Source organism: Mustela lutreola, chromosome 18, assembly GCF_030435805.1.
Source record: "Mustela lutreola isolate mMusLut2 chromosome 18, mMusLut2.pri, whole genome shotgun sequence".
Lineage (NCBI taxonomy): Eukaryota > Metazoa > Chordata > Mammalia > Carnivora > Mustelidae > Mustela > Mustela lutreola.
The window spans coordinates 31,647,837-31,719,925 of record NC_081307.1 but is presented as its reverse complement, the minus strand read 5'-3'; positions in this window follow the sequence as shown (position 1 = coordinate 31,719,925).

The following is a 72,089-nucleotide window of genomic DNA, read 5'->3' as shown; positions in this document are numbered from 1 at the left end:
CCTGCTTGGCACTGGGATAAGGTGGGAGACACATACACCTACACCTCAGGAGATCCTGAAAGGGTCCTATCCTCAGCAGCAGCAGCAGCAGCAGCCCCTCCAGTCATGGGCAGGGAGAAGTCCAGCCCACCCGGGGACCTCGTGAGAGACATACCAATCCTTGCTTCCAGATCCAGGTCTGCATATCTTAAACTTGGCTGTAGAACCTGAAACAACCATGGGGCTTGGTTCCAGCTCCCCTTGGGCACAGCCAAGGGGCAGTCTTGCCCAAAAGGGACCATCCAGTGACCAGGCAGTAGCCCTCCCAGGAACCTGGTGGGAACCACACCTACCATGCACCTGGTCATAGTTCAGCTATCTGAGGATCCAACTGTCCCCCTGAACATACAGCTGGAGGCAGTCACATCAACACAGGGATAGGTCAGGACGCATGCCTACCCAAGCCTCTTGTAAGAAACCCCCGAACAGTGGACCCAGAAAGAGCCTTGTAACTTTCTATAATCCAGCATGCCTGTGATTCAAGAGGTAGTCCCATCAGCCCAGGGAACAGGCAGGAGTGTCTTTACCTATTGAAATCTGTCTGTAAAGAGTGGAAGAGCTGCCTGCTGCTTCAAATACATAGACACCAATATGAGGCTACTCAGTTCATAAAGAATCAAGTAAATATGGCATCGCCCAAGGAAACTATTAAGGGTCTGGTAACCAACCCCTGGGAAATGCATATATATGATAAAGAATTCAAAATAATCACCTAATAATCACCTTAAAGAAACCTGATGAAATCCAAGAGAATACAGATAGACATTGAAAGGAAGTCAGGAAAACAATGCATAAACAATCAATTTTTTTTTCTGATCTAGACCATTAAATTCATTTCATTCATCGTGGTTACTTTTCAACTGCTTAGACTTATTTTCAATCACATTATTGTTCACCAAATTCATCAATATGCCAGTATTTTACATCCAGGGTTTGGGGTATTATAAGATGATAGAAAAGATCCCCACAAGGTGCATGTGTGTGGAACCTGAGTCTGATTACTTAGACAGTTGTCTAGGACTTTACTGGTTTATTAGTCATTTTTTAAAATAATAAATTATTTCCAGAAAGCCTACAGTGCCAGATGTTTATACTATGGCTGTTCTGAGTTCACTCAAAACATACCTGACAGAAATAATAAATTACAAAAAAAATGTAATTATGTGATGTGATGGGTGTGTTAACTAACCTAGTTGTGGTAAACATTTCACAATATGTAAATGTAGCAAATCATTACATGATACACCCGAAACACACAATGATATCTTAAGAAAGTGGGTCGGGGGGAAGATCTTTCACAACTTAACAATAAAAATAAAAGGTCAAAGGATTTGGAAACATAGGCCTCTAAAAAAGACATAGTAATGGCCAATAAGCTTATGACAAGATCAAATGATCGAGATCTTTAGTCATTATGGATGTGCAAATGGAAACCAAAATGAGATACAACTCCATGCCCATTAGGATGGCTAAAATGAAAAAAAAAAAAAAATGAACAAGAAAAACCATGGATGAGATGTGAAACCCTCTTATTTTGCTGGTGGGATTGTAAAATGGTGCAGTCACTTTGAAAACAATTTGGCAAGATATTAAACACCGTACAACCCTGTGACTTAGAAAACCCATTCCTAGGTACATACCCAAGAGAACTGAAAGTAGACATCTGCACAAAAAACCTGTGTAGAGATACTCGTAGCAGTATTATTCAGCCAAAGAGTAAAAACAACACAAATGTCCATCAACTGACAGATAAAAAAATGCGGTGTGCCACATACTGGGATATTATTCATCTATAAATGAGGAATAAAGTAATGGTCCAGGCACCATATGGATAAACCTCGAAAACATGCAAACTGAATAAGCCAGTTACAAAAGGGCACATGTTACATGATTCCATTTATAAGAAATATGAAGAACAGGAAAACGCATTGAAACAGAAAATAGTGGTTGCCACAGGCTTAAGGTAGATGGGAAACAAGGAGGACTCCTGTTAGGTACACATTTCTTCTGCGGTGGTGAAATAGTCTCACCTTTGATTGTGATGATGGTTTCATGATTCTGTGACTATATTAAAAACCACTGAATTTTATACTTTAATAGTGTGAATTTTGTGGTAGGTGAATTATATCTCAACAAAGCGGTTAAGTGGGAGAGGAAGGGAGGTGGGGAGAGGGAGACATAGAGAAATAGAGTGGGGGGGAGGGGGGCAAAGGTGGGAAGGAGGCACACATTAGGATACAATGACAGTACTGGGCACCTGGGTGGCTCCGTCAGTGGAGCACTGGACTCTTGGTTTCAGCTCAGGTCATGGTCTCAGGGTCATGAGATCCTGCCCCACGTCCAACTCCCCAACTCAGCATGGAGTCTGCTTGATATTCTCTCTCACTCATTCCCTCTTTGTCCCTCCTGCTGGTGCTCTTTCTAAAATAAATAAATCTTTAAAAAGGAAGAAAAAAAAATACAAGGAGACTATGACAGTAGACAGTATTCCACACAAGAGATGACGGTGTTAGGACCACAGAGGCTTAGAATGCTGAGACACAGTCACGTAGCGGTAGCAGCAAAGATATTCCAGAGGACAACGAAATAGGTATCGGACAGGGTGTATGTGTGTGTTGGGGAGCAGATTCTTAGAGGTTGAGTTTTGAATATGGTGATTTGGGGGTATCTCTTCCATATCCAAGGGGAGGTAGAAGTAGGTAGTTGAAATAATGTGTATAGTTGGAGAAAAAATTCCAGGCCATAGATATTACTTTGGGAATAATTAGCACGTAAATAGCATTTGGAGCCTTGAGTTTAGTGGACCTCATTAAGGGCGTGATATGGACGGAGGCCAGCAGGGATCAAGGGGTTGAGACCTAGGGATCACCAACAATGAGGAACTGAGGCCAGTGAGTCAGTTTCATCTATCACTTTCCTAATGTTTGCCGGTTTGATGAGGAAAGTTTTACTTTTCTATTCCGTTATCACTTTCTTTTTCTCTGCCCACGGATTAAAATCCATATGATTCAGGATATTTGAAAACAAGGTGCGGTCTCTTTCTTCTGCCAAGAGTCTATATTTTGTGGATAGACGCACCTGCCCCAATAAATAGAGATTCCTGACTGCTCTTACCTCTCTCTGCGCTCCTACAAACATGTCTGCCAGATGACAGCTTTTAAGACCACTTACCTTCCCATCCATCTCTCCCACATCCCAGACTCTTGTGTTTTGCTGGGCAATGTGCTACTCAGAATTTCATCAACAGTTTGTCCCTTCTGTTAGAAACACCTTTGTTCCACAATCATGTGACATATTCCTGGGCAGTCGCTCCTTATCTACTAGATTAATTCTCAGTTATGCACCTATGTCCGTGACCATGTATAATGAGGTGCTCTTCACACATTGCTTTCTTATTCCCCTCATCTTGAGGCGTCTGTTTCAGATCAACTCTTTATTGTGTTAAGGGTCTTTTCTCAAGCCTTTTCTTCCTATGGGGTACATGCATGTTATGCTCTAATGATTTCCTGTATGGTATTTCCTTCTTTTTGATACATGAGTTCTCTCCTGACCAGGCACAGGAGCCTCTGGTTGCAGAGTTTTATGTGTCTATAGATGTTCGTTCATTCTTGTCTTGCTCTCAGTGTTGTCCAAGACAACCCCACACACTAGTTTGTTTTACCTTCATAAGGAACCTGTACTTTCACCCTGTGCTTGTGTTGCTGCTGCTGCTGCTGCTGTTATTACTACTACTACTACTACTACTATTATTATTATTTCGTTCTCATCATTCAGGAAGTTTACAGGATATTCCAAGTGTGTGTCTTTTCCCATCAGTACAGTCTGGAACTCAGTGAGCTCTCTCAGTCTGGAGATGCAGGTCTCTTTCCATCATGGATGAATTACCTCCCATTATTTAATTATTGCCTTTCTTCTATCTGTTCCATTTTATCTTTCTGAATGCCTTTCATTTTTATTATGGGTTCCCTGGATCTGTTGTACAGTCTTTTTATTATCCTTCAGGGTTTCCATCACCAGACGTTTTTGCCCTTTATCTTTCACGATCTGAATTTGGTCTCAAGGCTGATAGTCTCTCCTTGTAATCGCTTACTTAATTGTTTAATTGGAAAGATGTCTTGTGGGCACCGACCGTGTGGTGGTCTGTGCAGACTACTGCTCTTGAGTTTCCACAATTGCTCCTGTTTTTCTTTTGGGTTTTCATCTCACTTCTGTAGGAGCTATAGTTCCACGAGAATCATATGGTAGATCTGCTTTGTTGGCCTGTGGTAAGCTAAGTGATAACTCCCCAAAGTGTCCACATACTAATCTCAGGAATTTATGGATATGTGCCTCTACATGGAAAAAGGGACTTTGCCTATATGATTAAGTTAAGGATCTTGAGATGAGATTATCTTGGATTTGCTGTCTGGGCAGCTAACTCCTGATGATTAGCAATGGCCCTTTTAAGAGGAAGGCTGAAGAGGTTAGTTAGAGAAAGCCAATGACAACACAAGCAGAAGGAGAGAAAGCAATATCAAGATCCAGAAATGGTAGAGGCTGGGTGGGGACTGAGACTTGAAGGTGTTAAGTGGCTGGCTTTGAAACTGGAGGAAGGGGCCATGAGTCAAAGAATGCAGATGACCTCGAGAAGCTGGAAAGAGCAAAGACACAGAAGCTATCCTGGAGCTTGCCGCAGGAAGACAGCTCTACTGACCCCTTGATTTTTGTCCTATAAGACCCATTTCAGACTTCTGACTTTCAGAAATATACAATAGTAAGTTTGGGTTGTTTTAAGTCATTAAATTTGTGATCATTTGCTATAGTAGCAATAGTAGGAATACAGACCCTCTCAACATGGGGTGATTTTGCTTTTCAGGGCATTGGGGTTCAGGTGTGGATCTGAGTTTACATTTAGGGACACCAGCCACAAAGGGGACAGAATGTGGTGTAGTGAGCCAGGCATCAGTCCATGTCTGGGACAACTGGAGGACGCTCCTTTGTATCTGGCTTCTGTACATGTTCAGCTTCAAGAGAAAAGAGTAATCGCTCCATGGGTTCCAATCGAATTCATTCTTTTGATAAAAGACTCAACATATTATCAGGGGGCTAATGCTGGTCTTCCCCAGGGGATTTTGAAAGTTTCCGCTTTATAAGCAAGTCCAAGAATGTGCCAATTATCAGGCCTTACCCTATATGTCTGATTTAGTCTCTCTTGTGGTTTCTTAATCCTCAGGGAATGATGCCACACACCCATTTTCTCTTGGGATCCAAAAAATACTCCAGACCTGATTTCATTTAGTGGTGCATTACTTCTAGGAGGTCAGGAGAAATGAACCACTTGGAATTAGGATTGAAGGAGAAGTAGTATTTGTTTTAGATAGTAAAATAAATTACAATATTATGTAATGACAAAAATATTAAAGCCGGGGTATAATGAATGTGAAGAGAAATTCAGATCAACTGAATCAAGTAGAAATACAGAAAAGATAAATTTCATTTAGAGTGTTTAAGTGACCTGCAAATCACTGAGATAATTCTAGGAAAAAATATATGCATTATATCCATACTGACATTATATGTCATAATAAACAAATATTTAAATGAAGAACAATGAACCTACAAAATTAATAGTAGAAAATTGGGAGGATCATATAGAATGCTAGAATAGAGAACCTTTCTAAGTGGGATACAATGTTTAAAAACCATAAGTGAAAATAATAAATTAGACTATATTTTTTAACAAAAAAATTTATATGGCAAAGAAGTCACCATAATCCCAGTGGAATATATAAACAATTTCTACTAATTTCTACTATATGAACAGTAGAAACTATATATAGTATATAGTTTATATAGTAGAAACTATCGTTTCTACTATATGAACAGTTTCTACTAAGCAAAAAACAACAGCCCAACTGGAAAAAAATAGGAATGGATATGAAAATATCAGTTTCAGCCCTACAAATGGACTTTAAAAGATGCAAATGATTGAACAGACTCTAATAAATTAATATCAAATTATAATGAATATTATTTTTACTTATTAGATTGTCCAAGATTAAAAAGTTTGAGAACACCTGTTTTGGCCAATGCACATTGCCTTTGATTCTCAGATTTCCAATGGACAACTAAATGTGAGATAATAACAGATAGTAAACTAGGATTATTCATCTTTGTATTTTTTTAAAAGATTTTATTTATTTATTTGAGAGAGAGAAAGAGCAGAAGCAGAGGGAGCAGCAGACATGGATGTAGATGTAGGCATAGAGATAGATGTAGAAATAGATGTAGAGGTAGACGGAGACGTGGACGTAGACACAAAGGTAGACATAGAGGTAGATGTAGAGATAGATGTAGAGGTAGAAGGAGGCTCCCTGCTGAGCCTGACATAGGGCTCCATCCCAGGACACTGGGATCACAACCTGAGCCAAAGGCAGACGCTTAACTGACTGAGGCACTCAGGTGTCCCTCATCCTTGTATTTCTAATGTTCAAGCCATTCTCTAACAAAATACAAAATCAATCTATACCTTAAAAAATGAATAAACTTGGCTTAAAAATCATGTTGCTGAGAATGAGTATTATATTTTATTGACTAAGGGTGGAACTATTCTAATACATTTATACAAATTTAATAAATAACTGAAAGTAGAGCTCTGCCAGTTAAAACTCTCCGTCAAAAATAGAGTTAATTATACCAGCTATTCTGGAACATTCTAGCTAAGCAAGACGTTACAGTAACTATCCTTTGGTCTTTGAGAAATATATCAGATCATCTCAATGCAAAATACATTTTTTGTATTGTTCACTATTTTGACTTAAAGAGATTTTTTTTTCCTGAAGTGTAAAGATTTTCTTCTACTAGCAATATGTTTTCAAAATTGTATATACTAGTCACAATGATCAGCAATGTATAATTAACAAGTCACATAGCACACTATTAAGAAATTTATTGACAATGCTATGTACTTACTTGAAGAAAATCTCTTTTCATGATCATCATTGAAATTCCAACAAATTGCTCCAGTAAATTATATCTGAAATTCACAAATATTAAAGATTTTTATATATTGCTATGTTGTATAGGAGTTTGTATTTACATTGCTGTGCATTAATATGTTTGTAAGTCTTGTTGCAACATAATTTTTTGAGATGAGCGTATCTAAAATAATTAAGTAAGATCTTAGATTCTTGCTCATACAGGAATGAGGAATGTCAAGAATTTATATATATACACATATAACTTATATATATAATTTAAATTTAATATAATATAAGTACAACTTTATATTTATTTTTATGTATATATAAAAGAGATCTTACTTTTCATATACTCTTCTCTGCTGTGGACATAAGTTTCAATTAAAACTGTGAATGTTATTTTACAAAAATACAATGTGCTTAGATTGTGGATTTTATTAATTTTCATACACTTATAAAATGTCCGTGTGATGTAAAGTCCAGTCTTGGATTGTTTAAAAACACATACACTTCTTTCTCAAAATTATCGGGATAATCTTCAGGTATAATTAAAAATCATTAAAAAAAAAGACTATATTTTCTCTTTCCTGTAATTCACTGAAAGTAAACAACCTGAATGACACAAAAGTGTATATTGTATGGTAGATACGCTCCTGGTTAGAAAAGAGAGTGAGAGGATCGCTGTTATATTATGATCTCTTTCAAATATTCTTTCAATAACAGAAAATGAATGAATCTATTGTGTTAACACATATTCATTCGATAGGCAAACACTTGCATTAAATGCAAAGTACTTCTGTCATTGATATGCTTACCATTTTCTCCTAAATGACCTTGAAGCTTAATGAAATTCACATGAAAGATTTTACTGTGCGTGTTAAAAGAAAGCAGTTAAAAAGATTCAGATAGCTTTATAAAATTGAGTCTCATTTTGTTAAAAAAAAAAAAAAGTCCTCTGTTCTCATCTGTTGAGAAAGTAAACTGCTCCAACTCAAAGTAGTTTACAAGCAACTTTCATGGTCTTTGTTGTTATGTGGCAGTGTCTGCTAGATTGACAAGTGGTGCAGTGGTCTTTGAGGACTGATTTCTAAGGATATGAAGAGCGTGAACTTCATTCTTCTTAAATACCTTCTTAAATACAAGCTTCAAAACAAAGTCAACCATTGATCTAATCATTTAAAAAAAGAAGGTCTCAGTGTTTGACAATGGAAAACACTACAAAGAAGAAAACTTTCATTAATCTAGTTCATTGTTTTCATTTGACACAAGTAGAGGTACAGAGTTATAGAACAATGAGAAATGTGTATGCTCTGTTCAGCAGGTAAGTCTACATATAGTCACTAGTGGTTCAGATAAAAGGAATCTTTAGAGAGCCATATGCTGATATTTAGAAAGAAATCTATTAAATCTATTAACATCTCAAACTTTCCATGAGCTTTCAGAACATTTGTAGACTCTAGATTTGTGACTTCCCTATGTAACATGAAAATATGATTTCTTAGGGTTAGAAAAAGCTATAGGCACAATAGCATACACAAAATAGGTTTTTACAGACTTTGCTGTCTGCCCCTCGGGGCATCTCCTCCTGGGGCAACTCCCCTGGGGTACCGTTTCTAGTTGTGATTCCCAACAAAAAAAAAAAAAGACCATGTTATAGCTAATAAGAATAATCACATTTGTACAGAAACAGAAAGAAAGAAAGAAAAAAAGAAAGAAAGCTAGCTGCAAATGTAGACCTGGGTTTTATATTTTATCCTATTCTGAAAATACAGAAGACCCAATAAAGATGATTGTGAACTAACAATAATCGGGTGCTATTTATTTCAAAATGCAGAACTCTTCCTATAGAATCTTTTTTACATGATTTATTTACTTGTGCTAACAGAGGTGTTTGAACCCATAAGACTTTCTAGGTTTCACAGTGCATAATGTAGAAAATGTGCAGAGTAATACTGTGCAGAGCCATATTGGAGCTTCAAGCAAAGAAAACTTAGTGATACTGACCTGTCTGTATTTTAATTTTGGGCATTTTGTTCATTATGGTTTTGAACTAGTTATCATTTAAAAATATATATGATATTTAAAAAATAGCTAAATTGGACTACATCAAAATTAAACCTTTTATGCATCTAAGCACACTGAGTGAAAAGACAACCCACAGAATGGGAGAAAATTTTGCAATTCATATGTCTGTTAGGGGGTTAATATCCAGAATATATAAAGAACTCCTAGATTGAACGAAAAGTGAAACAAACAACCCAATTTTTAAAATAGGCAAAGACATTTCTTCAAAGAAGATACACAAATGATCATAAGTGCATGAAAAGTTGCTCAACATCAGTCATCTTTAGGAAAATGCAAACCAAAATCACAATGATATATGATTTCACAACCGTTAGGATGTGGATAAAAAAAAGAGAGGAAAGAAGGAAGGAAGGAAAGGAAGCAAACAAAATGTGTGGAACAGGATGTGATAAATTGGAGCTCACCCACCGCAAGCAGAAATGCAAAATGGGGCACCTGGGGGGCTCAGTGGGCTAAAGCCTCTGCCTTGGGCTCAGGTCATGATCTCAGGGTCCTGGGATTGAGCCCCGCATGGGGCTCTCTGCTCGACAGGGAGTCCGCTTCCCCCTCTCTCTCTCTCTACTTGCCTCTCTGCCTACCTGTGACCTCTGTCTGTCAAATAAGTAAATTAAATCTTTAAAAAAAACAAGGAAAGAAAGAAAGAAATGCACAATGACTCATTTGCTGTGGAAAATAGGATGAAATTTCCTCAACAAACATTGAACCTAGAATTACTGTAAGTAATTCCATCTCTAGGTCTATACCCCCAAAAATCTAAAGCAGGGACTTGAACTGTTATTTGGGCATCCATGTCCATAGAAGTCTTATTCACAAAGGCCAAAAGGTGGAAGCAAACCGGTATCCACTGAGGGATGAATGGACAAACGAAATGAGATCTAGACATACAACAGAATATTCTTCAGGATTAAAAAGGAAGGAAATCCCAACACATGCTACAACATGGGTGAACAATGAAGACGTTCTGCTAAGAGAAATAAGCCAGTCATGGAAGGAGAAATAATGTAAGATTCCACTTCTATGAATTTTCTAGAGCAGTCACATTCATAGAGACAGAGTGCCGTGGTGGTTGTCAGTGGCCAAGGAGCAAGGGGACAGAGAGTCATTGTTTAGTGGGTACAGTTTTGAGAGATTATATTTTGAAATCTCTCCTCCACTCTCATTCACAGCTGTCAAGATGATTTTAGTAGGACTATTTGGAATATTCGGAAGTCATATTTGGAAAAGTTACCCCAAAGAGTTCTGAGAAATTTCACCTTTTGAAAAGATATTGGTTAGTTCTTGGCACGATTAATATTAGTCTGTTGGATCCCTCTATCACTGAAGGAGAACATATTGAGATGGGCTCTATTTTTTGGTAAAAACAAAACCAAAATAAATCATTACATACAAGGAAAGTAATGTTTAAGTAACCTTTTTGATACATATAATATTTCAAGTACTTTCGTGGAGCTCCCTATCAAAAAGAAAAATTATTTTCAAAGTATATAGATCCCTCCTTTTATGTTAAACATTCATGAGAGGATCAATTTGTAAATCGTTTTTGAGTGTACAGTACCTTTTAGGTGTCTTCCATGAAAACAAACAAACAAACAATCAAAAAAAACCCCAAACCACTAACTCCCTGAATTGTAAAATCAAGAATATCATCAATGCTTAAAACTTCTGATTTTCACTTCTATTTAATGCTAAGTTATCCCCAAATATAACATTCACAAAAAATCAGATTATAAAATACAGATTTAAAGACCTGTGGAAATTTAGAGCATAAACTTTCTCTTCTCACTGGGGGAGTCTTTACATAGACCATTTACATATGTTTGAAACTGAATCTTCTGCATTGTAAGCTCATTTTAACTGCCTATTTTTCTACTGTCCTCTCTCAAAATTTTGATCTTAACAGATACTTTTCATAAGCTATCATATTCATAGACCATTCTGAAATCAGAAGGTTCATATTCATTTTTCCTTTTTTAATAAGTGCTGTGGTAATATAATTGTTATCTCATAATAAATCATTGTGTTTTACATATTTCATTTAAATTAGTCTATTATTCCTTACTCATACACTCTGTACTAACAGTAAAATGAATTTTCCGCAAGCCATTCCCAGCTTTGTACAGAATACACTAAAACTAACTTAGAACATAGTTGAACATTTTTATTAATATGAAAAAAAAATCAAAACATAAACAGGGAAAATATCTCACAAGATTGACCAAGAATAAGAGCTGATTCATTTGGAAAGTCAAAATGTTACAAATTTTATGTTCTTTATGATTCTGTATTTCATTTTTGTTAATTCTTTTCAAAACTGGATTCCCCTCAAAATAAAAGTCTCAATGAAATGAAATACCTTATTTTTGAAGATATGGTAGGATTTTGAAAAAAATATCAAGGTTTTGCATAATAATGATGTATACAGGATTAAAAGACGTCTTTTGTCTTTTTTTTTTTTTTTTATCCTACTATGTCCCAATTGTACAGCACTCCACTGCCCAGACCAAGGCCTTCCTGAATTGTATCTTTTTTCCTTCCATGTAGTCACTCAATAAGTATGTACTCGGCTGTGACCGGCACCCTGCTTAGAGCTGAAGATCCATTCCTCTCCTGGAATATAGAGTCCAGAGTCAGAGACAATGTGTCCATGAAATATCTCAGGTGTACGAACTGCCACGTTGTCCTGTATACTCCGCTGGAGAAGTAAAGGGACTCAGGACAAACAAAGGACATCCAGAATCAGTCGAGGAAGTATCTGTCACCCTTAGCATATGTCTTTGTGTGGAGCTGCACGATGAGTAAGAATTGCCTTGGGTGGGTGGCTGGAGAAATCGGCTGTGCTCCAAGCAGAGGGAACAGCATTGACAATGGTCCTGAGGAGGAAGGAAGAAACTCAGTGAGAATCAAAGGTGGCTAAGTTGTGAGACAGGAAGGAAGGAGAAGATGAGTGAGGATGAGGCTAGTGTCTGGACACCTTGACTTTAGGGACGACTATAATTCACGAGCTCATATCCACAGGATTAAGCACGGTCACACTTGGCACACAGAGGAAGAGAAAAGGCACTGGCCTATCTGACAAATTAAGTTTCTCAATACCCAGAATTTCTATAACCTTAAATTTGCTAACAGCGAATCCACTGCTCTTCTTTGTCTCCATGTGAGATATAATTGCAGGACTTATCCAAAGACTCCCTGATCTTTGCCCCAAGGTCATCCTGAGTATAGCGATTAAAGATGCCAGAAGTAGGAAAAATGACTGAGCCCCGGGGGGGGGGGGGGAAACGCCGGGAAGAGAATCCTTTCTTTTCAACTTTGACAAGTGAGGAGAGCATAGGAAATATAAACCTGGATAGTTGGATAGAGCATCTTCTTTGCAATGTGCTAATAGGTGTCAAAGATGAGTTTATTATTTTAGACTTGAAAATTAACAATAATTATAAATGCTGGAGAATTTGAAAAGTGAGAGGTGCAGCACACTAAATAGCAAGAATGCATTTTTAAGTGATCTTTGGTAGTCATTTGAAACACGCAAATACTTTAGTATTAGTCCTGAGTACTCAAAAAAAAAAAAAAACCTACAGTGTTTATGTATTTTTTACCACAAAATAGTCTTTTTCATACTTGAGCCTGAAATTGTATATCTGTAACCTAGGTGATCACATATTACAATGAGTCAGACTAGATGTTGATAATGTGTATGTGTTCATATACACATGTTCACACACACACACACACACACACACACACACAGAGATTATTGGTTGCAAATTACAAGTAGGGGGATTCTGGAAAAGGGGTGTTGCTGTTTGACTTGCTAATGCACAGTCACAAATTAAAAAAAGAACAAACTGGACTAATATTTTCTCATCAAAGCCTGACTCAGTTTACCTCTTATGAAAAGAGAAAAGCGGGTGTCTTGATTGTGGAACTGGGTTATTGGTCTGTTTTCACTCCCTTGTTTGATGTAAAAGGTGATGACACAAGCAACCCATGGTCTAAGCAAACCTCCATAAATTCAGGATCTTCAGCAGAATGTAAGAACAAGTTTTCTGAGGATTGCTGTTGATGGTCTGGTCAGAAACGAAGGGATTCTGATCATTTTCATTCTCCCCGATCCCCACCTGCTTCTTCCTATGCCAGCCCAGACCACCTCGCGAGCTTCCTTCCCTCCTTGTTGGGTCTTTCAGCTCCTTTCTGCCTTCTGCACTTTCTTTTATTTTTTTCCCCCCATTTCCTTACTTACAATAAGAAACTGAAGAACCTTTTAAAATAAATGTAATCAATCCTAGAGTTATATATTTTTATATTCAATACATAACAATGGATTTTTTTTAGTATTTCTCAAAATACTCTTAAAACATTTTCTTTAATCTTTATGTAACACTTACTATTATATTCCCTCTGAATCAGTGATCCTTAACAAATAAAAAGGTTACCCACTGCTATGTTTTGTAATTTTAATTCACTCCACATATATATATTTTTTTACATTCTATGAATCATGCCTTATGCTCTGGGTACAAACATTAATACAATCTTTGAAACAGATGAATTTCATATAAAATAGACATTTTACAAATTCAGTAATTTACTGTGATGATTAATTTCGATTCCTGGTTTAATTCTTTGCTCCATCCAATATCTTGGACTATGATATTTGATGAATCGAGCGTCAAGATCTTTCTCGCCACCAAACGTGGGTTATTCCTGGGATAGTGAACATGGCCATCATAGTATAGACAGCAGCTCGCAGTGATTTTTGGACATAAGAGAGAAGCATACCGGGAGCAAGTCTATGTAGAAAGGGTAAAGAGAGGATACCTGGGAATGACTGAATTTCCTGGACAAATTTTTGAAAAATGATACCATTCTAATTGTTGTTCAGATAACGGTTTAAAAAAAAAAAAGATCTATGCAGAAGAAGTTGTATGCAAAGCTCCACTGAAGTATATCAATGTAGGATAAGTGTTCCCTATATCTGAAGCTGGCTACCTCTGGAGCAGGGGAGAATCCTGGAGAAATACCAATGCTTGCAAAGTCCTAGGTTTAAAATTATACGTTGTCCTTTCAGGATGTGAGTAAAAATCTTAACTACGTTCCTGGCACAGATGCCATCAGAAACCCACACATGCTCAAGACCAGGACTCAGCGGATCAGTGAGCCACTTTCCTGCTTTGGGGAGATTCTCTTGAGATGGTTCCATTCAGTAGGAGGGTCTTCAATTCAACTACCAAAGGCCCTTTTTCTCAGTAGTAGGATGGGGCTTCTTGAACAAGGGAAGTTAGAGATATATATATATATATTGAGACTTTTCTTTTGTACTCTTTGAAATGGCAAGTGTACATTACAGATGGAGCAAGAGAACAACATTATGCTGAAAAGAGGAGTATGGTTGGTTTTTTTTTTTTTCCAGTTTTTCCCATTTCAGAACCTCACCTGTGCCTTGCCCCCTGGGGGGCTTACTCCAGATGTCCATGAAAATGTAAAGTAGTTACGTAAAATGTCAGCTCTTTCAGAGTACTTTTACACATAACAAGGAATTTCTGAGAAAAGATCTAAAACATTAAGGATTGGGTATCTTATATAGACATTTCAGAGTAATTGGATGATGTTCTTGGCCAGAAAAGAAAGCAAAAAAAAAAAAAAAAAATTAATAATAATAAGTTACACCCTAAGAGATAATGGTAAGCACCCTAGTTTCACAGTGTTTCTATATCTGGAGTCCCATTTAAAAAAAAAAAAAAAAAAAAAGCCAGAGACTGTGGAGGACACATCGCTAAAGAGAGGAACCTTGTTTCAGAATGCCAAGTGGTGAGATTTGCATTCCAGCCTTTGGGATAAAGCTTAGTTTACAGGCTGCGTTTATTTATCTAGCTCTATGCCAGAATTATTTTCTTTTGATTTTCCCCCCTTTTTCCATGACTGAACTCACGAACCCTTTAAACATAAAAATAAAAATAAAAATAAAAAACAAACAAAAAGGTTTACCTAATGGGAAGCCTGGAAGGGGTTTGCGTTGGAGAGGCTTCTCCGAAGTAGGGTCGGGAAGATGCCCGTGGCAGAGCGATTTCATGGAATCAGAAATGGGCTCTTTCCAGCCCAGTTCTCAGGTTGAATGGGGTGAGGGAGGGCGGCCGGCTTTAAGGTCATCTCTCCTGCAGGTTTGGGAACCAGGCAGACTGTCCCCGAGAGACGGTGGCACCAGCGGTCAGTTGACGCTTGAGAGCTCATTTTGGGGCGAACGGTAGCAGCAAAGACCCTGGCGCTCGGCAGCTTGCGGGCGGGTTGGGAGCCCGCAGGACTCCCCCCTGCGCCCGGAGGCTGCGGTCTGGAGGCACCTACTGCATTTCCTACCGGGGCCAAGCCCGCCCAGGCGCGGCGCTCGCTGCTGCACCGCGGTGGATGCACCTTCCCGGAGCGCCCGGGAGAGGACGGGTGGGGAGCGGGGGAAGCCCCACTGCGTAGCACTTCAACCACCATTTAAAAAAGAAGAAAAACAAAAAAACAAAAACCAAAAAAGCAAACTCGCGTCTCCCCTGGCTAAGCGGTGGCGGTGCGCATCGGGGCGTCCCCGAGGGGCGAGGGCAGGGAGCACGGACGGCCGCGAAGGGAGTGAGCCTTCCGGCCTGCGGGGCGCAGGAAGCGCAGAGGCAGCCGCCCCCTCGCCCAGGGCCGCGGCCCGGCGGGGAGGTCGCCGCGCGGGATTCGGCCGCTTCTCCCTCGCCGCAGCCCGTCGGCTGCGCGCCGCCGGGTCCCCGGGGCCGGAGCGGCCAGTCCTCGCCTCCACTGCCTCTCGCTCCCCCCACCCCCACCCCCACCCAGCCCTGCAGGCCGCCCTGGCGTCCTGTCCCGCCCCGGCCCCGCCCGGCTCCGGGGTCCCTCCGCCGCCTCGAGGATCCCCGCGCCCCCGCCGGGCGCGCCCCCACCCGGGGCCGCCGCAGCCTCCGCCAGCCGCGCGCAGCCCCGCCACGCTGCAGCCGGAGCGCCAGCCGCCGGCCACGCAGACTGGGGGGGAGGAGAAGCAGGGGAGGGGAGGGGAGGGGAGGGCGGGGGGCGCGCGGAGGAGCACGGAGCGAGGAGGAGGAAATAAATAAATAAAACAATAACCTCCGCGCCAATAAGAGCGAGGGAGAGAGAAAGACGCGGCCAGAGAGCCGCCGGCGCCTGTTCGCGCGCCTCTGAGAGGCTCTCCTTGCGCGCGCGTGTGTGTGCGTGAGTGTGTATTTGCTGGGACTCGAGCTGGAAAGTTCAAACTAAACGTGTTGCTCTCGCCGGCTGCCGAGGCCGCGGACGACGCTGCCCAACTTCTCTGCGCCAAGTGACTGGCCTTGCCCAGCGCCCTTGGCGCGGCGGCGGCCGCTCGGCCCTGCGCCCGGGCGCGGCGGCGGCGGCGGCGGCGGCGGCGGCGGCGGCGGCGGCGGCTCCGCGCACCCCGGGAGGGAGCCCGCGGCCGGGGCTGGACGCTCGGGCCGCCACCTCCAGCGACGCTCGCTCCTCGGCCCCCGCGCCTGGCGACCGCAGAAAGGTACGTGGCGCTTCCATGCACGGCTTCCCCGCGAAGACTCCCCGCGCGCATTGCTGGCCGCCGGGCTTCCTGCCTTCCCAGGAGCGGTCATCATCTGTCAAACTTTACCTCCGCCACGCACTTGCCCGTGGCCTTGGCGGCCGCCCTCGCCGGCAGCGTGGGCACCGCTTGCCGGAGGGAACCGAGCGGGGGCCGGAGGGGTGGGGGGATCCGCGGCTAGCGGTGCTTCCCATCTGGCTTAACCCCGCGTTTCCGAGGAAGGCGCAGGTCTTACCTTCCGGGGGTGCCCTTTATTAGGATGTTCCCTGCGATGCTGGTAATGGTTTTCCTTGGCCTTTCTGCACGGAAGGACGTACAAGTTTGCAGAAAAAGGTAGATGTAGAGCAAGGGAAGTTTGCAGCCACTCGCCTCCGAGAGAGGAGTAACCCTTTCTTTGCAGCAGCAGCCACGGTGTTGCACGGCGGCGGCGGCAGCGGCGGCGGGGACAGCGGCCTGGCCGGTGGCGGCCACTGCATATTGTCCCGTCTGTGACTAGGAGCAGGAGGGAAAGCGCGGCCGCCTGGTCCGAGAGCGCGGCACGGGAGCTGCGCGCAAAGATGCTGCGGAGGAAAAAGCTAAGGGCTCCTAATCGCTTGGTAAATCATGTCTGGAGAGGCGTTCCTTTCTTTTGTGGTATTTCTGTGCTTCACTGGTGGAAGTGCTTTGAAAATCTTCTTAAAACTTTTGTGCGTAGAATTTTCGGATGGAGTTTGGGTGAACGATTATAGGACCTCTAGGGATCGTGTCAAATTCCGTACGGTTGGAGCAGTGCACAGACCTGCAGCGAAGCGCCTAGTTCCTTCTTGTTTGTATTCGATCAACTACTGTGAAGCGTATCTTCTCTGCCTTCGTATTTTAGGGACGATTGTGCATTCTTATTAATTTATTATTATAATTACTGTCATTATTATTTTCCAGTGAAGTGAGAACTCTAAGTGGAACAAGAATTAAAAAGTCACAGTAAGTTTCTCAAGCAATGTGCTTGAGCCTTTTGAAGCCACCTGCTGAATTAGTTCATATTACTTTTTAGAGGTTGCCACTTGGTGCAGGAGATGTAGGCATATCCAGCAGATGGAGCAGTGGAAAACTGTACTAGAACCTATCTAGCACTCATTTATCCCGATTCCATCACGATGATATGGAAAAAAAAAAAAAAGTATATGGAGCTCATTTTAGGAGCGACACTGGATTTTCTGTCCTATTTAAAAAAAGAATCATGCCAGCTGAAATACAGTGGGAATCTATTTGTAGAAACCTCAATTCTTTAAGCTTTTTTTCTTCCATAAAGCTCTTCTTAAAAATAGTTTCTTGTACAGATGAGAGTATAATATGATTAATTTATGTCAGAAATGTCAATTGGAAACTGCATTCTGCCATAATTAAAGTCCAACTATTGTGTTTATAATTCAAAAGATCACATAAACTTGTATTTAAAAGTGAGGAAACATCAATTTGAATACTTCAGAGTCATTTGAGTGAAACTGGGTCTGTGTTTTCCAGAGAAGATAGGGAGATAGAGTTATTTCTTGGAGAAGTCTACTGTAGCCGAAATCGAATGGGAAAAGTTGATAAAACTTTTTAGTAATTCTGATGAATTGCTCAATAATGAATGGGGTGAATTTTGGAATTGCTCTTACCTGAGCACATAGGCCTACATTCAGATAAAAAGGTAAAAATCTTCAGAAGCTACCTGTATCTCTACATTGGTAATTATGGCAACAATAGCTATGTGGAGAGATAATCTGCCTTTTCCTATAAAGTTAAAACCGTAACAGTCACAGATCTGACAATGTAACTTTGAAACAAAGAGAGAAAAATAGGCTGCCCATTTTACAGACAGAGCAGCAAAGGCTTACCTAAATTCAGTTTTTAGTTGCACTGTTTCGGAAAAGAGCTGGTTCTTGAATTTATTCTGCCCATGTTCAGTCTCTGCTTTTTCACTGTGATTTGCTGTAGATTTTACTGTGGGGTAGAACTATGCTTAACTAGTCTGGAAGACTCCGATTAGGTCTTATTTTAATATCACTGTATAGCAATTTAAACATTTTAAGGGACTTTGAGACAGGCAGATGCTTTTTGCAAAGGGTAGTACCAGGAATCATTCTAACAAAACATGCTTTCTGTTGAGTGTGCATGTTTATGACATATATGTTATGATGTCTCAATCATCAGGTCCTTTCTTTAGGAAAGTACTTAACTGTGCATTCTAAAACTGCATTTCCTTTATATTCACATAATACTAAGGAAGGCTTGGAAGTCTCCATGTTGTAAAATAATATAGTTATCTTTGTGAAGGAACTGAATTTTATCCTGCCTGTTGCCACACAGATTAAATTACTGGGGGTTTTAAAAATGTCACATTCCATACCCCTTCACCCATGCAAAACCAAAAGGATTTCACTGTAAAATCCTGAAAGTTTGAGGTCGTGCTTTAATGTTCAAAAATATAAGAAATAGACATTTACTAATTCCTTCTTCATGTTAAACATATTAAATTCCTTTTGCATGGTAACATTGATAATTTAAAGTCAGCTTGGAACAACAAAGTTAATTTAGTAAAATAGGTTAGAAGTGAGTATAGTGTGGTCATTGCTTATGTGATACATACATTTCCAAAGAAAACCAAATGTATTTGTTTCTTCTTGTAAACTCAAGCTCTCTATGTGTTCGTATCTATAAATTCATATGCAGACAGTTCTTTGTATTCATGTATAGATAAACTGAATTTTGGAACTTTAAAAAAGTACTCAAGTCCCTCTGCATACATTAGTGAGCTTTCTCAGTTAAGTTTACTGGCCAGCAGGATGATGTAACACACTCCCGAAGTTGGGTTCAAGGGGGGAAGCATTGGCTAGGTAGAGAGCATTTGGACTCTTGGTAATGACAGTGGTTGCGTGCTCTATTGGTGGATTTGGGGAAACATTTAATCATTAACTTTTTGATTCTTATTTCAAAAGCTATGGGGTCAAAATTCTGTTCTTTAAAAGAATCTACTAAGTAGTGTGTCTATTTTTAACCTAAGCTTTAGGGTAATAGGTGAAGGTTGGCAACCACCAAGTGTTTGTACTGGTTGTTACAGTGTTTTCATCCACGTGTTGTATTATTCTTACCTTCATCCATTTCTTCAGGACTCATTTTGTTGTAGCTCTATGAGGTGGTGGTCTTCCAACGGTATAAAATATAGCAATTAGGTTTTGCCTTACATGTAGTTTAACTAAATTAAGCTTTCAAAAACATATAGAGGGATTGAGAGTTTATGAAGAAGCTGTTTTTTTTTTTCTCCATTAAATTATCCTCTAAGAGAGAGAATAGGTTTATCAGTCGGTGGAGATCAAATGCAAGATGAAACCTTTCTATCCTTTAATTTCTGTGTTGTCACTAGCCCGTTTGACTTCACCTGTAATATAATGTAAAGTATGATTGAATATGACTTCCACTTATACTTTCTAGAAAATGCATATATATTTGAAGCTAGGTTTTCTGGGGGGCACCATTAGTTCTGAATGAAAAGAGTCTTAAGCAAGACTCTAAGAAAACAATTCTAATATAAGAAAAAAGAATGACTCTGAATAAGCACAGAAGCTACAAATTTATCTTGAAATACAAGTCTGAGCAGCAGTGATGAGGGTCTCAAAATAGATTTGGAATGATATTTCCACCTTTGACTATGACTCTAATTTAATGGCGTTAATGATGTATTAGATGCATATACCTTTATATTTAAGGAGCTTATAATATTGATATTTGAGGATAGATTTTGTTTCATTGGTTATCCAAAAGTCTTTTTTACTTTAGATGATTTCCTCTATCTGATTGCGTAGGGCATTCATTACTAGTTCTCCCATATGGCTTTAGAGATATTTGGTCATAGAATTACATTTGGGTAAGCCACCCTACTCTTCACTCAACTACCATAATATTTTGAGATTAATCTCTTAAGTGTAGCATATTATATTGATTATTTATGATGTTATTTAAAGGTTAAAACTGTTGGGTAAGACCAATGCAGGTGTTTCTTTGTAATGCTGGAAAACTATCTCCCACATTTTTATAGGACTTCTATTTAGAAATTTTAATGAAACAGTTGGATGGGCCAAAAATTAGTATCAAATCAGTGAAAAATTAGGGCTTTAGCAGAATCACTTATAAATTATTATAATAAGCTATTTTTCTAGTTATTTTTTTCAAGAGGTAGGAGATTTAAAGGGATGGAGAGAGGCATAATTAGAATATAGAGAGCATAATCATGAAAAAATTCACTACCTGATATTATTAGAAGAAAACAGGGGTCTAGTATTTATATTTTGATAGAATATATATTAGGATAAATGTGATTTTGATTGCTTTACAGTGCCCCCATGCTCAAAATGATTTTTTTCTTCTTTCTAATATGAATATTTTAAAGGTTTGGAAATATTTGATCAATTTCAGAACTTTGTCCAAAACTAAAGGCAACTCTAATATACTTTTAACACAAAGACCGAGAATTATTACTTCTTTGCTCATAATTTTAATCAAAATAGAAATCGTATTGCAGCTCTGTTCAACTCTCTGTATTTAGTAACATACAAGGTGTTTAGGAATCGGCTGGTCTTTTACTGGACTTTTGTAATAAATATTGATTATCATTATTTTATGACAGTGATCTTTGATGCTAACGTCAGGTTTAGAACATTCTCACGCAAAACAGACAATCTGAAAAAAAATGTTCTGAGGCTATAGAACTCATTTAACTGGTTCTCCCAGTCAGGTGGGCATGGAAGAACAGAAAACCTGCATTCCCCAGCCGCAGTTCCGGGAGGGTGGGAGCAGCATAAGTGAGGACACCTGCTTCCAACCAGGGCTGTTTGCTTCCCCGGCTCCAGAACAAGTTTGTTAAATAAACTTGATTTTTACATTTGTTAAACCAAGGTTTATCTAATGAGAGCTAATTATGGTTACAAATATCAATTCATCAGTAGAGTGTATCAATACTTAATATTTTTGTGTTATTGTCCAATCAGTTTTTCATTAAGTGTTAATTAAAGCAAAATTTTTATCCGCAATACTTTTTAAAAATGAAAAGTGTTTTGGCAGTTACATGGTATATCAGCATGGACTGGTTTTGGATAGTTATATACTGAAACTAAGTAGAAGTTGTTAATGGAGTTTTCGGGGTTTAGTTCTATTATTTGGAAGATAAATATTTCTAGGTTTAAGCTGTGATTATATACAGAATTAACATCAGCATAAACAAGCACACCTATATTTCAGCACATATGACAACTGGAAATGACAAATGGGTCTCTGTGTTTGTGTGTGTTTGTGTTTTAATTTTCTGTGTTAATTAGTATGTACTGTCAGTAGAATAGGATATCCTGAAAGCATAATGGTATCCTATTGAACATAGATTTTAAAAGTTAAGTGGTTACATTACTGAAAAATAAATATGTCAATTTGCTTTCTGTTCCTTAGCTTTTTTCCCAAAGAGTATTTACCTAAATTTAGAGAGTATCCACAAGCTTGATAAAAAATATTTAAAGGATAAGTATCAAATTAAATGCTTTATAAATATTAGGCTCTTCCTATCTTAGTTTTGTTCTAGCATCAAATTAAAAATAAAATAGAACAGTACATATTTATGTATTATATACATATATATTTTCATTTAAATAGGTACATGACAATCCAACAGCATAACAACAGGATAATATTTGTTTTGTGATAGGATGTATTGTACTTTCTTTTCTGCTTTCTTATACATTTGTTATTTTTTTTAAATATCATGTGGTATATAGAGATTTCTCACCTAAAGTAATTTTGTTCTATGTTTACATCACATATAATAAAATACCTTGCATTCTTATGTGTGATACATGTAGATATTGAGTTACAAAATGCAAAAATTAGATTTTGTATGTATCATTATTTATACTGACGGTCTTTGCTAAAAGATCGAAGAACTGTTTATCACTGTGAAGTTCCTTATTCATATATTTCACAATACTTTTACATACAAGTCAATGTTCTGCTTATTAAATTGAAAGCATAGTTGATAATATTTTAGCTATTGCCGACTTCATTTTATTTTGACTCAAAAATACATTAGAAGTATTAACAGCCTTAAAATATATTTTTTCTAAAGTTAATTGTATAAATCTAATTTGCTACTCATTTCTTCAAAATTGTATTGGTAGCTAAGGGCTCAAACTACAAGTTTATTAATTTTAATGTAATTATGGTCCAGTGGTATTTCTTTTCTGCCTATAGTGTATATCTTTTAGAAATCTAGTAATAATTTTTAAATAAAATATTGTCCCTTATTAATAAGCTTATGAGACATATTACACTTTTTAAGATTTTGCTTTTAAAACAGCTAACAATAACTGATTTGAATTAAAAAATAAAACAAATTTTTAATGGTTGTTTTAATACTTAAAAATAAATTTCAGTTAAATGAAAATTTTCATGATGACCTAGATCAAATGATATATAGAAATCTCAGTACTTGAAAATTCCACAAATTTTGAAGGAAAATGACCTTCAAATAATTAACTACAGAAACAACATTAATAACAGTCTTAAGTTTTCAAATTCTTCAGACTGGTTTTGGTAAGATTTGCATCAAAATTGCTATGCTAATAATAGTTACATAGAATCATTTATAACTTTATTTTTCTGAAAGTATATTTAAACCAACATTGAATTTTATAATATTAATAATTTCCACATTTGCTTTAAAATTTTAATTTGTAGTACTTAACAAAAAACCCTCTTTTTTATTGATAAATTTCAATAAAAGTGTGTAAGTCCCAGTGGTCCAAATGGAACAAATTATTATAATGATCATTTTTTCCAGAGAAAAACAAACAGAAAAAAATATGAGATTACAAAGCATCTTCAAAATTGACTTAACCCCCATATAGCTTTGCTATCAATTATATATAAATAAGATTATCTGTCTAATGCTCTACTTAATACTTAAGTGTTGGACAAAGTGATTTGTATAAAGTCTAGGTTGAAAATGTGATGAAATGATAATAAAATTCTTTGCTTTTTCCTGTCTCTGGAGCTTGGTCATTTCAGTTTAGTTCCTTTTATTTGGAATCACCTCATTATTAACAGATTTTGAATAAAACTGCTAGATTTTTTGCAATACTTCTTAGTTGCCTAGGATAGTCTTTCACAACCCTAGTGAAATTATGGAAAGGCAATTTTTAAATGTGTACAAATCCAAAGGTAACAGCATTAAAGGACAGTGGTTTTGCGAGCTATGTAACGTCGGGTAACAATTATAAATGATATATCTACCTGAAAATTATTTCTGATTTTCTAGCCAATCATATGTTGACAGTTTCTGCCATTAAATTCTTTCAACTACAGCATCATTTTAGTAGCTGCATATTATTTCATTATTTAGATTTAATGGAACTTATTCAAGTCTTTTATGGTCGGGTATTTCTTTTTTTCCCATTTTTTAACCACTTTCATAATAGAAAAAGCAAAATGAGCAGTTTTATTGTTGTTTGTCTCTTTGTTGACATATGAAAAGCTTTATTTAAGATACATTCTCAAAACTGAAATTATTACATTAGAGGGTATGCCTGGATGTTTTTTATTTTAAATATAATTAATGTTTAGCTATAGCTTTCATAAAGGCAAGTTCTCAAATATTTGGAACCACCGTAGTGTTGTGGTTGACTCTTAAGTAAATTGTTACTTATAAAATAATAATTTTGATATTTTATGATCATAGACATAACGCTGAATGCTGCCAGAATCTGAGATTTGATTTTCGCTCAAATCTGTGTGATCTTGGGTCAGTTCTTTAATACATCTTAGTTCTAATTTCCTCATCTATAAGCCAAGGAGTTTGAAATTATGCTTAATAGAACCTGGTCACCACTGACAGTTTATTATTCTAACCCTACTTCTGATTTTGGAAAAGATAGTGTAGGAATAAAAAGAAGTCTATGTTTCCATGATTTATTGGCATTAGCTAATTTATTGCCAGCTACAAGGTTGTAAGATATTTTTTGTCAGTTATATTATGGTAATATTTAATAATAGATCCAATTATTTGGAATGAAGCTTAAATTAGCCTGCAAGTTAACATTCTTTTTTGCTTTCCTCAGGTAAATAATTTCATAGCTGACTGCACAATATTTTGGAATATAGGCACATAGATAGTGAGATACATACCAATGATTAACTCTGCATGTTATTTCATTTTATACGTGTGTGAGTGTGTGCATGTGTATTCCCATATATATAGTAATTCTGGCACAGACTTACACAAATTTTGTTAATGTATGTTATAGGTCAACATTCACATGCACTTTTGCGTTAGATAAATAGGTTTTAAAATATGTAAATATTTGGCACCATTTTGTCACTAAATTTTTAAAATATTTGTTCACAATCACTTTAGGATTCCAGAAAAAAAATGCTTTCATTATGTTTGGATATTTCACGAGACTAAGTAAAGTTCAGAAGGATTTACTATATGCTATTCAATGAATTTACAAATTAGATTTGCCTTTATTCATTGCCTTATGTCCAGTTTCTTTGGTGCTCAATCTGAACCTGATCATCCTGGGCCATATTCTCAAAAATAATCTGTCTTCCCTGTCAGTGCCCGTCTTCCTTCTGGTCTGTCAACATGCTCTGTCTCTCCAGAGACTTTTGTTTTTAAAAGATAAATACCAATATTGGGGCACCTGGGTGGTTCAGTGGGTTAAGCCTCTGCCTTCAGCTCAGGTCATGATCTCAGGGTCCTGGGATGGAGCCCTACACTGGGATCTCTGCTAAGCAGGGAGCCTGCTTCCCCCTCTCTCTCTGCCTGCCTCTCTGCCTACTTGTGATCACTCTCTCTCTCTCTGTGTCAAATAAATAAATAAAACACTTAAAAAAAAAGATATATACCAATATTTAGTAAATGTAATTTGCAAATATATTTGGAGCCATATGAAGATCCTACTTTCTTCTAAGTGATACTCTGTAGCACTTCCTAGACCCTGCTGTTCTTCACTTTGGTCTTCTAAACCAGAGTGCGTGTGTGTGTGCATGTGTGTGTGCAAGAATGTATGTAAGTGCAGGTAACCACTCAAACAACAGACACACAAATCATACAGTTTTTACCGGTTACCGTACCAAGGGCCCCATTCCTCCTCCACATACACCGTACCAACAGTACTCGTAATGATTACGTTTCTTGTTCTCTGTCGTCATGAGTTGATCCCGTAATAGCAGAACTTCAGGGGTCTCTCCTACAACTAGATCAAATTGCATGTAAAATACAGGAAAAAAAATGAGTCCAGTCTCATGGACGGCAATCAAACTGCATTTTATTGATTGATTGATTATTTATTTATTTTTAATGGTTTCATTTCTTTATTTGAGGGTCTGCTGTTTTCTTATAAAGCCAAGAAGCAGTGAAAACTTTCCCAAGTGTGTGACTGAAGTGTCCAGTGAGAGTGGATAGCTAGATTAGGGGCATTCCCGGTTTCCTAGTATGTTCTCTGTTAGTCTTTAGTCAGTTTTTTTTTTTTTTTTTTAATTTATTTATTTGACAGAGAGAGAAATCACAAGTAGGCAGAGAGGAGGCAGAAGCAGGCTGAGCAGGGAGCCTGATGTGGGGCTCGATCCCAAGACCCTGGGATCATGACCCGAGCCAAAGGCAGAGGCTTAACCCAGTGAGCCATCCAGGAGCCCCAGTTTTTTTTGTTTTTTTAGTCTGTTCTTTTGTTGTTTCCAGTACTTTTTTTTTTTTTTTTTCTTTACCCGGATACTTGCTCTTTCTTAACTAGAGTCCTAGAGGCTGTGGGGTGGTATAAATTCCAATTAGGCCAAAGTGATCATAAGGGCCATTCCCTTTGAGTCACTGCCTTGTACAGACTACCTCATTTCAAGAAAAATAAACACATATGATCGCAGGTTACTTCGTAAATTAACTGATCAAGTCTTGAATGCCTTCCAATCATTTTCTAAACAGCCTCAAATGTTTTGTGTGTTCTCCGAAATTGCCGCAGAAACCTGGTTCTGCAAAACTAGAAGTAAATATATTTCTTTCTTTCTTTCTTTTAACCCCTCTGCCTCCTTCTTCTGGAAGTGGATGCATTTTTATTTCTTACCCCACTAAAATAAAATCGTGTGATACTGTTACAGTTATTCATACTTACATATCCATGGGCCTTGGGCAATTTGTTCTTTTGTCTGGTAAGGCCTTTTTAACAGAGAAGTTTTTGTCTCTGGGCCATCAGCTCCATGGTCTCTAAGCACCGAGCTGACCCAAATCATTCCTTTCTTTAGATGTCCCCACCCTTTCCTACACTTCAGGCTGAAATGTTGAAGTCTTTGCACCCTGTTCCCTTTTCGAGGTTTCCTTTCCTTCCTAGCAAGTCAACCACGCATTCCAACTGATCATCCGTTTTATCAGTTTTAGTAAGCACCAAGCTGAATATGATCTTGAAAATTAAAAAAAATATATATTTCTCAACATTAGACCTTAGGAGAAAACCAAATACTGTTCACAGAATTAGGGATTTGGGGCCAATGAAAAGACGTCTGTGAGAGTCTTTCTATAGGGTTTAAAGAACGCGATGGCTATTTAAAAATTCATGGTGTGGAAAGTTGTAAAAATTAGTTTTGCGGATGCTAGGGAAAATACAAGATACGAGCATCAATAAGATCAATAAGAAAACATACATTTTTATCTTCTGTGTCTTTTCCCTCATCATCATGCAGCATAATAATTTATTTGCATATCATTAAGTGTATGTCATAGTAAATGAACCATTCTTTTATTTGTCAGTAACGTGAAGCTTCTTTCACTTCTCCGGCATTGTTTGATCAACAGTACGTTTTCACACGTCTTGTCATCGAGTCTCTTTAGACTTCTCTTGCCTCAGAGGCAGTTCAAAACTTTGAAAAAGGAAACAGCTTGCTCTAGATCCAGCCAGTCAACCAAATTTTAAAAGGCAAAGTTATTTTCCTGAAACCTAACATGCATGTGTTTTTGACATTTTTCTTCAGGTGTTCACCCAGATTTCGCTACCTTGTTTTAGTTAATTGGGAAGTCAGTCACAAGAGATCCCTGATGCATCCTTGGGAGATGCAGAAGGAGCCCTGCCTGCTTTGAAGGGGATCAAAGCGCCGGAGGAAATACCGATGGGGAGGGGAGCTTTGTTAGTTTCATCAGGCTGCCATAACAAATGGCCACAAACTGGTGGCTCAAAAGACCAGACGTTTGTTTGCTCACAGGTGTGGAGGCCCAGACGTCTGAAACTAGGGTGTTGGCACACTTGATTCTGGGGGCTTAGAGGGAGAGTCCATTCATGACTCTGTCCCAGCTTCCGGTGTGGCCGGAAAGCCTTGACCATCTAGCTTTGTCGCAGAATTACTGCCTTCTGTCTCCACCATCCTGCAGCTTTCCCCTTGGGTTTGTTTCCTTCTGCACATCTGCACGCGCCCCCCGCCCCTCTCCTTCCTCTTATGAGGATGCCGGGCTTTGGATTTCATGCTCGTCCTAAATCCAAAGTGATCTCATGTTTAGATCCTTCACTTCCTTGTGTCAGCGCAGTCCCTGTTTCCGAATAAGGTCATGTTCCGAGGTTCTGTGGATCAGGAATGGGGCATCTCCGGGAACACGACTCAACCTACAACAGAAAATGGGCAACTGTGGTAGAACTTAAATGGTTAAACATGGGCTGGTCTTTTGGACTGTGTACCTACAAAAATTGTCTCTATAGCTGGTATAAAACATAAATGTAGTGGTTGGCAGGGTTGCGAAATCTTTGCCAGAGACAGGAGGTGTAATGCAGAAATCTGAGACGTGAAATGAATTGGAGAACGGAACACACGTGCTAGTAAGAACCTCTAACATGATTCAGAGAATCTGGTATTAGGCAAAGAATCTAGCAAGGAGGAGCATACATGTTCCTGGGAGAAGTTGTGCCAATGCACCTCTAGTGAGAATTCTGACCTTGACCTGCTTGGGGCAGGAGCTTCCCATGGCCATTTCTCATGTTAAGGGTTTCTTTTCTCCAATCAGTTCTACATAGTAAGTGGAAAAAACAGAGGCTCACTAACCAAACAGAACCAAGGTAAAGTCTTTGGGCTTGTCAGGTACTAATATTCTGTACATGGATGCTGTTTATTTTATTTGAACATCAGTTGTCCTACCTGAAAATGAAAATAGTAAGGATTATTTTTCATTATGGTTGGGAAGAAAAGCATCTCTCTTCAGTGCTGTGCAAAAGTACTTTCTGTAATGATGGGAATATTGTCTACCCGTGCTGTCTAAAACGGTAGTCACTAACCACAAGGTGAGGCCTGGGAATGTATTTAATTTTAATTAATTTGAATTGAAATATCTGCTTACAGGCTATCGTACAGAACAATGACTCTGGCAAAATTGCTGGCATACAGAAAAAATATCTATTTTCATTCTCTTTCCTTTCTTCCTTTCTCTCACTCTCTCTTTCTCTTTAGGCAGGTAGGGTTATTTAAATTTTAAGGGGGCCAGAAGCTGGTATGTATGTCTTGACTTTAGTGAATTTTAAATATCCTCTACAAGCACAGTTGGAAAAATATTGGAAATAGAACAATACTGGGAATAATATTCATATAATCTTTGATTTCAAAGATTATATAGCAGTATAAAAAAAGAAAATGAAATATAAATAATTTCTTAGACTCCCCATTTCATGATTTAAATAATAAAATATGAAAACTCAACTTGATATACTCTGACTTAGTTATCACTCAGTGATGTAGATCTCAAGGATACTATTGTAGTCGAAGGTGCGTGTTAAGACACATTCTGTACTTTCTAATATGTGATTTAGGAATTAAAGTAGTCATTGCTCTGTTAGCCAATTTCATTTTATTTTAATTATTTTCATGGGTGTAGATTATATGTGGCTACAGAATACAAAATTTCATGATCTTCTTTCTTGGACAGTGATTGGAGATGGAAGAGAAGAATTTTTGATTATAGCAATACCCACCTGCATCTAATATGGGGCATTATAACCTAATGCAAGGCATATAATTAAAATGTCACATAAAACTGCTAAATATGGGGTGCCTGGGTGGCTCAGTGGGTTAAAGCCTCTGTTTTCGGCTCAGGTCATGATCCCAGGGTCCTGGGATCGAGCCCCGCATGGGGCTTTCTGCTCGGTGGGGAGCCTGCTTCCCCCTCTCTCCCTGCCTGTCTCTCTGCCTACTTGAGATCTCTCTCTGTCAAATAAATAAGTAAAATCTTTAAAAAAAAAACAACTGCTAAATATAGGGAAGAGTGAGAGACACATTTGCGTTCAGCACACTTTAGTTTATGAACGATTAATACACAAGAATTAAATTGTAGCAAAGTTTCTGATGTAATTAATAAGATTACCCAAAAGATGAATAGCAAACTAATGTATTATACAAAATAAAAGTTTATTGTGAAGCAAGATATACATCTCATGTTACCATACGTTTAACTACACACACACACACACACACGCACAGAGGCAAGAAAGAAAAGCCCTCCCCAATGCGTTTTGAAAAATTGGTAATAGTAGACTATTCTCTAGTTTAAAAATAAAGCAATAAAGTAATAAATTTAGAAATAATTAACCCCAAAGAATAAAACAAAACTGTCATTGCAGACTATTTAGAAAATAACAGTAAAAAACCCTGCAAAATTTGTGGAAATGAAAAAAAAAAAAAGAAACCATACAAATTTGATGGGTGTAAACCAAAATGTAATTAAAAGGAGCTCAGTATCTGAAGTATTTTACGATGACACAAAAATGAAAGTAAAGAAAATAATTTAGTTGAAAAATCTGAAAAATATCAACAAAATAATTGAAGGAAACGACAAAGAATGATTTAACAAGTCTAGTAGGTAATTTAACGAGTTAAGAGAAATAACAGAATTTGAATATAAATTAGGAAACATTTCCTGAATAAGATTCAAAAATTTATTCTTTGAATAAATAAAATGTAGGACATTTGCCTGATCAAAAAAATATGTGAAGATAATGAGAAAACACATAAAATTGGAAATGATGAAGGGGAAACCTGAATCGAATTGATATTTTAAGGCTGTAAATTGGAAGAATTGTCCCAGTAACTCCTATAAAATATAAATTTACCAATAAGAAGATTGCTATTGAGCTATCCCCTCAAAAAAGATTCCTACTTGGAAGAGATATTGTTGAATTCCTTCAGTGGTCAGGAAGCCTAAGCTATTGTAACTGTTGGGGAGTCTAGACAAAGGAGAAAATTTTCTGAATTAATTTTTTAAATTAACCTGATCAATAGCAGTAAAGTGTAAAAAAATCATTTGACCATTGCAGTAAATACATTTAGTAATTATTTGTTTATTTTTGAAAGAGAGATAGAGAGAACATGAGTGGGGTGAGGGACAGAAGGAGAAGCAGACTCTCTGCTGAGCAGGGAGCCCAATGCAGGGCTTGATCCCAGGACCCTGGGATCATGACCTGAGCCAAAGGCAGATGCTTAACCAGAGCCACCCAGGCGCCCTGCATTTAGTAAATTTTAATGTTGGTTTCTAATAAAACCATTGTTATATACAGTTATATAATTGTTAGGCAAAAGAATCAGACAATAGAAACTCTAGAAGTATAAATATTGGAAACAATAAATCACTCACACTTTATTATTTAAAGACAATAGTAATTGTTGGAAACAGAAAGCAACTGAATGTATAACTAGAAACAATGAGCATTCAATAATTTGGCCACCTACCAAATAAATAATTGATAATATGCATAATGTTGATTTTTTTAAAAAAATGTATTAAGGGCATGTAATAATTGAAAACTGAAAACAAAAACTGCAGCTGAAAACATGAAGTGTGGGGATATAAGTTCAACAAGATCTGTACAGCGTTGGGCTGAAGAACATTTAAAACTACTAAAAACAGGGGCACCTGGGTGGCTCAGTGGTTTAAAGCCTCTGCCTTCAGCTCAGGTCATGATCCCAGGGTCCTAGGATCGAACCCCACATTGGGCTCTCTGCTCAGCGGGGATCCTACTTCTCCCCCCCTGCCTCTCTGCCTACTTGTGATCTCTCTCTGTCAAATAAATAAGTAAATCTTAATTAAAAAAAAAATAAAGCTATTAAAAACAGACTGGAATGGTGGGTATACTCTAGTTGCAGAGTTGTCCACGTAGGAGCTCCTCTCAGGATACTAGGGGGGAATGCTGGCTCCAGGGTTCACTGGTCGTTTGACCATGGATGAGTTGACAAAAATTCCTGTGCCTCAGTTTCCCAACTGTAAAACGGTAATGATAAGCAACCTTCCATTTGCAGAGTTGTGATGGATAAAAGATAATGATGTAAAGTGTCTGAAAGATCCTCTCGCCCATACTAAACATTTGATTACCCCTGTGTTATACTTTGCGCTCTTGCTCCTATTGCTGCGACGTACCGTGAAGTTTAAAGCCCTGAAGATATGAATTCTCCAGTTCACTCATCTGTGCATTCAGTGAGAGAAATCTAACAAAATTTGGCTAGGGTTTAAAAAAAAATGTCAAGTGGTTTTAAAGTCCTTTTTTAAAAAAATGTGTAAAACAAGTGAAAGACTATCAGGCAGACCCGAAGGAGGGGTTATGCCCTAGTAGATACTAAGGTTCATTAGAAAGTTACACAATTCAAAATAGTATGGTAATGCAAAGAATAGAGAGTCCAGAAATAAATATGTCATGTATATATGGATGTTAGTATGTGATGACAAAGGCATTTAAAATCAGTGGAAAAAAACTGTATTAAAATCACAAGGTAAATATCCTCATAGGCAAGTATTTACTGAACTTCAGAAAAGAAATATAAAGATCGGTAAAAATATGAACTGAAGAAATGCAAATAAAATGTAAATTTTGTATTTCTGTTTTGATGGGTCCTTAAAAACATAGAACGCTGTCATTTCCATACTTCTGATTATTAGGCAATGCGTGTATCCCACAGCTGCCTTGACCCCCGTGTTTGCCACAGAGGTGGCGTGTGGACTCGCAGGAAGATACAGGTCAGGGCCAGAGAGAGGTTCAAGGATGATGAAAGCAACAGAGAGGTTTTTGCAGCATCACTTGTAATAAAAAGGTTAATAGAACCCTGATTTGACAGTTGACACAGCAGTGTCAAAAGGCCATGCTTTGCTTCTTGCCTGTTGTGAAATACTAAAAGTACAATGAAAATGCCGTCTTGGCTAGAGTCTAGGGAGGTGGTGGCCATGTATACACCTGCCGACCAGAGGATAAAGGTACACAGCCTTTTGTGGAGCACACTGACACCACTGATCAAAACATAAAACCCGATATGCTGTGCTGCAGAAATTCTCTTTATAAAAATGTAATTCAATGGGATAACCCAGTAATTGTGCATTATATATATGAAATACATATAATTAGTATATATAATATAAATACATATATATAATGGATGCTATAGTTGTTTATTTGCTGAAATGAAAAAATCTGCACATGATATGATGAAGTACAGATAATATTTATATACATATGGATATCTGTGTATGTATATGTGTATTTGGCCTCAGAGAGAGCTACCTTAAAGGACCACTCAGAAAAACATTAACAGGGACAACATTGCCCCTTGTAGCAATCCTTGGGTCATTTAATTATTTCTTTTTAATATGGTTCTTTGTGAAGCTTCTTGAGGCACACGTGTTATAATTTTACTTAATGGCTGATATCTTGCCTAATTTTTTAATCAGTTCTGTCAGTCACTTGACGTGTTCAGAATCCCATCACTGTGATATGAGGAGCTCTTAGGCAGTAGAAATTTTGATAAAGATCAAAGGGAAGAAAGGTTGCTTTTTCCAAACTGGGGATACCTACGGGGAAGGAGGCTTTGCACAACCTGTTGACTCTGGGCCCCTTGCCCAGGGAGAGTCCACAGGTGTTGAAAGTCAAGGTCAAGAATGAAAATGTACGGGCTCCCCAAGTTCTAGTAGCAGTGTCTGTGGTATATCCTACCATTTGGTTTGCCACACTCCTCCCATCCTGTCTGAGCCCGACTCCCTGGATCCAGGTTAATCCTTTCCATTGAAGGGGAGACAGCACGCCCAAGTTCGGTCTCTCCTTGCCTGTGACAGAAAGCAAAAGGAATATTGATGAAGGACTCCGGAAGGATCCGTTACCCATCATTCCTTTTGTGCCGTGCTCAAGGCCAGGGCCTGGAAACTCAGTCTCTAGAAGTCTGGTCAGAAAGGCAGGTGTCTGAGGAAGTAGCTGGAAACATTGCAGCTACCATGGGTATGAAATGTGTCCAACTGCTGCAAGAGAAAATAAACGAGACATCTCTGAGGGTAGGGTGGCGGGGGTAGTAGATCTAGAATCGTTGCTGATTTGTGTGGTATTTCTTTCTGGGGTGGTAAAAATCTTTTTAAACGTAGGTCGTACATCTGTCTGTTTAAATGGGTGCATTTTACGGTATGTGAATTCTATTTAAATAAAGATGCTAACGAAAAAGTCAGAAGAATAAGCGTTTTACCTGACTGTGGAGACAAGGTTTGGGCACTGTTAGGAAAGGAAGCGGGAGAGGTGTCATCGGGGCTTCGGAAGAATCCACATTTAGGCTGCTGAAGGGTCAGGCAGGCGAGGGCCGGGCATATGCTGCTGAAAGTTGAGTATACGGTTTGGTGTCACGGGTCAGTATTGAGTTGAAGGCTGGGGTAGGTTGTAGAGGAAAGAGATTGTTTCACAAGGGACCTTGGTCCCGTGGTGAGAAGTTTTCACCAAGTTTCACTTGGGTTGTGTTCCTGAGGTTAACATCCCCTGAAGTCAGGTGTATTTTTTCTATAACGACATTTCTAAGATTTACCCCAGCAGCTTACTGAAAATGCAGACATCTGAGATGCATATCCAGAGATTCTGATCCCAAGGGTTTTAAGTGGGGGGCAAAATGTCAACCTTTTATGTAAGCATCTGATGCAGGCGGTCTACGCACCAGCTTTGGAGAGGCACTATTTAGAATACGTTTATTCTTTCATATCCCAAATGCTAAGTGCCTTACATAGTGTAGAGTTGGGAGCATGTAGGTGCTCAAGATGTTAGATCGGGAGCCAGTTCTCTGCCCTTCACATTCAAATTAAATTGAAATGGCACATTTTAAGAGAAAAATTCTTACTGTATATTTCCCAGAGAGGTTATCTCCTTTTTTTTTTAATAATATATGGTGTAAACAAGAAATAAAGGTAGATATCACTTGTAAATATGGAATGGGTCAATAAAATGTTACCCACAAAATGAAACTCTTAGAGTCTGCAAGTTTTGTAAAGCTATTTACAGGTGTAATTTTAGGGGACCAAAATGTGGTCGGGTATCTAAGGCTGGGGAGAATTTAGCATAGGATTCAAAATCTGTGCTGCTTCTTTCTGGATGAGGCCTTATAGGGACCTATTTTTTAAAAAGTACATTAAGCATAATGCTTAATGAACATGCTGTGAAGTGACTTACTGCTCTTCATTTTAGCCATGATCACATGCATTGTATTTCTTTTAAGAGGAAGATAAATATCAAGACTTGAATTTCAAAGCTTTTTTCTTCCCCTGAGAGTGTTTGTTGTGAACTTCTATTGATCCGGAGTGATTGTGCAGAAAGATAGACCATGGTCCATAGGAAATTAAGTCATGATACCTCGTTTTAGAGATACATACATATGCTACCTCAGGTTTCTTTCCCCTCCAATTAGCACTACATTTTTCTTTTCTCCAAGACTCTTTAAGACTCTATCTTGGAGAAATGATATCTCTTGACTGTGGCCTTAGTTAGCCAATGAATCTACCTCATTTTCATTAAGTGTTATTTTCTTGTTATGGTCATTATTTTCAGTTGATTTTAATTTTTCCCCTTGACTGTATTTTTCAAGAGGTCCACATTATCAAGAAGATGCCTGGTTACTGGAAGGATTTGGTAGATGTAGGAACTTAGGCAGCAGGACTCTAATAGTCCAGGAAGAGTCAGTGACATGAAAATTTGGGGACGTTTACCTTGTGAAAAAATAGCATCCAAGCATATCAGTGTTTGTTACTTAAAATTTCACCATTAGAAAGAGGCACAGTCTGAAAGCAGCGAGCCTGGTTAGAAGAAAATTTCCTTGAGAGAGAAAGTGTTCATTTAGTTAAAAAATGCCTGCTTTGGGGGTGCCTGGGTGGCTCAGTGGGTTAAGCCTCTGTTTTCGGCTCGGGTTGTGATCTCGGGGTCCTGGGATCGAGCCCCGCATCGGGCTCTCTGCTCAGCAGGGAGCCTGCCTCCCCCTCTATCTCTGCCTGCTTCTCTGCCTATTTATGATTTCTGTCTGTCAAATAAATAAATAAAAATTTAAAAAAAAATGCTTGCTTTGTATCCCTACTATGGGTCAGCCGCAGAGACTTTCAGGTATAGTTTTTATGGTCTTTTTACCATACCAAACTACCCTTCTACTATAACCTGCATCATTTTAGATGGTAAAAATTGAGACACGAAGAGTATGAAGCAGTCATCCAGGTGCCACAGTTAGTTAGCAGCCAGGGCGTGATTTAAACAAAGATCTGTTGATTTCTTAAACCCAAGCTATTTCTGTACCATGATATCAGCATCTTAGAAGCAAGGTATTGGGGTACCTGGGTGGCTCAGTTGGTTAATCGGCTGCCTTAGGCTCAGGTCATGATCCCAGTGTCCCGGGATTGAGCCTCACGTTGGGCTCCCTCCTCAGCAGGGAGTCTGTTTCTCCCTCTCTCTTCCCTCCTGCTCATGCTCTCTCTCTCTCTCAGATAAATAAATACTGGGTAGCTCAGTGGGTTAAAGCCTCTGCCTTCGACTCAGGTCATGATCCCAGGGTCCTAGGATCGAGCCCCACATCAGGCTCTCTGCTCAGTGGGGAGCCTGCTTCCTCCTCTCTCTCTGCCTGCCTCTCTGCCTGCTTGTGATCTCTGTCTGTCAAATAAATCCATAAAATATTAAAAAAAAAAAAGCAAGGCATTGCTCATTTCAAACAAATTAAGAGGCTCTGAACTGGTTGAGAAGGTGGAATGTTCAAGACCGTGGGCATTGGTTTAGGGAATACTTGTGGCTGTGAAGAGATGAACCAGAAGACCAGGGGCTTCTTCAAATTCTCCTGACTCTCTTGGTAAATTTTCAAAACTGCAGGGGACTTGAGGGCCATGTAGACCAGTCCTCCTTATTTTCTAAATGAGAACTGAGGTTCTCAATTTCAGAAGGTCAGAGGTGTCATTTATGGTTTCTGTTCTCAGATACTGAGAAGACGGAGTTTGGAGGAAAAATCCCAAATCCCAAATCCTTTAGAACGCAAGTGAGGTCTCTGTGGGAGACAATAAGAATCAGACTGTAAATCCTGTTACAGAGAAAACACTTTTCAGGATAGGCTGAGTGCCCTTTAGTAAAGGAAATCTGACAAACAGAGAGCCTGCCAATTTTGTCTACTCTCAAAGTTACAGTATAAATTGGGTTTTTTCACTGAATCATCTAGGTTTCTCTGTGAAGAAGAAATCTTGAAGTTATCAGTTTTATTGTTTTGGACAAATATTTCCTAGATACATTTTAAAATATATTACACAACATTATCCTTAAGGGATGGGGGATGGGTGAAATCGGTGATGGGGTTTCAGAGGGCACTTGTCGTGATGAGCCCTGGATGACGTATGGGAGTGTTGAATCACTGTACTGTACACCTGACACTAATATACCATTGCATGCTAACCAGCTGGAATTAAAACAGAAATTGAAAAATAAATCCTTTGTGATAAGAAATAAACAATGAGATCACTAATTCAAATAATGGACGCATAATTCTGAGTAAATATTGGTAGCGTTAAAACAGGTAGCTTGCCAGTCCATTTGTTTTCACAAGACAGGTTTTAATTTAATCAATGGTTGGGTGAATGACCCATCATACATGCAGAGAAAGAAAATGTGACAACATGTGTTTCGTCCCATGATTGTTTCAAATACCAGTTTATACTTAACATGAAGGATAGCACAAAGCATAGAATAAAGACTCAATAATTAACAAGGCAATTACTAAGTAAGAATAGGGGTGCCTGGGTGGCTCCGTCGGTTAAAGGTCCAGCTCTTGATTTCCACTCGGTCCTGATCTCAGGGTGGTGAGATCCAGCCCCGTGTGTGGCTCAGCGCTGGGTGTGGAGCCTGCTTAAGATTCTCTCTCTCGGGGCGCCTGGGGGGCTCAGTGGTTTAGGCCTCTGCCTTCGACTCAGGTCATGATCCTGGGGTTCTGGGATCGAGCCCCGCACTGGGCTCTCTGCTCCGTGGGGAGCCTGCTTCCTCCTCCCTCTCTCTGCCTGCCTCTCTGCCTACTTGTGATCTCTGTCTGTCAAATAAATAAATTTTTAAAAAGTCTTAAAAAAAAAAAAAAGATTCTCTCTCTCCCTCTGCCTCTCTCTCTCCCTGCTCTCGTGCGTGTTCTCTCTCTCAAAATCAAACATTAAATAAGGGATTTCTAAAAACAAACAAACAAAAAAACCCCAAAGCATTGTCCTTAAGTGTTTATAGTATGAAAAAAAAATAGATGAGATAATATATTATTATATTTAATACAGAATATATATATTTAATATATTTAATACAGAATGAATTTCATCATTTTGGGAGGGAACCCATTTAGCCTGAAACTTTGGATAGTTTCAAAATGGTTTATATAAGAACTTTGGTTGCTTTCTCATAATTCTATTTGACAGAAGTCTGCATATATATATATATATATATATGCCTTTAAAAATAAAGAAAAGCATTTCAAATTCATTTTGAGAAAAATGAGACAGTTTCGTTGGCTCACTTATTATAGTATATGCACTCATTGCCTTTTTTTTTCTTTCTTAATTCACCATTATTTAAAGAACCAAAACCTAACCTCTCTCTGTAACTCTGGAGGCCTCTTATCCAATGTCATTTTCTACAGAACTGAAAGCTTCTCATAGTCAATAATCACTTCATCTATCTTATCTAGTAGTTCAATGATCGCATTAAGGGACTTTATTGTGGGCCATTCTCTTTGACACTTTCTCTCGCTGGTTGAAATCCAACAAGGCCATGAATCACTTACTTATTAGTCACTTAGAAACCGGCAGACCCAAAGTGGATAAGGCAGGTGACCTTAAAGCTGGGCAGTCTTCTGGTTCACTTAGAGAATGGGGATTGGGTAAACACTGATGTGTCTTATTGGAGTTCCTAGAGAGTGGGACAGAATTATCCTATTACCCCTAATTCTACAATTCTCTTTTGAAAAAATGTGCAACTCAGAAAACTAAAGCGTGTGATTGGTACTTCAGTATTGACTCTGTTTCTCCTCGGAGGACTCTGGCTCCTCCAATAGCTGGAGGACATCTCCTCAGTGTTTAATTATCTATGGGGGAGCTGGGAGTAGAAGCTAGGGCCTATGCCAGTGTTTTTTTAGTACTTACATCTAAGTTAGTGCTTTAAATGGATTTTCCTTTGGATTTTGTATTCTGCTCACCCTTTCTTCTTCGACACTTAAATTCAAGCAGACTATGGGAGACAATCCTACTATGCTTTATGTCTTTGAAGGATTATTGATTTGGGACATAGTACTGGATGGTTTATTTCTAGGAAGGCTTATCAGCAATAATAAATGTTTTATGACTTTTAAACACCTTCTTTTCGGTAAGTGAAATAGCCTGATGGTGTTAAGCAGTACCACACACTGAAAGACTGTGTGATAAGGAATTTGAGGTATTATTTTAAGAATTCTGGCCTATATTAAAGAGTTAATAAGGGAATAAAGCATATAATTATGAGGTAAAACTAAGGGTTGAGCAAATGTGGAATGTCCCATCAATGTACAAATACAAGTAGGATTTCTTTGTTTAACCATTTGCATTTTGAATTGGCAGCACTACCTTTAAGAAATCTTTGCATATTTGCTTGGTAAAATTTGTAAATGTACTGTATAGGTTCTTACCTATTTGTATGATTATATTTCATATTTCAACCTGTAAATATTTTCTCTATAGTCTCCACATTTTTTTCTCATTCAAAAGCATTTTATCACAGCAGTGGTTTGTTCTTGATGCTGATGCTCTTAGAGTTCCCAAGCCATTCACTCATCTTTCATTCACCTCTTGCTTATAACTTCCAATGTCTGTTTCATCCTGTGTCAGTGTAGTGGATCCAATGAAGATAGAGCAAAGCAAAGTCTTGAAAGCGTTCATTCATAACCCTACTTTATCAGCCTGACACATTGCGTCTTTCTAAGATAAAGGTGCTGTACATGGAGACTTACATGTATTTTAATCAAACTAGATAATATTTTTGAAGATAAAACATTTGGCAATGGATTATTTTAATTTAAACTCAGAGTACAGTGATTTTTTTTTTCTGGTTACTTACCAAAAGTAGTATTTTCCTATGTGACTGGCAATTTCTGTTATGTTCAAAAGACTTCCAAGACTTAGAGAGAATTAGGAGTTCAATAACTTGTAATTGAAATAACTATGGGATAATCAGAGTAATGCAGATGAAGGTCATATAAAATTTCAGATTATATAGTCTTTATTATTATCTCTCATTATGTTTTATTTGTATTTCTAAGAAGATGAAAAATTGCCAATTAGAATTTTATGTTTTTATAGCTTTAGCCCACTACCTAGTGCAGTTTTCATCATAAGTGAAGTAGCTCACAGTCAAGCATTCAGAAGTCAATATTAGAAGGTCTATGATCCCAGAAGAAAAAATCAGCACCTCAAATCATTACAGTTTGCCTATAAATACACTCACATAAGATTTCAATAAATTAGAGGTTGACATCAGGAAAACCTTTCTAAAGATTTCCCTTTACCAGAAAGTACAATTCACTTCAGAACAATGCAAATAAATCACAAATTATAATATTAAGGCTTTTTTTAAAGTTAGCCTCCTTTTGAATAAAGCCTCCATCTACAAAGTCCGTAGTCCCTAAAAAGGTATTATTCAGTTGTTTTTAATTCATTGATACCGTAAATCTTCATTCAGTGTTTTCTCTGTGTCAGTATATTTTTAGGCACCTGGCAGTAAACCAGAGAGATTTACCGTATCTCATCAATGTTACTTGTGGTTGTGGAGACTCTTCATACAAATAAGTAAAAAAGGAGAGTATCCCTAGTAACAAGCACTGCGGAGGGTCTTGAATGAGGGCAAAGTCCTTGGGTGCCTGGCTGGCGACTTTGCATTGGTTCATCAGAAAAGCACCTGCTAAGGAGATAATACAGGGGTGTAACGGGAGTTATGACAAACCTGCCGCTATGCAAATTGGGAAGAAAGGGATCCAGGAAGAGCTTTTAAAGAGCCCTTGGTAATTATGGGGAGGGGTGGGGGGGTGGGGATGCATTATAAATTACTTTCAGTTTAGGTCTGACATTAATGAGGATAAAAACAGTCAGGGATCGGGGAAGTGACTGTGCAGACCTGGATGGTAAATTGTTGGAACAGTTAATACCATTTTCCACTGTTTCCCCACTGAAGACATTGCTGGTCAGTCATGCAACTACTGTGTTGCATGGTCTGGTGCATCTTCTGAACCTTTCTCAACAACACCACAGTCAAAGAAGCAGAACTGCCCATCAGATGAAGCAAATACCTCAGTCTTGTTCTTTTGCTCTGAGTGAAGTTGTGGCTCAACTTTTTTTTTTTTTTTTTTTTTTTTGGTAAAACCCACCTTCCACAATCTTTCTGTGAATCTCTAGAATACAAGTTGACGTACCCTTTCCATGTTTAGTGTCTAATGGTTCACAAACACCCAGGGAGTTAAGAGCTTCTGTGTCCTGTTGCAGTTTGGACCATTTAAATCAGGATGCTGTTTCCTATTTGACCATTAAATTAGTATGTTATTAAAATAACAAAAAGCAGGGGGTGTCTGAGTGGCTCAGTGGGTTAAGTGGTTAAGCAGCTGCCTCCAGCTCAGGTCATGCTCTCCCAGTCCTGGGATCAAGCCCCAGGCAGGGCTCCTGGCTTAGAAGGGAGTCGGTTTCTCCCTTTCTCTCTGTCCCATTCTGCAGCTCATGCTTGCACGCACTCTCTCTCTCTCTCTCTCCCTCAAATAAATAAAATCTTAAAAAATAAAATAAAATAATAAAAAGCAAACAAAAAAAGCAAAAGCCATCACATAGGTATAGAATGACCAAACACCAATGTTTATTTATTATTTTTTTGGGTAGTGTTCTAAAGTGCTTATGCTGGCCTAATGCCCCCCTTCTCTCTGAATGCTTATCAACTTTTCAAATTTATAGGTAGGCTAGCATTTTCCAATGGAAATATAATGTGAACCACATATGTAATTTAAGATTTTCTAGTAAGCACATTAAAAAAGCGTTAGATAGGAAAAAATAGTAAAAAATAAAGTGTTAGACAAAGATAACATTAACTTAATAATTTCTTTAATTCATACATTTCAATGTAATAAATGGGATGCTTTTCAAACTTTTTTCACACTCTGTCTTCAAAATCTGGTGCATATCCTATATTGCCAGTACTTGGCACATTTCAGGTGCTCCCTAGCCACATCTGGCTGGTGGTTACCAGATTGGAGAGTGCAGTGTAGACTGTGAATCTTGTATTTTGATCTCGATCTCTGCTCCTGTGCTACTGGAGCAGGTGAACGTATGAGGGATTTGAAGTTGTTCGAGAATTGATTTAATCCACAATAACTTATTTCTGTAATAGTAGGAATTTTGTCGATTTGGGAATATATGTTGTTCAGACAGACTTTTGAGCCAGTACACAAAATCATGTCACACAGAAGATCACCAGTTCTTACAAGCAGTTCTGTGAAAGTCAGACACACACACACATACACACATTCGTTAGTTGCAGATCAGTACATTACTCAGATTTACAGATAGAGAAAACCAACTTGAGAAAACCTCAGAGATCTCAATCAACTCAGGGTGTAATTCTCAAAGGATTGAAAAATCGATTACCTCCTGATATTTTGAAGACTTTGGCAAACTGGGTGTTCTCTGAAAATGTAGCATCTTCCAGCACCCTTTGGGAACTCTCTGAGCTCTCTGAATATATTCTTGCCAAAGAGGCAGAACCTTAATCCCTAGGGACATTTTTAACTTCTAAGTCCAAAAAGCTTACACGGACTCATTATGGTCAAATATAAAATAAGAACACCAAGAAGTCCCTTTGTCTTTTGACTTTACTGAATTTTTGAATAAAGTAAGAAAAAGTGTTCAATTTTATAAGGCAGTTCGTGGGTAAGGCTCTTTTCATTTTTTCATCTTTTCACATAGTACTAAAGCTATGGCTATAATATAAATATATCTGATATGTAATTTTAGATAGAACAGCATTGATTCGTTATAAATTAAGAAGAAAATAGTTTATGTAAACATTAATTTGTTTCTATTTCTAAATAATTGGGCAGTTTCTTCCTCAGTGCTTATATTAACTGTAATTATTTTAAGAATCATTTGGCGTATGTTTTGAGATTTAATACTAATAGCAAAGGTTTAATACTAATGGCAAAGAGTACATCTAAATTTAGTAGAAACAAAATATTTGTGAGCTGGTTGGTTTATTTCTTCACATTTGTTTAGCTACTAGAAAACAATTTTATTTCCTTTACCCTAGTAAGTAATATTTAGTCATTGATGGTGAGGCACTGTTCTTGAAGGTAACAGGCCAACGTGGTAACCTTTTCTAAGAGACTGAGTTAAATCTAAGGGGAAATATATTAGATAAGGAAAAACAAAAAACAAAAAACAAACCCAACCCATCAGTTTCTTCTCTATATTGCAGTGTATGTTAACTAACTGGAGTTTAAATAAGAACTTAAAAAAAAAATTTATGAATCACATAGAAAAAAAAGCCAAGGGAAAAACCCTGATCATTGAAGATTCAAGGTATGCAATATCCAGCTACATACAGAACAAAATGAAAGTATTATGATCCATGCAACAACATGTGTTCCTTGGAAATAGAGTATAGATACATAAAACTCTGTTTGAAAAAAAAAAAAAAACATTTAGACTCGTCCAAGTAACAGTTTCTAAACCTAGATTTTTATTATTTTTGAAACTGTAATAGTAAAATGATAGTAATACTAGGTATTTTATGTAATTTTTTCAAAGGGGATTTTTTTTTTTTTTACTATATACAATCCCACTGTGTTTTTTTTTTTAATTTTTTTTATTTTAAGATTTTTTTTATTTAAGAGAAAGAGCACAAGAAGGGACAATGACAGAGGGAAAGGAAGAAGCGGGTTTCCCATGGAGGAGGGAGCCCAGTGTGGGACTGGACGCCAGGACTCCTGGGATCATGACCTGAGCCAAAGGCAGAGGCTTGACTGACTGAGCTACCCAGGTGAGCCAATACTAGACATTTGAAAGAAAAATTAATGGATAATGATTTTTTTAACTTAATATTTTATCATAAAATTTGAAATACCGTAGTTGGCCTCAGAAATGATTTTGGGACTATACTTTTAAGAGCAGAAAGGGGAAAGCTTTGTTCTTTTTACTTGCATTTTTTTATAGAGGGGAATCGTTGTTATGCTGGGAACTGCTCAGTAAGGCCAAAAGGAACACTTTAAAAATAAACAGGTACTTTTGAAAATTCTAGAACAATGTAATTTGTTGAAACAAACACAAAGGGACCGCTAATACTAATTATGAACCAGATACATTTGTTTAATATTCAATTTCATCTATAATACACCAAACTGTCGCAAATAGATTCTATCTTGTCTCTTTAGAATTTCAGAAGAAGAAGGTGTCCTGTCTGTTTTTCAGAGCTTTGTTCTTCTGCCTTTGGGACTAAATCATAAAGTTCAACCAGCCCAGCTTTGTCTCCCAAAGGACACAGCAGGGACTGATAGTACACTCCAACTGTAATTCTATAGCGACACCAGATTGGCGACTGACAGAAATCTCTTGGGTGAAAGTGACAAAGCTGTAATATTTTCACAATGGACTGACTGATGTCTTTGGAAGGTCTGTTTGATTTCAAAGGACATTTTATATTTTTCTGTGAAGATGAAAGTGTATTAGACTTTTCTGATGAAAACCATCTGACTGCATAATAAACATTGCGATAAATAAAATTATAGCGTTTCTTTCCTGAACTATATATGGCTTGAAGCGGATTAAGAATATTTCAAAGTGTAGATCAAGTGCTATTTTTTTCTTGGTACAAAGTGGATATGAGGTTATCTTTATTTCTATCTGATTAATAGAGAATAAATTATTTAGAAAATAGAATGTGTTGCCCATTCCTGTGAAGAGTGTATGTATTTTTAGGAGATGATAGATTTATTATTTATAGTTAAAATAATAAATATTTAAGTAGATTATCACATAAAGTATTTTGTTTATATCCAGGTTGGAAAAAAGCATATAATATCATTTTAATTTTTTCTGCTGAGCTCTGTTAGCTTTACCTTTCCACGGAGGATAGCCCGAATTTTTGAAACTAGTAAACCAGGTAGTTGTGCCCAGACCTACATTAATCTAATCTACCTTTATCTAGTAAAATTTTCAAATTTTTGAAACTTTGAAGCTCCAGTTATATACTTTAATTTCTTCCTGTGGTATTCACCTTCACAAAAACCCCACAATTTTCACTCCAGCATTCCTGCTTCAGATTTTTAACTGGGTAGCGAACACTCATTGTGTTATTTTAAAATTGAGTTGCTTGTTAGAGCTTGCTTGAAGTCTCAGTATTTGAAAAAGTATACAAATAATATTAACATGAGTTCTGTTTAAATTTAAAGTGTGTTTATTGTGCATAGTTTAATAGTTTAAAAAAATACTAGTTGCAGCATTTTGAAATAGCAAAGTATGATTCTTTGCTTAATTACTTGGTAGATGAAATAAATCTTTTATTTCCTTATTTCCTATACAAAATTAAGATTCAATACAAATTCAAAATTGTCTGGGCTTTTAATGATAAAATTCATCATGCAGTGTTTAATTTTAAATAGTTTTAAATAGTGTTCATATTTTTTTAGAGTCAGATATCTCTCTCTCCTTCCTTTGGGTCTCCACTGGATTCCCTCCTAGCGGTGGCTCCTTAATGCCTGTCCTGATAAATGAATTGGTATTGTTCAGAGAGTTAAAAATAAAATTGCTTTGTGCACAGATTTCACTGAAAGATGTAAACAATATAGTGTGAAATGGGTTTGACTCAGCAATTTTATTTATCATAGGATATGAGGCCTACACATGCATCAAAGGTGACTTTTAAAGGTTTGTCAAAAGATTTTAATTTATGCATTAGAATCTAGTTTTGTTGTTGCCAGTTTTTATTACAAGGAAGGGTTTGTTAATGCAGAGGTTCTGAGCAGAGGCTAGTCCTGCACAACAGGGCAGGCTCTTGGAAACTTGGGAGGGTACTTTCCGTGGTAGCAATAACCAGGAATGGCTCCTGATTCTAGACTAAAGGGGTCAGGAAGCTGGTGGTCCAGGGGTGTTCATGACAGCCCTGCACTGTATCTGTTTCCCATTGCTGCTGTAACAAATTATCACAATGTAACAAATTACCACAAGTTCTTTGTCTTCCGGCAACACGAGTCTGTTATCCTGTGGTTACGTGGAAGTCCAGAAGCAGCCTGACCAGTCTAAAATTAAGGTCTTGGCAGGACTACCTTCCTTTCTAGAGGCTCCAGGGGAGAATTTCCTTTCCTTGCTTTTCCCAGATTCCAGAAGACATCTACCTTCCTTGCTAGAGGCCCCAGTCCTCTGTTTTCAAAGCCAGGGACATTGTATGTCTCTGACCAAGACCTTTTGCTTTTAAGGACCCTTGTGCTTAGAATCTGTCCACCTGGATAGTCCTGGTTCATTTCTGTATCTCAGGAACCTTCAGCACCGTCACATTTGCAAAGTCTGTTTTGCCGTGTGGGTAATATATTCACAGGTTCCAGGGATTATGAGGACCTTTTGGCAAGAGCTGGGTTTGGGGAGTGGAAGTTTGGAGTCTTCTTTCCATGACACATACCGAGAAGATTTTCTTAATCAGGAGCTTGCCCATTGAGGAACACTGCCTTGGAGAGCAGTACCTGGGGGTCCCTCAAAGAAGCTGACCACCTTTTTTGCTGTTGGCATTTGATGCTATTTAAATAGTCTTCAGGGTTTGCCCTCTCTGATTGCATATACCTCTATGGTAGCTTCTCCTAAAGGAGGGTCAGGTGATATCATTGAGGGAGGAATCAGGAGACATTAACAATAGCTCCCAGAGTCAGGGCTGAGATCTAGATCTCCATCTGTCTGTGGATTTCTTCAAGCCGTAAATCCCTGAAAAGATCCACTGTGGCCATGGCCTGTCTTCCACAGATACTCCTCTCCTCCAAAGACCTGTTCTGTGGATTCCTGATGTTTGTCTTTAAAGGTATGGAAGGGAACAGAAGGGTAGGAAAGGGAGAAGATACAGGTTTGAAACAGTTGTCTCTCACTTCCTGGGGCAGTAAGGAAATTCCTTCCTGGGGAAGGAATTTGAATTCAGGGTAGGATAGATATTTTTAGAAATAGTCATCCAGACTTCAAGTTCACCTCTTCGTGATTACTTTGTGATTTTGAAGATTTCTTTTAAAATAGAAAAATGTATACTTGATCAAATAAGTTGTGCCTTTCAGTCTGTTGAGAATTTAAAGACTTGGGATTCCACATAATCCCTATCTTTTTAAATTAACAATAAAAAAATTAATGAAAACAGACATTAATATTTTATTATTTATAGTAAAGGAATTATTTATAGTATATATAGATTATATATAGTAAATATAGATTATTTATAGTAAAGGAATGATAGAATCATATTACTTATATTAACTGTATATTAATAATAATGAAATTTAAGATTTGTTTAATAATTCACTATTTTCAAAGATGTTCTTTATGTTTTTTGGGGGGATGGCTCTAAGTACTGAAAGATATTTTAAATGAGTTCTCTCCTGTAAGACTTACACCGCCATCATAGAAAGCTCTCAATATTTCTGTTTTACAGATAAGGAAATAAAAATTCATAATATTCTTGTCTAATATCAACACATTTAGCTAAAGATGAAGCCAAGTTTGTACATCTGATTTTGTGGTTTTCTTCTTCGGTGGCTCTCCTAGAACAGAACCATTGTGAAACTTTATTTACAAATGAAGTGCTCACTGGGTGATATTAGTGGGCTTTGTTTAGTAATCTGAAAACAATTTTGAGTTAACTAATTTGAATTATTGTATCTACTTATAATGGCATATTTGCTCCTTAAATAAATCTGTAGGCATTGGTGGTTTTATTTAGTGAGTCATTCAGTGGGCCAAACTTTTAGGTTTAACCGTTTTTACATATAAAAATACAACCAACTGCATAAAACGTTGATTCCTTGGTTATACTGCTGAGGAAAATTAGACCTAACTAAATTAATCCTGTGGGAATTGTATTGCCTTGATCAGCTTTTAGCTGATGTCCATAAGGAAGGGGAGGAAAGAAGATTCTCTTTAGAGACTTTTTGTGTCCCTGTAATTTCTCTGTCCTTCTATTTGAATTTTTAAGCAAAAATCCACTTTCTATATTTTAGGCACTTTATAGTTTATTTTAATTCTACTTCATACTAATGAATTAAGGAAAAACTTTACATTTTACTAATGTAATAATTCATACTTCAATATCACTAAAATAGAGTTAGGATTGACGCTTTGAAACCATCAAGAATTTTAAAAAGGCAAATACTGTGAAATGGTTTCTCTTATCTGCATTCAGTGACCATTAGCTTTTTGTCCACAGTGATTTTTAACTTGTCATTATTGATTGAAAATGGTAGCAAGGAAAAATTAGATCAATGAATGAAATGAAATGAAAATAATTAATTTTGAAGTTTTCTTGTTTTGGTATAACTTTTTAAAAAATTTTTTTACTTCTCACTCTGATTTTTTTTCTGTGTCCCCTCAACTTTATCAACTTTCCCTTGTACCGTCTTTCAGCATAAAACCATTGGAAAAATTGTGAGAACATGACTAATTCATAACATTCCTTATTTAAAGGAGAATAAAACGAATTTTCTATATGTACATTATATACTAACATATGGATACACTACATTTTGATGTTTTTCTTATTCTACGTTGTTTCAGGTGTTCATATATGTATTTTGCTTGCTTTTGTTTTGCATATTTGATAGTATATCTCTGGTATTTCTCTACTTCTCAGAAATGAATACTGTGTAATGTTTTTGAAGATCAATATCATATTCTTTGTGTTATTTGATTCTCATTAGATTATTCTTCAAAAATGTGGTTTTTTTGTTTTTGTTTTTGTTTTTTAAAGATTTTCTTTATTTATTTGACAGAGAGAGATCACAAGTAGGCAGAGAGGCAGGCAGAGAAGGGAGGAAGCAGGCTCCTCCCAGGCAGAGAATGAATATACATTCAATACACAGGAGCCACCCAGGCGCCCAGAAATGTGTTTTTTAAAGATTTTATTTATTTATTTATTTCAGAGATGGGGGAGAGAGAGAGAGAGCACAGATGCAGGGGGAGGGGCAGAGACACAGGGAGAAGCAGACTCCCCGCTGAGCAGGGCGCCTGTTGCTGGGCTCCATCCCAGGACTCTGGGATCATGACCTGAGCTGAAGGTAGACACTGAACCAACTGAGCCACTCAGGCACCCCCTACATTTTTTTTTTAACTATATACAAACCAAATAATGTTATAGAAATAGTTACAGACTATTTAATTCCTCCAATTATATTTAGGGAGGTAACACTATTGACAGAAAGTCATGAAATAAAAGGACAATTGCTCAAAGTTAATGAAAGCCTAGGAGCAAACAGTGTCTCCTTTTAGGCAATTCTTAATTTATGGCGCATTTCCAAATACAGGTGTTTTATATAATCCTTCATTTAATCCAAACAAAATGTTTATATTGTCCAGTCACCATTTTTAAAATGGTGGTGATTAGTCTTTGTCTGCTAAGAACTTGTGTGTCTGTACTCCATAGCAATGACCAAGAAAAGGAAGAAAAATGTAACTCAAATCAGTATAATGTTATTACACTTAATCAAAGGCTAATCCTTAGGAAATAAAATACTTCTAATATGTTTTTTTGGTCAGAAAAAAAGTTGCCATGCCAGTAAGTATTTCTTAAAGCTTAAGATATTTATAGTAAACAGTTACAGAACTCTTTATGTGTATTTACCTAATTTTTAATCCTAGAAAGTCCAATGGATTTATCATTTCTATAACCAGCTTATGAATGTAAGTGGTAACTTGGAAGATGACATTTGGAAAAATAGACTGCTCTCCCAGCCCCACGAGGCTCACTGAGCATGAAACGACCAGAGGCACCATGGTGGCCTCGTATTACCAAGTAACTGGAGTGACGTTGATACACCACCAGTGGCTGCAGTTGGGTTCTGGCTCATAAAACAGACCTTTTCATTCTCTGCTATGTTCTGGTTCAGGAAAGCTACCATATGTAGAGATCTATGTCCATAAATCTTGGAATATGATTTCTTGGAGCTTTTGGACTCCTTGAGGAAGCCCAGATGACAAAAATGAGGGCAATAGACTTAGTATTTACAACAGATTATTTTCACTGTAGTCTGCAATATGCAATTATACATAATTTCAACTAGCTAATCTTTTGTGTCATATGTTACACATTACAAACCAAGATTAATGCTTGCATAGGTTAATACTGCTGTCAGAATATACATTCAATACACAGTGCACTTTTATTTTTATGATGACTTAAAACAAATAACAGACCTCACTTCCTTAACTGTTTGATGATTTATTTAGTTATCTAACACATTCTTATTGGAGTGCCAAATGTGTAAAAGGCAAGATGTTATTCATTATTTTTAGTCCAATTTCCATTTGGAGTGAGCAGATAAAAGCATGTTTTTCTACTTAAGTACATTAAAGATTTACATCTTCTAAAATAAGTTTCTCTTGGCCCCCTCGGTGGCTCAGTGGGTTAAAGCCTCTGCCTTCGGCTCAGGTCATGATCCCAGGGTCCTGGGATCGAGCCCTGAATCGGGCTCTCTGCTCAGCAGGGAGCCTGCTTCCTCCTCTCTCTCTCTGCCTGCCTCCCCACCTACTTGAGATCTCTGTCTGGTCAAATGAATAAATAAAATCTTTAAAATAAAATAAGATAAGTTTCTTTGAGGCACAATAGAAAGGAAGGAAGAATTTATGAAAGAATCAAAAGGCATGCATATTTCGGCTTATCCTAAATTTCAACTTCTGAAGACTTTCCATATGTGGGGAAAAGTTGCAAGGAAGCCACAGATAATGTCTGTTCCCATTCAGGGCTCCACTTTCCACTGACTCGCTATCCTCCTATTACAAGTCAAAACCTAAGTTGCTCCGTGAGCGAGGGAGAAGTGAACGGGTCTTTGATCACAGGGGCGATTATTACATTGCCCTTAACAATCTTTCTGAGCATGTCATCCTCCATCTTTTCACCTTTCTGGGATAAGAGCAGAGTTAGAAGCAGAGTTAGAGGCACACCACTTCTCAGGAGTCTCTGAGTTGCTGCGGAATTGTCACATCCGGTGGCTTTGGGGAAATCCTGTCCTTAGAGTACCAATGTAGACTATTGGTTTTGGACAGTGCGACATAAAGATGAATTTTTCTTAATTGATGTTTAATGATGTTTTTGAAAGCGAGCATTTCTAAGCCATTGAAAGACTTTCCTTTTCATTACAGTGACTCTCATACAACAGTAAATCTGATGGAGAGACTCAGTGTTAAACTTGGATGTGGATTTTACATCCTTACTTCCAAAAAGAACTGAGAATAGTTTATCAGACACATTTCTTGACCTATGCAATACTATGTGCTTCCTCTCAGTGAAATAATTTATTTTGCCCTTGGGCCTGAACACTTTAATATTATCCTACTGATTTGATTATCCCTTGTTTGGAACCACCTAGATGGTGAACACTCGTATTAATTTTATTCAGTTAATGGGGTTAATTGAGAAATCTTTAAAATGGTAGAGATATATTATCTTTTGAAATGTTTGTGAAAAGAATTTTTTGTATTTCTCCTCTTCACTTACCAAAATAATTAACACATATTATGCATTATGTTAAAATTTTTTATATATGTATTTATCTTTTTTTCTTAGTGCTAATTATGTGACCATTAACGTAAGTATAGTCCCGTAGTTTTGTGGAAGGATATTTCCTGAAATACTGTGCATTTTTTTTTCTGATTATGTAAGTAATAGTTTTATTTGGAAATACCTTGGAAAATTCAGGAAAACTACAAATACAAAGAAAGACATACCAAACATAATTCTATCAGGAAGAGATAACATTCAATTTTTATCAAGGTAAAATTTTTATTTACTTAGTAGCATAAAGGTATAACCTGGAAGGATTGTATACCTCAATAAGTATTTTACTTGGTTTAATAATTATGCTTGATAAGGATGATACTCACTTCAGTTAAGTGTTTATTAAGTATGCATTCTGTACCATACTCAGTGTTTAGTACTGCAAAAATAAGAACAAGGTCTCAGCTGAGACAGAGACTTCACACTCACGGACCGTGGGAGTTACGAGAGAAAAGACAAAAGAGGTCACAGAACAATGCCATAGTTACGCAACAATATAATTGGATCGTGTCTATAAAATGGAAATCCATATAAAATAACTCCCAAGTGAATCTATGTAGTTTAAAATTATTTTAATGATACTTTAATGGCACTTTACCAAAAATTCTATTTATTATGGCTGCCTTTAAGAACCGTGCTACACAGGACAGTCCCTATAGGTTCAGCTCCACTTTCTTGTCAGCAGAAAACATAGCTGTTGTCAGGGACATTTAAAGGGACATTTTCTAAGTTTTTCAGCGATGGGGCTTATAGAAAAGGAAGAGAAAATGTCTCCTTTAGTGTCTGCTTAATGTGCATTTAATCATCATAGTTAGAGCAGTTAGAGGATCACAGTGTTAGAGGTGATCATAATTATTCCAAACCCTCTCCTTCAGAAATGAGCCAGAGGAGCCTCAGAAATGTTACCTTATCACATCTTATCCCTTCAAAAACATGGTCCTGTAGTAATAGGACTTTGCGGACTTTGCGTCTGTAAACTACGTGAGAACAGGGACTCTTTCACAGTATACACAACAGTGCCTACTGTTGGCCAAAATAGTACTGCCATGTTGTCACTGAAGTAAGTGAATGTAATCACACCTCTATAAGACTATATTCACTGGTTTAACGTCTACTATGTTTATGTATTTATTAATGCATTCATTTATTTGGCATTCACTTTGAGAAGGTCTAGTCATTGTTAAAATAAGCGCTGTTGCTTCCGGAATGGCAAGAATAATATACACATTCTTTGTTTATGTATAACCCAGAGCCATCTGATTTGCAAAGAGTTTTGGTGCAAAAGAATTTGCAAATTCCGTGAATATAGCAAGGCTCTAAGATGTCTTTTTCACATTTCTGTCTTTGGTGTATATTAATCCTGGGAGAACGTTTTGCCACCAACTTCATGTTCTTCTTTCTCCATGAAGAATATCTTATAAACACTGTTTTAGTTACAGTATCTATCATTGGCAATATAGATCGTACATAGAGATGGAAAGCCTCCCCCACCTCGCCTTTGCCAAAAGACAAAATCGTTAACTTTTAGGTTTGGTTTCACTTCCTTGTGATAGCCCAAAATGTGTCCTTTGGTATTAAGGGTAAGGAACAGAAAGAGAGAGAGAGAGAGAACGAGAGATTGATTCTGTCTTCTCAGACTTTCTGGCTTTCCCAGAGAATAGGGTTTGTCTACTGTATACTGACCTCTCTGGGTAACTCAGCCATCTCCAAATCTTCACAATAGTTGTGGCAGAACAGGGACATTAGTTGTTCTTTCTCAAAGGCCCCTGACTTTTTTTCTCCCAAATCATCCTCAATGTATTTTGTTACTTTGTTGATTTTTCACTACAGAAGGTCATTTCTGACTTTACTGAAAAACAATGTAGACCCTATGGTATGCCTAGTCTCCAGTTCTCATGGTGGCATTCTGGAGCTTGCTGATGATTCCTACATATTTAGTTTGATCAAAATGCTATAGAGCACATATATGGCATTCATACCATCTAATATAGTGTAAAGTGCTATCGAGTATTAAAAATCAGATAGTCACACAATGTCCACAATGAACTGTTTAATATGTGCATATCCCATGTACAAAATAATTTTTGAGGAGTTCTTATTTTAAGACTTTGAAAGGAGCATGAACTGATACCTCATGACTTAATTCTGGGTGAACCATAAGAGTGAAAACCATTCTGTCCTGTGGCCCTGGAGGGGAGTCTATCCTTGATTTTTTTCATGGATGAGAACGCAACCTGCGGCTGTTTCAAGAGAAAGGTAGTAATCACCTACTTAACAGGAGCTGTGGCATGTGTTTACTCCCAAAGCTCTGCTCTTATGTATAAAAGAAGAGGATCAAGAGTATCAAAATATTTCCAGAACCTAATATTTTTTTTTCATTTCCCTCAGAAATGTTAAGCCTTCCAAGACATTGCAGGACCCTTAGAAAATAGAATATGAAACCTGAAAAAACAAATTTATGAGGAAGCTAATATTCCCAGAACTCAGCTCTGTAATGTAATTCTGAGGACCCACTAATGCTATGCTTTGACTATGACTAACACATTCCTGCCTTATTCCTTTCTACTCTCCTCATCTTTTTCCCTAGAGGAATATTCTCAGATAGCTGCCAGACTGGAAAGTATATTCAGAGAAAAAGCTCGTACTGAGGTATGGATGTCTGGTTACAGGACAGTTCTATTAGTATTTTTGTTGAATTAAATAACATGTAGAAAAGAATTAGCGCAGCTGTTTTAGGCATTGGACACTCATTATGGTAGATTTTGGGGGCAGAATGACCTTCTCGATCATTCCAGCATGTACAGAATATGCAAAGTCATTAGAAGACCTTATCTCATGTATTCCGTTAGCTCTGGTTCTGCATAAATGTAATAAATATTTTCATCAAAATGCTTTGTTATCCTTGATTGTTCCCTGACCTTATAAACAGAATATCTACTCATTTTCTAAGCTATTGAGGCCAGCTTTACCAGAGGCAATGGAATAGAGTATCAGTTTTCAGGTACAAAACAGTGTAATAGCCCAATTTCTCTAAAGAACACTGCTTTACCTAGACAGTAAAATGAAATAAATGTTTTCTCACTCTTGCTCAAACCCCACATTTACTTACACTTTATTCTTAGAGTAGTTGACATTAATCAGTCATTTCCAGAAAATATCTTAAATGTTATATTAATTGACCTTTGCAACACTGTGTGTTCTTGCAACTTGATATATATTTCATAACGTCTGACTTTAGAACTTAGTGTATTAACAGGCAAAGTATTGAGTCTGAATCTTATAAAGTCATTTTATATGATCTGTGCTTTTAAATGTGCACGAAGAGGGTCAGAGCTTTTTTGTTTCCTTCCTTCCATCCGTCTTCTTCTTTATAGATGTGGGACAAAAAGCACAAGGGTCTTGTATCCTAGATCCTATTGATTATGCAGATTGTATCGATTAGTCTTTTAATCATTTATACTTTTTAAATGCCTCAGCATCCAGGAGAAAATGCCCACCATATGCTTTCATATTTTGTCATACCAGTCACAGGAGGATTTAGTAGAAATTACTTGAGTAGACGTGTTTGCGACAGAAGTGAGTAAAGGTAATTTATTTTTTAAATGTGTCTCCAAGTGCCAATATCTGTCCAGGAAAAAAAAACAAGACATTTTCTTAATGTTTGCATTACTTCTAAAAAACAAAACAAAACAAAAAAACCTTTTAAATTGAATATAGTGGTTTCTCCAAAAAGATGTAATTTTACAAAACGTAAAAAAATTTAGTAACAGCAAATGTGATTTATAAATGTAGCAAAGCTCATGCTAGATGATTAATTACCAACAGACCCTTCGTACATACCTATAACATTGCTAAATTGAGGTAGGTCTACATTTTCAGTGCATACATTCTTTGCTCAAAGGTAACCTACCTGTGAAAAATAAAGAAGATATCCACTTGGCTATTTTTATAAGAGGATATGACATATTTCAGGCCTGAAAACTGGAGATTTTCATGTGTGCACTGTTACTTCAATCTAGTTGAATTTCTAAGGACGGACCTAAACAGATTTTTTTAAGTCAAGAAATGGCTTGCCAAATTTGTAAGGCTAATAATTACAAGCATAATACATTTAATGTGAAATTCAGTATACAAAGCTATATTTCTTCTGTATTCCTAGGGGAAAAAATCATTATAGGCAGTACAGCTGCCTTCCCATCTCATCTCCTATATAACTGAACATGCAGTATTAAAATTACACATTGTAATATAAGATTTTAGCATAAATTGAATAAAAGTCTTAAGTCGGAAAAGAAAAATTAATCAATAAAATGACTACCTGTGTTAGTACCATTTAGTTATTTCTGGAAGAAAATTAAAAGATGATGTGAAAATTTCTACCCTTCAGCATGTAGGCATATGCCCTTGAAATTTATTGGACATAAGAATGAACTGGCAGAACTTCATAAAAATGTGAATCCTTACGATGCCTCACCCCTCCCAGATTCTGATTCAGTAGTATGAGAAGGGGCTCACAGATCTCTATTTTATTTTTATTATTTTTTTAAAGATTTTATTTATTTATTTGACAGAGATCACAAGTAGGCAGAGAGGCAGGCAGAGAGAGAGGAGGCGGAAGCAGGCTCCCCACTGAGCAGAGAGCCTGATGCGGGGCTCGACCCCAGAATCCTGAGATCATGACCTGAGCCGAAGGCAGAGGCTTTAACCCACTAAGCCACCCAGGTGCCCCACAGATCTCTATTTTAAATAAACAAGTCATATAATAAACAGACCAGGGGCGCTTGGAGGGCTCAGTGGGTTAGAAACCTCTGCTTTCGGCTCAGGTCATGATCCCAGGTTCCTGGGATTGAGCCCCGCATCGGACTCTCTGCTTGGTGGGGAGCCTGCTTCCCTTCCTCTCTCTCTCTCTGCCTCTCTGCCTACTTGTGATCTCTGTCAAATAAATAAATAAAATTTAAAAAATAATAATAATAAGCAGACCACTCTGAGACATGTAGTATGTGAATAATTTCCTCTTTTATCTTCATATGTGAGCATTTAAAAATATTTTTTTAAGCCAGATATATGTCTAATGATTGCTATGACATTTATTTTTAGAAATTGACCTCTATCAACGATACTGAAGGAGGTTTCTGTTGTTGTTCTTGTTTTGCTTTTCGATGAGCCATTATAAATATTTGGGAATGATTACCAACATTGTCAAGAACAACACCTATTTCCCAAATGGCTGCAATTTGTTTGCTACTTTGCTCACCTGTGGAAACCAAAAGCTTAAAATAAAATCTCTGAACTCTAGAGTCATTTAATCTGGTTAGGAAGTTAAAGCACATAGATGAAAATGTTCATGAGACTGACTAGAAGATTATAAAATGATATTTTCTAAGATTCTCAAGACCTCCTTGGTAAGTGTGATGAGCATGAGAAAAGCAATCAGAAAACATGAATTTGGTTATTCTCTGTGTCTCTTTGAAGTTCTTTGATGTGTGTCTTTAAACATTTACATTGTCCACTTTAATGTTATCATGAAAATACTTTTTTTTTTAAGATTTTATTTATTTATTGACAGAGATCACAGGTAGGCAGAGAGATAGGCAGAGAGAGAGGAGGAAGCAGGCTCCCTGCTGAGCAAAGAGCCAGATGCAGGGCTCGATCTCAGGACCCCCGGATCATGACCTGAGCTGAAGGCAGAGGCTTAACCACTGAGCCACCCAAGCACCCCATGAAAATACTTTTTTTTTTTTTTAATAAATCACTAGCTTATAGTAAGAACTGTTAATTTATTTTAAAATGTTGTAAGTAATTCAATAAATATAAATGTGATTACTAAGAATTTTCAGTGTTAAAGGCAAAAGATGTTAAAATGCAAAGGTAACGTAGAAGCATATGTGGGAAAATTACTGCACCGGGAGGACCTCGGCAAACAGAGAAGTAGGGAACACAGGTGCTCATGTGTCACATGTGAAGGTATCACTCTAGAGAGCCACTTCTGGGAAAATTCTCAAAAATAGTCTTAATTTTAAAATGTAGGTAGAAAGCTCTCCCATATACTATAATTTAGGACATTATTATAATAGCCTATATATTCTTTTTATTGTCAGGATTATTCATTACATATATATTTATATATAAAATGTAACTAAATTAATAGCAATGGGATATTATATGTGCATAAAGGAATGAATTATGATGACTAAGGGAAACATTACTTTAAAATCCTTGATTCATTACATGGAAATCTCAACTTTAACACTTTCTTAATGTGAGGTTTTATCTTAAATTCATACACATTAATTGTATTGAAATAATTTGTAGAGAACATAATCTAGCCTTTATTTCTGCCAACATTTTTCCTGTGAAGAATTCTTGTGCATCAAAAAGTCAGTACGTTAATTAGCATATGCTTATCAAATAGACCTCAGTGTAAGGCATCTCATTAAAATCTTTGTGTCATGACATAGAAACATGCAGTAAAGTCCTGATGTTTAAGAAACACAATCTGGTTGTCGGGGTAAGGTATACAGTGTGATATTTGTACATCAGTAGAATCACTATATAATTAATTTTATTGAAGCTGACCCCAAAAAAAGTCACAGTGACTCAAATGTGATAAAACTCCCCGTTACTCAGCCAACTACAGAAAGTGGGGAGCCAGAGTCACGTGCGCAGCGTGAGACAAGGAGGGAATTTCTTCGTGGGCAAGTGGTATGAACAAGATATAGGGTAGCAATGTTTGAGTAAATAGCCTCTTCATTAGACGTCAGAGTCCCTGGCTTACCATGAAGAAATGAGCTCATTTTCTGTATCAGTCACTCTTCAAATACTAGGGCATTCTTTTTCTTCCCAACTCTGTGTCCTTCTGATCCCTGCATTGGTTCTCTAGTTGGCGGCCTGTGCTTCTGTCATTGGCGGCGGATTCTTCTTGCTCCCCACGCACCAAACTCGATTACTCCCTGTTACCTTCTGTACAGTCCCCTTACCCACCTACCACTCTCTTCATGGTAGTTTGACAAGCATTGATGCCCAATATAAAATTTCAAAAATTTCCTCCCCACCAGAGAATATCGCTGTTAGCAATTTGCTACACTGTCTTCCCATTTGATGTAGTGTCTTCTAGTATTACAGCTTAAAATACTTCCTTGTTAGTTTACTTAAAAATTTTTGAGAATTTCACACATTTAACTAACTCTTTGAAAAGGTTTTTTTAAAAAAAGGTTTTATTTATTTATTTGAGGGAGAGAGAGAGTGAGAGAGAGAGAGAGTGGGAGGGGGGAGGGTCAGAGGGAGAAGCAGACTCCCCGCTGAGCAGGGAGCCCCATGCAGGACTTGATCCTGGGACTCTGGGTCCATGACCTGAGCCGAAGGCAGTCGCAGTTACTTAACCAACTGAGCCACCCAGGCACCCTTGAAACATGATTCTAATGGCTGTGCGGTATTCTGTGCTTTCATGAACTTCATTTTCCTAATCTGCAAAATGGGCTTACTAATGGCTCACAAGCTTGTTTCAAGAATTCAATGAGATGACAATTAGAAAAAGATTCTAGCACCATTTAGTAGGCCTTCTTCCTGCATTCCCAAGGATTTTTATTATGTGCTTTAATTTCCAATTGCTGAGTTCTGACATATGTGGAAATAGTCTATATCTTCCTCTTAGACTTATTTTAAGATGTTTGTCTGAGGCACGCCTAGACCTTGCCAAGCTTATTCACATATAATTCCAATTGACGATTTTTAGACCTACCTCCATTGACACACATGCCCCATATTTTGCTTTCAGAGTAAAAACTGCCACTTGTTAAAAGTTATTCTCTGGGCACAACACATCTAGCTATTGTGAGTGTAGACATGGAGGTGAATTCAGGATGACTTCATAATTTAAAAAGAAACAAGATAGGATTGGGAGGGAGACAAACCATAAGAGACTCTTAATCTCACAAAACAAACAGAGGGTTTCCGGGGGAGTGGGGAGGTAGGGAGAGGGTGTCTGGGTGATGGACACTGGGGAGGGTATGGGCTATAGTGAGTGCTGTGAAATGTGTAAGCCTGATGATTCACGGACCTGTACCCCTGCGGCAAATAATACAATGTGTGTTAATAAAAATATATTAAAAATTAAAGAAAATTTAAAAAGCCCAGATGGGGATGGTGATGATATTTTTGAGGGCAGGGGAAAGACTTTGCAAGTAGGGCTTTTCTATTGGGAAGTAAGAAATGTACACAGTGAGGATATTAGCTTGGTTCTGGATCTGTTTTACTTGATATTCTAGCAGGTCCTCAAAGTAGAAACATCAAGAAGGTATTTAGAAATAAACCTAGAGTGCATGAAAAATGTAGGTAATTTAGGAATTACCTATGCACAAGGCACGGTACAAGCCATGATCATGTATGAAGTCTCAAAAAGTAATACGAAAATTGGGATGTATCTTTCAGTGTTTACATAGCTGATTATGAATAGTCTTGAATTTGAATCCCATGTTTTACACTTGTTGTTTGATTTGGTGTATTACTTATTTTCCTCCTAGAGGATGGAGGCAAACCTAAGCCAGCTTGCATGTTTCAAAGAAATTTCGTATAGAAGGTGTCATATAGAAGACACGGTTCCAGTCTTCTGTCAAATCCCCTATCAAGTCTCCTATCAAACAAAAATGAGTAAGATTCTGTGAGAAATTACTATGTGCCATACAGTCCTCTATCATTACCCATGTATTTACTCATTTTATTTTTACAAAAGCTCTGCGAGTTTTGTGCGGTCATTAGCTTCCTTCTACAGTTGAGCTCACTAAAGCACAAGGGGGTTAATCCATGTTTCAACATCCCCACGGATGTGGCGTGAGACCCTTGCCAGCCCGATTCTGAGCCCGAGCTCTGAACAGTGCCCGACTCCAACATGAACAGTTAGCTCTAGAATGTCTGTGCTAGGAAAATGGAAAAAGAAGCAACAATTAAAGAAAAATTGGTGTCCTGGGCAGTAGATTGCCTTGGAAGAATAGAACACTCCTAATGATATATAGTCCTAAGGGGAATGATTCTGAGTCCCAAGGAGAACACTAGGCAAAAGAGAAAAATTACCAGAACTTTAAGAGCAGTTTGAAACCTGGATATAAATGAATCTGCCTAAGGAAAGACGATTTGTTCTTTACTGAGTATCATAATAGTTCCCACTGTTTGTGTTCTTATATCTCAAATCAATGAAGCAATTGACCGCAAGTTTAAGAAATAGAGATAATAATTGTGTAATTGTAAGTAGTATTAATAAAAATATTTAGCATCCATGATAAATATAAGTAATATGAAATACACTAAACATTTATTATGCCATAGGTAATATACTAAATATATTAGTGGATTACATGGCTGCAATTTAGCAGATTACATGGCTGCATGCCTTCAGGGTAGCAAAAGTGTCTTCAACTTTTCTTTCATTTGCGTGTCACACATGTTACTTTTTCTGTAGGAGGCTCACTAAACACTAATTGATTTAATATTTGTGTAACATGATCTTCTTCTTACTCTTTTGAAGATGCTATGAATGGATTATCATTTTATTTTGCTTTTTTGTGAGTACTTTAATACAATTTTCGTAAATGTTAAAATAAAAACTTCCACGATTCTTGCATTCATTCTTCTGTTCCACCTGCACTAAATTTTATCTTCTGCCCCATGCCCAAGGACATCAAGAAGCAATTCTCTGCCCTCTCACATGATCACATTTTGTTCTGTATTCTGTCCTTCTTCACAGCTCTTACGTCTTACGTTTGAAACAGTATTTTCTTGACACCATTCCTCTGCCAGCTACTGCCTCCATTTCTTTGTTTTTCTTTGTAGCAAAACCCCTCGCCCGAGTTCTCTTTAGGCATGAGCATCAGTTACTCTGCTCTCATTTGCCCATGCACGTCAGATTTTCCCACCTCTCTCCATTCACACTGCTTATGGGGGAATCCTCAATAACTACCATATCGCTAAGTCTAAACGTCAGTCCTCAGTCCTCATCTTAATTGACCATGTCCAACAGTTGGCCCGCTTGTTTTCTTACCTCAGAGCCCCCTTTTTTTTTTTTTTTTTTTTTTTTTTTTTTTAATCTTCACTCACTGTACTGGAAATCTTACTAGTCTCATGAGAGAAATATCTCAGTGATTTAAAAGAAGTGATGTGCTGGTTCCAGCAAAGATTGAAAGCAGCGGCTGTCTTGTAGGAAAAACAACTTGATTCCAAAGGGAGGTTTTGCCGAGGGGACTGGGGTACAGAGGGAGCTGTCCAGAAGTTGAGAGATTTAGTGAGCTGGTAATTTGCTAATCAGCCTCATACTTCAGCTTTGGTATGGAAATGAGCCTGAACTATGAATAAAGGTAAGTGTGACCAGAAGGGAGAGCCTGCTAAACTGAGTTCTCCTGTTCTTCATGTTTAAGTTTTTCAAATAAATTGTTTTTTTAAGATTTTATTTATTTATTTGAAACACAGAGATCACAAGTAGGCAGAAAGGCAGAGAGAGAGGAGGAAGCAGGCTCCCCGCCGAGCAGCGAGCCTCATGTGGGGCTTGATCCCAGGACCCCGGGATCATGACCTGAGCTGAAGGCAGAGGCTTTAACCCACTGAGCCACCCAGGTGCCCCAATTTTCAAATAAATCTTAACACGGTTTTTAGGCCCATAAATTTGGCAAAATCAAATTTTTTTGTTTATATTTATGTACATGTAGTGAGCATGTATATTTATAAATTTATATCTATGGTGAGAGAAAGAGAGAAGTTATCTAGGTATATTTAGGTGAAAGGATTAACTAGAATATGGTAAGCATTGAATAAATATTTGAACAGTTACTACATGATGAGTATCTGATAAATTGGATTATTTGGTCTGCACCTTATTAATCTCAGTCATTTTTGTAAGTTCTAAAGTGAACGTTTACAGAATCATCTATGTAAGACTAAGCTAAAGAAAGCTTTGTTAACTTCTGATAGGACCAAATGCAGAAATTCGATTATTTCTTTTAGCTACCCTAAATTTTAACTTCTACTAAACACTAATTCATAGTTTCATTAGACCAGGTAGACGATCTCCAGTACTTGTCCTCTTCGAGTTTAATTTAATACGACTCTGTACAACTTCAGGATAATGTAAAAAATGCATGGAAACAGTCATTTAACTGAAGAACAAAAGGTTCTTTATTTTTATGTGGTAGCCGGTAGTGTTCCTCGTTTCTTTCTCTTCAGGAGGCTTTACCAAAGCGTTCCAAATATATAGGATACTTAATTAGCTTAATTTTCATTCAGTTACCTTTATTACACTACAAATAAAGACTTAGCTCTTGCAAAAAGTATATAGGTGTGATAGCTCACCCACTGACGCAGCTGTGGGTAGGGACCTGGCATCATTGGGCTAATCCCTGTTGCTGTCTGTATTTTTTTCAGAATGAGAATATGAAGCCCTAATGGCAATAAGATCATCACCCCCATTCTCTCTCTGTCGCTCTGTATTATCTCTTCTGTCTTCATTCCTTCTTTTTCCCTCGGCCTCTCTTCTGGCCTCTTCTCTCATACCTGCTTTTATTATCATGTTACATTGATTGCCTTGTGCAGTTGAACTTCAGTACTCAGAACCTCATCAAAAGAAAAGGGAGACTTTCCACCTTTTCCAGTTGGGAAAAAAAAAAAAAAAATCCCAGGATGGACACTGATGGACCTGGTTGGGGAATAGGAGTACCCTGTCTTGAGAAAAGTGGCCAGGTCCAGGTCCTGATTGTTCCAGCCTGGGACAGATGCTGCCCCCAGTGGCCACAGAGGTGAAGTGTTGTGCACATCAACTCTTAAATAGCGTTAAAGAGCCAGAGGTCTAAATGAGAAGTATTAGGGATAGAGGGCACATACCTCAATATCATCAAAGCCATCTATGAAAAACCCACCGCAAATATCATTCTCAATGGAGAAAAACTGAAAGCTTTTCCGCTAAGGTCAGGAACACGGCAGGGATGTCCATTATCACCACTGCTATTCAACATCGTACTAGAGGTCCTAGCCTCAGCAATCAGACAACAAAAGGAAATTAAAGGCATCCAAATCGGCAAAGAAGAAGTCAAATTATCACTCTTCGCAGATGATATGATACTATATGTGGAAAACCCAAAAGACTCCACTCCAAAACTGCTAGAACTTATACAGGAATTCAGTAAAGTGTCAGGATATAAAATCAATGCACAGAAATCAGTTGCATTTCTCTACACCAACAGCAAGACAGAAGAAAGAGATATTAAGGAGTCAATCCCATTTACAATTGCATCCAAAACCATAAGATACCTAGGAATAAACCTAACCAAAGAGACACAGAATCTATACTCAGAAAACTATAAAGTACTCATGAAAGAAATTGAGGAAGACACAAAGAAATGGAAAAATGTTCCATGCTCCTGGATTGGAAGAATAAATATTGTGAAAATGTCTATGCTACCTAAAGCAATCTACACATTTAATGCAATTCCTATCAAAGTACCATCCATCTTTTTCAAAGAAATGGAACAAATAATGCTAAAATTTATATGGAACCAGAAAAGACCTCGAATAGCCAAAGGGATATTGAAAAAGAAAGCCAACGTTGGTGGCATCACAATTCCGGACTTCAAGCTCTATTACAAAGCTGTCATCATCAAGACAGCATGGTACTGGCACAAAAACAGACCCATAGATCAATGGAACAGAATAGAGAGCCCAGAAATAGACCCTCAAATCTATGGTCAACTAATCTTCGACAAAGCAGGAAAGAATGTCCAATGGAAAAAAGACAGCCTTTTCAATAAATGGTGCTGGGAAAATTGGACAGCCACATGCAGAAAAATGAAATTGGACCATTTCCTTACACCACACACAAAAATAGACTCAAAATGGATGAAGGACCTCAATGTACGAAAGGAATACATTAAAATCCTTGAGGAGAACACGGGCAGCAACCTCTTCGACCTCTGCCGCAGCAACATCTTCCTAGGAACAACGCAAAAGGCAAGGGAAGCAAGGGAAAAAATGAACTACTGGGATTTCATCAAGATCAAAAGCTTTTGCACAGCAAAGGAAACAGTTAACAAAATCAAAAGACAACTGACAGAATGGGAGAAGATATTTGCAAACGACATATCAGATAAAGGACTAGTGTCCAGAATCTATAAAGAACTTAGCAAACTCAACACCCAAAGAACAAATAATCCAATCAAGAAATGGGCAGAAGACATGAACAGACATTTCTGCAAAGAAGACATCCAGATGGCGAACAGACACATGAAAAAGTGCTCCATATCACTCGGCATCAGGGAAATACAAATCAAAACCACAATGAGATATCACCTCACACCAGTCAGAATGGCTAAAATCAACAAATCAGGAAATGACAGATGCTGGCGAGGATGCGGAGAAAGGGGAACCCTCCTACACTGTTGGTGGGAATGCAAGCTGGTGCAGCCACTCTGGAAAACAGCATGGAGGTTCCTCAAAATGTTGAAAATAGAACTGCCCTATGACCCAGCAATTGCACTATTGGGTATTTACCCTAAAGATACAAATGTAGTGATCCAAAGGGACACATGCACCCGAATGTTTATAGCAGCAATGTCCACAATAGCCAAACTATGGAAAGAACCTAGATGTCCATCAACAGATGAATGGATCAAGAAGATGTGGTATATATACACAATGGAATACTATGCAGCCATCAAAAGAAATGAAATCTTGCCATTTGCAACAACATGGATGGAACTAGAGCGTATCATGCTTAGCGAAATAAGTCAAGCAGAGAAAGACAACTATCATATGATCTCCCTGATATGAGGAAGTGGTGATGCAACATGGAGGCTTAAGTGGGTAGAAGAAGAATAAATGAAACAAGATGGGATTGGGAGGGAGACAAACCATAAGTGACTCTTAATCTCACGAAACAAACTGAGGGTTGCCGGGGGGAGGGGGTTTGGGAGAAGGGGGTGGGATTATGGACATTGGGGAGGGTATGTGATTTGGTGAGTGCTGTGAAGTGTGTAAACCTGGTGATTCACAGACCTGTACCCCTGGGGATAAAAATATATGTTTATAAAAAATAAAAAATTAAAAACTCTCAAAAAAAAAAACAAAAACATGTGGAATCTAAAAAATCAGACTCCTAGAAACAGAGATAAGAATGGTAATTTTCAGGCCTGATGGGTTGGGACAATGAGATGTTGGTCAAAAAATATGAACTTCCATTTATAGGATGGATATGTTCTGAGATGTACTGTACAGGACAGCAACTAGAGTGAACAGGACTGTATTATTTCCTTGAACATTGCTAAAGGAGTAGATATAGATATTCCCAGCACATAGAGGGGGAAAAAGGTAATTATGTAAGGTGACATGCATTAACTATCCTTATTGTCGTGATCCTGCTGCAGTATATATGTACCAAAATATAACAGTGTGCATTTTAAACTTTCATAATGCCATCAATTATATGTCAATAAAGCTGGAAAAATATTTACACATACATATAAGAATTTGGATCTACATGCATGTATGAATATATACCAATATATAAAAACAGATTTATTGGGGCACCTGGGTGGCTCAGTGGGTTAAGCCTCTGCCTTCAGCTCAGGTCATGATCCCAGAGTCCTGGGATAGAGGCCCACATCCGTCTCTCTGCTCTGCAGGGAGCCTGCTTCTCCCTCTCTCTCTGCTTACTTGTGATCTCTGTCAAATAATAAATAAAATCTTTAAAAACAAAACAAAACAAAACAAAAAAAAAAATAAATGAGAAGTATTTCTGGTCAACCTCATTGATTTCCGCCCCCCCCCCCCAGACTGTTGAAGGTTCTATTTTTTTCTATACCCTCAGTCTCTCCAAAACTATTCATTTCCTACCCAGCAGGGGCCCCTATTTTGTCATCAAAACCACTACTTCGGGTGCCTGGGTGGCTCAGTGGGTTAAGCCGCTGCCTTCGGCTCAGGTCATGATCTCAGGGTCCTGGGATCCAGTCCCGCATCAGGCTCTCTGCTCAGCTTCCTCCTCTCCTCTCTCTGCCTGCCTCTCTGCCTACTTGTGACCTCTCTCTGTCAAATAAATAAATATAAGTCTTTAAAAAAAACCCCACTATTTCACCCCAATTTTTGGTGTTTTTCATGAAGGACAATGTCCTACATAACAATATCCAAAAACATGGCATCAGTAACAGCATTCAATTTTTATATTCTTAGACCCAGGACACTAATCCATTTGGAAAAAAAAAAAAATCACACAGTTGTATACTAGGGCCCATCATGACTCTTTTGTCTGAAGTTTCAGCCAGATAGCTGTCAGAGTTCCCCAGTCCATTCACTGTCCTGTGTCAGCTCACCTTGTCCTTCTGCCTACAATGATCTCAGGCCTTCAAATCTCTTCTCAAAGTCGGACCTCCTGGCACCTAGTGGATGAATTCTCCATCATTTATTAAGACTTTATAATTATTTCAAGCAAAACTGGAGTGTTTTTTTTTTTTAAATTTCTCATATCCCTATTCCATCTCCAATAAAATTTGCAAACCTATGACCATCTTTACCTTTCTAATCTACTTCCTTTTACTTTCAGGAGACTAGAGCTGCTTCAAAGCCACATCATTCACACACGTGAGGAGCACAAACCTCTCTTGCTTCCTCTGAGGCCTTACCTAATCCATCCCTTCTCAGTCTAGTCACTTCTTTTCTAAGAGCTAGCTCCCTAAATGATCTCATTTCCGTAATATTTACAAACAGTTAAGAAGAGACACAGCCACCTTGCTCTGGCATGAATGTGCTTGTATGTACACTCAAGACTCCCCTCGAGTCACGTACCCCACCTCAGTGTACCTCCTTATTACTTCAGTGGACTTCCTTGAGAGAACAGTTTCCAGTCACTGCCTCTGGCCTTTCAGTCCTGATCACTGCTCAACCTGTTGCCTTGTGGCTTCCCATCCTTAGCCCATAGAATTATTTTATAGGGTTCTGTTCAACTCCTATTTGCCAAATCCACTGGACATCTTCAGTTAACTTACTGGACTTTATTTTGACCTTTATCTTTGCTAGTCACTTTCTTCTTCCTCAAAGTCCCAAGTCCCATTATTATTATTTTTTTTATTTTTTAAGTAATTTCTGCATCCAGTGTGGGGCTTGAACTCATAACCCCAAGATCAAGAGTCTCATGCTCTACTGACTGAGCCAGCCGGGTGCCCCACACTGCTCCCATTTTTACTCTGTCTCCTTAGGACTCATCATTTTTCATTGCTCCTAAATTTTATTGCTCCTCATTTTTATTGTTCTGTTAACGTCATACTGATTGATGTCCTCAACTATCGTTCTCTTCCTGGAATTAGATCAGCACTCTAATATCTTGACCATTTCTACATGGATGTCCTCTTCCCATAGTTATTTGAAAGTTCCAAAATTGAACCCATCATCTCTTTTTGCCTAAAATGAAAATGTCTTCTATTTTTCTCTTTTTTGGTCAGTGGTAGCCGTATCTACATAAATTCCCGATATTATCAATTAGAATACCTGGCTAACATTTATTGAATTTGTAGTAAGTAGCTGACTGCATTAAGTGCTTTATATCAGCTAATATTAATAGTCTGTAAGCTGATGGTACTTCGTTTCCAATTTATATTTTTGTTACTGAATTTAAATATGTTAAATAATGTGCCAAAGTCATTTGGGAAGGGTAGCATTTGTAATGTAATTGAGGACACATGTTGAACCATATGGTACTTCCTCAGAGTGGTCTTTGATTTCTCTTTAATCCTCCATTCTAAAATAGCACCTTGAATTGTTAAGTTACTTCCCTAGTATTTCTTGGACACATTCTCCAAAAATCTCTTCATCCCAGCAAATTACCCTTATTTATGTGCTCATTAACGCTATGGTGAGATAGTGCATCGATACCCTTATCTCCTCCGAATTAGATTTCTCGAATACATTATTCCAGCACCCTCCAGTGATTAAAGAAACATGGTAAAGAACAAACCAAGACAAAACACACACAAATCTGAGAACATCCTTCCCTTCTCGAAGTATTTTCCACTGTTTTCTGAGATAGATTCCAAACATCTAAATGTAATTTGCAAGGTCATATTTGATCAAACCTCTGTGCATACACTGGCCTCACCATCCACTGCTCCAATTCCTGGTTTCCCTCTTCATTAGTAATGCAAACTGCTCACGGTTCTTCCTACATCTGTTGCTGTAAGTACCCCTGGGCCTTTGCTCCTGCTGTCAGGTCCTCTTGGAAGACCTTCTCCTGGCTTCTTTCCCCTGAACTAAAATAACACCTCCTGTCCCCTGCCAATCAGTCAGCCGTCCAATACCTGCTCCTTCTAAACAATAAAACTCCTTCCTTGACTCTAAGAACAAAATGAATATCCATTTTCTTTATTTCTAGGCTAACTTCTGCATATTTCCATTAATGAACCTGTAAGTTTGTTTTATAATTATCTATTTCTATCTAGTTTGGACTTCTTAAAGTCAGGGACTACATTCCTCTTGTCCTCTAATGACTGGCCCCAGAACACCATATTACCTTCGTGTGTTCATTAATTTCTCCTCAAGTAATAGTATGACTTCATGAAGGAGATGATGAACTTTGAGTGGGACCTTGAATAATTGGCTTAGAACTAGAGGAGAGGTCACATATTTGAACCTATGCTTCACCATCCTTGGGACTAATTTGATTCTGTCTAGCATTTGTGTTTACTAAACTCCATGAAATTCCCCTCCGTGTATTCTACACTGTAATTTTCTTGAACCATGTGTATATTTAGAAGGGGACAATAATGGTCTGGGTTTAGAAACAAAACTATTTCCTAAAATCAGTTAATACTGTGATTAATTACAAAGTACTTTAAAACAGCATTGGTGAGATAGCATCTGCGGTTGGCAATAGACATGCTGTGGGTAATTTATTATTAAAGACCTTTAAAATTTTAAAAACCCAATTAAGAAAAAACTTTATAATTGAAGGATAGGAAAAATGCTTCTTTAAAAAGCGACAGTAAGATTAGCAACATCACACAACCTCCAGGCAAATGCTGATCTCACATAATAATAAATTCTCTGCCTCTTTCTTGTGTGAGTTAAATATCATCGAAACAACTGCACTGATAACACCTCAGGCTATCATCATGTTAGATTTCTGTAGACAATAAAGAAGGGGAGACTTGCACAGGAGGAAAAAAAAAAAAAGGAAGAAAACGAAAACTCTGTCCTTAGAAGTAGCAGTCTTTTTTTGGGATTTTCTCTCTGATCTGAAACCGTTACTCTGCCCACAGTTATTACAAGAATTAGTATGTTTCCAAGTAGTGCAAGTCCTTACTACCCACTTAGGACCAATTGTAACTCTTTGCAAAGCCTGCCCAACTATGTACCTCCAGTAGATACAAAACTCGAGGGAGCTGTTATCATCTGTATGTATTTCCATGGCAGTATGTCCTCTGGCTTCTGCAAGAGTCATTTCTGCCTGGGTCATTTCTCACGAATTCCTGAGTTCAATGAGGTTAGTGCCCCCAAATTGTGTTGCTCACATCACCTTTGAAACTGACAGGGACGCCTGGATGGCTCAGTCACTAAAGTGTCTGCCTTCGGCTCAGGTCATGGTCCCAGGGTTCTGGGATCCAATCACACATCAGGCTCCTTGCTCAACAGAGAGCTTGCTTCTCCCTCTGCCTGCTGCACCTTTTTTTTTTTTTAAAGATTTTCTTTGTTTATTTGACAGACAGAGATCACAAGTAGGCAGAGAGACAGGCAGAGACAGAGGGAGGAAGCAGGTTCCCTGCTGAGCAGAGAGCCTGATGCGGGGCTCGATCCCAGGACCCCGAGATCATGACCTGAGCTGAAGGCAGAGGCTTTAACCCACTGAGCCACTCAGGCACCCCCTGCTGCTCCCTTTGCTTGTGTGCTCTCTCCCCCTCTCTCTGACAAATAATAAATAAAAATCTTTAAGAAAAAAATGACAGGTAAGGATTGCTCTTTCAAGTTAAGCAGAAATGATAAGGATGATGGTGATGATGGTGATGTGGTGTGTGTATAATACAGAGGGAAGACATGGAGTAAAACATACCCTACCAAGGAAACAACGGAAAGCCGAAATGTTTAACAGTGCAGAAAATCATCACCCTTTAAAATGTTCACATGCCGTTTTTTTTGGAAAATAAGATTTTTTAATGAAAATTTCATTATCTAATCAATTAAATTCTAAAATAGAACCCTGTATTTTAGTTTTTGTTATGATTTTGTTATTAATACTTCTTTACTTCTTTTTTTTTTTTTTTAAGATTCTTATTTATTTATTTATTTGACACAGGGAGACCACAAGTAGGCAGAGAAAGAGGAAGAGGAAGAAGCAGGCTCCCTGCCAAGCAGAGAGCCCCATGTGGGACTCGATCCCAGGACCCTGAGGTCACGACCTTGAGCCGAAGGCAGAGGCTTTAACCCACTGAGCCACCCAGGCGCCCGTTATTGATAGTTCTTATGACTTACTTAATCAAATGTTTAAAATACTAGTTTTGCTTTCTTGATTGCCTTAGTTAATTAATTTCTTGAGGAAATTTTTTTATAATTAAACTCTTGTTAAAGTTGCTAAAACTTTCAGGTCAATTGGATTATTCTAAGATATGCATATACATCTCTAATAATCCTGCAGTAGTATTAATCAACCTTTTCATAGACTTCTATTTTGTTTTGGATGCAGCATATGAATGAAGAAATATGTTAAGGAAAAATAGTTTAAGCTCTTTGGACTGCTGGGATAAAATAGGCTGATGAATTAGGAAATGAAATGTTTCTAAGAACAACCAGATTGGAGGAGAATGTGTTGCTACTTCCAGAAAAATATTTTCCCAGCAAAAAAAATAAACATGAAATTAATAGAAATTGCCCTTGGAGGCTTGGCAGCTGTTGTGCAAATGGAATAAGACCTGGTTATGCTGAAGTAGGTTTATTCAGAGACAGAAAAAAATGATTTCCTTAATTTTAATTATCTGCTTAGAAACAGGCTAAGAGTTTTGGATCTTGTCATAGTACCTATTCTGAAGTCTATAAAAGGGGACCTGATTTCAAAAATTAAAGGGTGCCTGTCCAGTCAAGTGCCATAAACTTCTCTATTATTTGTCTCTCTCTATGTGTATATATACAGTAACAGGAGGAGACTTGTTTCTGGTGGAAGTTGTGCAAACTCATAGAGGAAAAAACTGCTTTTCTGTCATTGTTAACTTTTCAATTTATTTTATTTTATTTTTTTTAAAGTAGTTTTTTTTTTTTTAAGATTTTTATTTATTTATTTGACAGAGCTAGATCACAAGCAGGCAGAGAGGCAGGCAGAGAGAGAGGAAGGGAAGCAGGCTCCCTGCTGAGCAGAGAGCCCGATGTGGG